At 36.0% G+C, this 72089-nt stretch overlaps 1 protein-coding gene across 2 annotated transcripts; it reads right to left on the bottom strand.

Annotated features, from left to right (window-relative positions):
* Positions 1–34779: 34779 nt before the first annotated feature.
* On the bottom strand, positions 34780–69458 carry LOC145664487 (uncharacterized). Of its 2 annotated transcripts, none has more exons than XM_081731207.1 (5): positions 69394–69458; positions 62252–62308; positions 61871–61962; positions 52214–55944; positions 34780–37832 (listed from the first exon to the last, which is right to left on the bottom strand). In XM_081731207.1, the coding sequence occupies exon 5, from the start codon at positions 37659–37661 to the stop codon at positions 36066–36068; it is 1596 nt and encodes a 531-aa protein (XP_081587333.1). In that variant the 5' UTR covers positions 37662–37832; positions 52214–55944; positions 61871–61962; positions 62252–62308; positions 69394–69458; the 3' UTR covers positions 34780–36065. The 2 variants fall into 2 exon arrangements, with proteins under 2 accessions (XP_081587333.1, XP_081587334.1); XM_081731208.1 differs by having other exon boundaries at positions 37510–37832.
* Positions 69459–72089: the final 2631 nt, after the last annotated feature.

Here is a 72089-nt window from a genome sequence, read left to right as displayed (position 1 = left end):
AGTGGTACCAGTGATCACAAAAGTGACACCCTATATATTTAACTGTATCGTTCTCAATATCACTTATGAATTCTTCTTCAGGCCTTAGACGGCATTTCAACAACTTCTTGCGTCTCGTCTTTTTAACTACTAGTGCTACTTGGCTTGACAGTCCTTTTCTTTTTGTTTGACTTAAAATTTTTCCTTTCTTTTGTATTCTCTCCCTTTTCCATTTTAGACGTTCCTCTTCTAGATTTCTTTTCTTTTCATTCTTTACCATCTGATGCTTGGGAGGATACTGCACTTTGAACTTTTTCTCTGGGCACATGTTTGGTAGTTTTGTTTTTGATTGGAGCTAGCCAGAAAAGATGCTAATCAAAGCCAGATGATATGGAAGTATTTTACGAAGGTTTTCTTTGAATTTCTTCTGAGATCATATGGAGTTATTTCTGGCTCTACTGACTGTAGAAACAGAAGCAGACCTTTCACCTTGCGTCGCTTCAGTACAAGATGCCATAACGGATATGTTGTTTTCCTGGTTTGAGTCAGACGTAACGTCTATTTCTGATATCGAAGATATATTTGTAGGCTCTATAGACGGCCAATTGCTAAAATTTGGTATGTTCCAGGACTAAGATATCGAACATTTCACTAGCAAGTATCTACTGATAGCAGATCGATCCTCTTCGGACAGAACAATAGCCTTATATGTGTTCATTAGTGTAGAATAAGAAGACTCTTTGGATAGAGTATCCTCAACGCACCTGATTGCAAAAACATCTGACACTGAGTCTATTCCAGTTGATGTCTTTGGACTGGTTGAAAGAAACGCTAAATCACGCGTTCTTAAACTGTTAGACATATTTTCCTCACGCTCACAGTGAGTTAGAATGTAAATATTTATGATTATTCTGTATTGTTTCGGCAATCAGGCAACTCTAGGAACAGAGCAGATAAGAACAGATAATAATAATAATAATAATAATAATAATAATAATAATAATAATAATAATAATAATAATAATAATAATAATAATAATAGTTGAAGAGCAATTGCAGCCTTGGAATTAAAAACGTGCAGAAACGCGACATTGTGCGGAGTAATTTAAAAAAATAAATCAATTAGATATTGATAACCCTTACTTCCTCATAGCTACCTTAGATTAAAAGACTAAGCTATGATCAGGGTCAAGGGCGTCGATCCTGCTAGGGCCGGGGGGCCCGAAACCCAAAGCTTATGTGGGCCCCCTATTGTATTTATGAATATACAATATTTGGCATAATTTGAATGCAATTTGTCTTAAAATCCTAACCTTCCGCATCCGAATGACCCCCAAATTTACAGGGAAATCGGCGCCCTTGATTAGGGTAAAATAAATACTCATTACCTGTCCTTTTTAAATTTTAGAGAAATAATTCAGACCAGCCATAAATCCTTAACCTTTTTTCCCTCAATTCTAGAAAAATACAAGAATTGAAATGGTTACAATACCAGACTGATATTAAAGTACGGGACAAAAATAAACGACCAACATCGTCATAAGTTTTAATGGCATTTTCGATCGTTTAATTTTGTCCCGTACTTTATAACTGTATTATACTTGTATGATGCAATTAGTGACATCATAACAGTTACTTTTTCATTAAATCGTTAGAAAAGTCTTCTACGTATTAGTTAAGTGTCTTAGTTGTATGTCATGTGTCATTTAAATTGAATGAATGATAAGTGGATGACTACTGGAGTATATGTATCCAGTAGTCGTCCGTTGAAAGTAATGGGGGGTTGACCATTGGAAATTGAAGTGAAGAGTCATTTCCAGTAGTCAACCCCTGATGGCTGACTACCGGAAAACGTTATCAATAATGGAACTTGTAGTCAGCCCCCTTATTTCTACGCAATATCTTATTTTGTATCATAAACCACGAATTTTTAATAAGCTACGATACATTCATGCATAGAAGAAAGCAATAACTCGTACTATTTTACAATAATATAATTTAACTTAACTTTGAAGTAAAGCTTCTTCCTTATTTTTTTTATTAACGAAATGCGCACTTTGCTCACTTGCATCAGCAGACCTCAAATGATAATTTTTCTTTTCTGCCACGAGGAGTCACACCAAGCCAGAACAAATGAGGTTGAATACTGGAGCTCTGATTTAAGTTGTAGTTGATTATTTGTTTGATAACAAGCTACTGTATGTTTATTTAATATGCTTTTTACTGAAAAATGGCTGACTACTGGAGACGGCTGATTTTAGGCACACTTACCCTCCTAACTAACTAACTAATTCTATGGCCTATGGAACCCGGAGGTTCAATGCCGCATTCACAAAAGCTCTCCACTGACTTCTATCCTTAGCTAACTGGATCCAGTTTCTACTTTGTATTCCTATTTCTGCGAGATCCATCTTAATATTGTCCTCCCATCTGCGCCTAGGTCTTCCTAATTATAAGCTCAAGAAATATGTAACATAATAATAATAATAATAATAATAATAATAATAATAATAATAATAATAATAATAATAATATCATCTTAGTATCAAACTTTAAGCGATTTTTATATGATGCATATATTCATGAAAATAGTCACTACTTGTTATGTACTCATTTGGTGTTCCCCTAGGTTTACTAGGAATTGAAATCAGGATCTCTGACTGTGCAGTCCAGTATGCTAACTGTATGACCACAGAGCACGGATCTGACAAAAAACATTTTCATAACGTTTTGCTACCCCTCCTTTTCCCGTATCGATTAAAGTGCCATCCGTGAAGGAATTGTTTTCAATTCTGGGTGAAATCAGTCACTTTTCTCTGGAGAATCGAAATGTCCAATAAGAAATGGGGGTCCCACTTTAAAATTTTAAAGTTACCCCTACCGCCAAAGGGAATGGGGATAGCGGATTTTGTTTGGTATAATTTAACTATACATATAAAGCAGAAACATATATTCTCATTTTGGACGTGTGTTTTCAATTTGATATTAACTTAGAAATCTATTTGAACTTTGGTAGTGCTAGCATTTCCATAGCGTCATCTTCGTATACAAACAGATGGTGAATAAAAGTGACAGAGGTTTGAAAGCTGACAGTTTATCTGATTTTGTTTTTATAACCAATTCAAATGTTAAAAATGTAACGTTGTATTTAGAAAAAGTAAAATATCCTTATATTGAAAGAAAACCGGACTGGGAACCGAACCGTCAATCATTACTGTAATTTCAAGCGCCTCGCTAAACCCACTTATTTTCTTCTTAATTTACGTCGCGAAAGGCGGCCCCGAAGTTCACTTACCAAAGTCTACTTTCCCCTTACCAGTACTTTCTGTATATTTCCTACTCGGTTATACACGTTTTACAGTAACCTTGAATGATAGGGACACAAACACAGACACGTCGAGAACATTTAAAATTCCAAAAGTTCTCCCACCGGGAATCAAACTCGGTACCCTATACACCACAGACACACATGCTAGCCACTAGACCACACAGCCAAGTTATAAAGCCAGCGCGTTTTAATAATTCTACTGGAAATGCACGAGATATGCACTTGTAATACATTGAGTGATTTATTCGAGAGAGGCAAAGCACTTTACTTTGAATTCATTTCTTGGTTTCGTTTCTACTGTGTTTATTCTTTGTATTTTTCGTACACTACTTGAAAAAGCAAATACATTTTTCGCTACGGTGTCCAGAAATACTATTTTAACTGATCATAAAACAGAAATCTTTCGGTGAAATAATATGGGGTAATGTGTGCTATTCTAGTTTCATACCGAGTTCCTTCGTAGCTAAGCGGTTAGCATACGCACCTTTGATGTAAGAGACCCGGTTCGATTCCCGGTGTGAGCTCATGTGGTTCGGATTTCACGCTAATCAGTAGGTAAACGTCTCATATAGCCTCGATGCTGAAAGGGATGTTAAAATCAACTCCACATTATTTTATACCATCAATTGAAGCAAAAGGTAGACGATACTATCCTGTTAAAAACATGCATTTATTTCTTTGGCACATATTACAAAGCATCGGACTATTTGCGACACTTCAAGAAAAAGATGCTTTATGAATATTAAGTCGCTTCAAGCGTTCAAATCGCTTTGTAAAAATTCAGATTATGAATTGCAATAACTTTTTACGTTGTAATTAAAATTACAGCATATATTGTTTTCTATCTCTCTCACATACTTTCTCTCTCTCTCATTCTTTCTCTATATATACACACCTGTATATTACAATAGGTATCAGAACATGAATAATTTTCATTTTGGACGTGTGATTTAAGGTTGGTATTCAAATCAGAAAGTTGTTCCCATTATAACAATGTTAACGTTCCTCGTTTTAGCGTCTTCGTATATAAATGATGACAGGGTGAACAAATGTAACAGGCTTTGAAACGTGATAGTTCATCTGATTTTTTTTCAAGCACTTTAAAGCAGAACTTTATATTTAAAGAAATGTTTCCATATGTTGAAAAAAGTCAAAACTGCCGGGAGGCAGATTCTAACTGCCGCCCTCCGATGCTAGACTTTCAAGAACACTACTAAACACGCTTGACCACCGAGACAATTCATGAAAGAATATGCTGTAATACTGCTCATATATTGCTCCAAGCGCACGTTCACACCTGAAGTTTTAAATAGTCATTTTCTCCCTATATCAGTAATTTCAACTGAAGATATTGACTGATTTTGCATATTGGAACTGTGCATGAAGTGTGAATTGCATATTAAACGCAGAAATACGTAGTTGACTCTTCAGTTCATGTTTCTGTTCAATAGCTTCACATGTTAGTGAGTGTTTCCTAATACCTGTGTCATTTTCCCTCTTTTTTCCCACGGGATACTCTTCGTGTAATTATTTGACACACTAAGGTTTCATAAGATTAAAGGTTTTTTGCTTATAATTTTCTTATTTTGCTTTATTTTTTCTCTAAAATAATAAATAATTATGCGTTATTACACTGCTTTGTTAAGGAAAGCACAAAGAAGCGATAATATAGTCAGAAAAGCGAGTTATTACTGAAAATGTGGAAGTTACAGTATATGCGAACTTTTTTTTTGCGGATGAGGATACATATGGCTTTTGTATGTCATATGAAAGTACTGGGTTAGTACAGGATTGTACCACAATGAGTTTTAGTTCAACCATAATAGATTATGAAAAATGAAGAAAACAAAATTGGGGATCTGTGTGAAACTGGCTTCCTCCCACCACGTTGTATCCTCGTCGCCAAAAGTGCCTTTACATCGCCGTGACGGGTATGTGACCGCGCAGTACTCCAAGGAAGGGATGGTTGCATAAAAAATTGTGATTAATTTTGAACAGTTTTTATTTTGACTAGGGAAATAACATAGATATAGGGAGCAAAGGAAAAGATTTGAAGCATCAGTACATTATCATCTCTGAAAAGATTCGTATTCTCAGTTTTTCATTTTATTCTCTTATATGTTAAGTTAATAACTGCTGACAACTGCTACTAGCGCTTTTCACTCTTCAGGAATTTAACACGACATGTTCGCAGAACACTTTTCTAAGTCCTAAATGTATGCGTGAATTATTTCATTCGTCTCACTGTCCTTATTTCAGAATGGAAACTGAATATGCTGAACGTGAGTATGTTTCGCTGTCGTCAAGCAAGGGTTGTAATAAATGTAAATAAGGTTCTTATTATTAAATAAAACACAGAAGTATCTATTCCATGTATAGCACAATATAATACAGTAATTAACCAACACGATAATCACTAACGCCCGCAGGATTTTTTCGAACGGGGGAGGGGCAAAAGACCGATATAGAGTTTTTTGATTTATTGCCCTATATATATATCAAAAGTCATAGTTTATCATTGATAGCGTATATCCTCTCACTTTTTAAAATCGCCAGTGTAACCTATTAGTCAGAACATACATCTCCAGATATAATGTAGAGAGAAAAGAAGGAAAGAGATATGAAAAGTGACGTAACTAATTTTACTGCACCCTGGATAATCCATTACTCATACCCGCCCTCTGTCCAACGCATTTCAACTGCTGCGTTATATATATATATATATGGTTCCATGTCAGAAGGGCCCGAAAAAGGGCTAGGATAGAAAGGCCCGAGTCAAAATGGGGCTTGGTTTTAGAAGGCCCCGCGTCAAAAGGGCAAGTTCAAAAGTGGCCCGGCGACAAAAATGCCCGAGTCGAAAATGCACAGCGTGAAAATGTTCCCCTCGTCAAAGGGGCCCGGGTCAAAGATCATCGCGAGAAGAGAGTTCGAGACAAAAGGGCCCTACGTAAAAAAAAGGACAAAGTGGACACCGCCTCAAAAGGACACGGGTCAAAAGATTCTTGCGAGTAAAGAGGCAGAGTCAAAAGGGCCTTATGTCAAAAAAGCTGGGTCAAAAAGGACCCCGTTTCAAAAGGGCACAGGTCTAGACGGTCCCGCGTCAAAACGACCCCGCGGCAAAAGGCCCCGAGTCAAAAAGGCCCCGCGTCAAAAGGAGCCAAGTCAAAAGAGCCCCGCGTCAAAGGGGTCGGCAAATACAATTCCACGGCTAAAAAACCTGAGATCAAGAGTGAAAATCAGGAGAAAGATACATATGACCAGTGACGTAACTAATTTTATTGTGCCTTGATCGTTCATCCAACTCATACCTTCCCCCTGCCGCCCGCATTTCAGCTGGTATATATATATATATATATATATATATATATATATATATATATATATATATATATATATATATATATATATATATATATATATATATATATATATTTCTATGTCAGAAGGGCACGGACAAAGGACAAAAATAGAAATGCCCGAATAAAAAGGGTCGAAAGGGCCCTGCGACAAAAGGATCCGAATCAAAATAGCCCCGCTGTCAAAAGGGCCGGAATCAAAAGGACGTCGCGACAAAAAGCCCCTATCAAAAATGTCCGAGTCAAAAGGGACCTCACCTTAAAAAGGACACTGGTCAAAACGGTCCCGGGTCAAAAGCGTTACAGGCGAATGGGCACCGCGAAAGGAAGCCCGAGTCAAAAAGGCCTCCGTTAAAACGGGACGAGTCAAAAGACCCCTGCGTCAAAAAGGACCGACTCAAAAGGCTCCGCGTCAAAAGGGCCCGGCAAATATAATTTCACGGCGAAAAAGCCTGAGTCAGGACTGGAAATCAGGAGAAAGAAAGAGATATGATCAGTGGTGTAACAAATTTTACTGCGCCCTGGTCATTGATCATGTATTTAATCATACCTGCCCCTGCCCTGCCCCACACAGAGTTGATGTATGTATATATATATATACAGATGGTGATCAGAAAAATGGAAACACCTGAACGAAATTGCAACTTACCAGATTAATATGGTGTCGGGCCACCTTTCACCTTCAGAACAGCCTTGATGCGACGTGGGATGGAGGCACAGAGGTCGTGAATGGTAGCAAATGGAATTTTACACCATTCCTCGTGCAGGGCATCGGCCAGTTCTGTGAGAGAGGATGAAGGTGGAAATCGTTGCCGGAGCCGTGTTTCCAAGACGGACCACAAATGTTCAATTATGTTGAGATCTGGGGATTGGGCGGGCCAGGAGAGGTGTTGAACTTCATCCCGATGTTCCTCAAACCACGCTGCAACAACGCCAGCTGTGTGAATGGGTGCATTATCATCCTGGAAGATGGCGTCATTGTCCGGGAACAACATCCGGACCATAGGATGCAAGTGGTCTCCTAAAATTGCGACATAATCGTTGGCAGTGATTCATCCACTAAGTATGACCACAGGACCCAATGAAAACGATGATATGGCGGCCCACACCATCACCGAGTCGCCGCCATGTTTCACAGTTCTGCGGAGACACTGCAGATCATAAGCTTCTTTGGGCGTTCTCCACACATAAACATGGCCCGTGGTTGGGAATAAAGTGAATTATGACTCATCCGACCATATCATACGTTTCCAGTCCTTAACGGTCCAAGTTGCATGGTCGCGGCATCATTTGCGGCGTGCGAAAGCGTTATGGTCCCTGATGAGCTGTTTGGCCCGTGCAACACGACCCCGTAAGTTCATGTCATGTAATTCGCGGCGGACTGTGATTGTCGAAACAGTGTGGGGGAGGTGCTGATTGAGTTCCCCCGTCACTTGCTCCGCAGTGGCACGATGGTTCTGCGTGACAATGCGCTTTAATACCCGGCGTGACCTGTCACTCATGATTTTCTTCCGCCCACTGTTCCGCTTCCCCGATGTGGTTTTCCCGTGTGTTGTGTAGGCCGTCATCACCTTCGACACTGTCCCATGCGACACACCTTACACAGTAGCCACTGCCGTCACACTCACTCCACATAACCACGCACCAACAATTTGCCCTCTTTGAAAATCTGAGAGGTCTTTCATTTTACACTACCTCCGTCTGCTGCAGCCACTGGACACTGCTGTTCCACTGCGCCTGACGTAGTATGGAGACCGACTTAACACACCACCACCAGCGGTCCGGCGCTGCGGGCGGCACGACACAACTGCCAACCCATACATCTGACGTGTTGCCAACTACAGGTGTTTCCATTTTTCTGATCACCATCTGTATATAGTTCTGTCAGAAGGACACGGACAAAAAGGAGAAGACAGAAATGCCCAAGTAAACTGGACCCCGGTCAAAAGGGACCGGTGACAAAAGGGTCCAAATCAAAAGGGCCCCGCTGTCAAAAGTGCCCTAGTCAAAAGGTCGTCGCGACAAAAGGGTCCTATCTAAAAATGCCCGGTGAAAAAGGACACCGCATCAAAAGGGCACGGGTGAAGGCTGTCCCGTGTCAAAAGTTCCCGAGTCGAAAGGGCCACGCTACAAAATGCCCCGAGTCAAAAGAGGCCCCGCGTCAAAAAGGCCCCTTGATAAAAGGCCCGGTAAATACAATTCCACGGCTAAAGAGCCTGAGATCAAGAGCGGAAATCAGGAGAAAGAAAGATATATGACCACTTACGTAAGTATTTTTACTGAGCCCTGGATTGTTGATCATCTATTTACTCATAACTTCCCCCTGCCCAACGCATTTCAGCTGGTGAATATATATTCTATGCCAGAAGGGCGAGGACCGAAATGCCCGAGTCAAAAGAGCCCCGGGCGAAAGGGCCCCATGACAAAATTGCCCTAGTTAAAACGGTCCTGCGTCTAAAGGGCTCGGCGACCAAAGGGGCCGAGTCAAAAGGGTCCAAGTCAAAACGGCCCCGGGTAGAAAGAGCCCGGGTAAGGAGTCGGCGACAAATGAGCCCGCGTCAAAAGGGCGCTGTTTCAAAAGTGCCCTAGTCAAAAGGTCCGGAGTCAAAACGGCCCCGTACCAATACCGTTCGAGTCGAAAGTGCCACGCGTAAAATAGTCCCGACTGAAAAAGGCCCCGCGTCAAAAGGGCCCGGCTAAAAAGACTGAGATCAAAGCACGAGAGGAAATCGAGCATGCACAAGTGTATATTGTCCCTTTGGTAAGTTGATGGTTTTGTGCAAATGAAGGAAAAATATCTGTAGTTATTAGTAGCAAATAGGAAATTTGAATCGTGATATAAGTTTTGTTTGGTTGTTGATTGTTCTGCAACAAATGCTATTACTTAAGTCATTCTCCATTAAAGTAAGGTTGCACTCCCGTCTTTCGGAGTTTGTATTCTCGTTACTTTATATATTATTCATTTTCCCCTTAGTTCTAAAATTCGATTTCTAGCCCTGGATCAAAGTATAGTATGAAATATATTCTGTGAAAGCGATTAGTTTAATTTTGCAGTCAGAAGACACATGTGGAGCTGTATACAGGGTTAGTCAAAAGTATTGGGACAGAACAATAATAACGACGTGCGTGGATGGAGGCAAAAAATGTTGCAATTGGCATTATTGCATTGACTTGGAGTGGGGTCACCTTCGAACCGATCTTGAATTCCGCCATATTGCATATCACACAATATTATTAAATATAAAAGGTTATGTTTTTAGACTAACTTATACCTTAATATTCCTACAAATGAGAATGTGAACTCATTTGTGACACATCATCTGTTTGGGACAGAGTATGCTCTGTTTTACAGGGTGTCCGATGTTTAAAAGTAAATTACAGACATTCAGTAAAGCGACATCAGCATCATCCCTATTTATCGTATGATCATACTTCAGGTCTCGTTTTATCACAATACAGCAGCCTTTTAAATGGTAAACTCCGCATCAAAAAATTGCGACAGCTAACGCCGTGCAGTTAGGCCACCAAATATACATCTTCTTATCACATAGTCGTGTCAGGTAAAGAGACCCCTCTCTCACCTCCTTTCTTCTCTTCCATACTATAATTAGCTAACAACATGAGCGCAATTTTTATTTCAAACTTTACATGTATTAGTATAGATAAAAAGAAATAACAAAAAAGAGACGAAACAAGATTCATAGGTTGATGTAGGGAGAAACTGAAACACCCACAATGAAAAATTGAAACCAATGAATGTCTATTACACAGAGATTCAGAAATGAGCAGAGAGAGAGAGAGAAAGAAGAGGAAAGGAGAGGAGAAGAAGAAAAAGTAACGGGAGAACAGATTAAACTGTGGAATTCAAACGTAGTAAGAAAATAACCTAACATTATAAAGTTCCGTTTCCAGAAATCCAACAGTAATATAGAAATAATGTTTGTTTTCACATAGTTTTTCAGAACTATTCGAATATACAGACGATGCTTTAAATATTTATTATGTTACTTTCATAATGGATAGCATACTCAATTTCAAGTAGAACTGTAGATCTCCGAGACACATCTAGGATAATGTCAAAGGTTTAACACACATGCTTTGTTTCCGCGTGGTTCGATTGCAAATTCGGTAGTGTTCGTTGGACGTAATGATCCAAAATACATTCTAATATACCCAGTAGACAACGTTGGTCATATCTTCCATTTCAGACTACTAATGTGAACTGAACGAAAAAAACGAAACGAAAAGAAAAGAGAAAGAAAGAAAAAAGAGAAAATTGAAGAGTGCTATTTTATTGCTAAATATCTATCAGATATAACCTATATTAAAAGTCCAAACTATATCGTAATGGAAAGCTACAAATGTTGGAAAGGAAAAGTTCATGTTTCTCATAGATGTAGCATCTTTCAAATTTCAACGTGAATAAAACACATTGAATTATAGGACGGGAACAAATATTATGTCGAACTAGTAAAATGAAATTTTGTTTTCAAATAACCAGAGAGGTACCATTTTCTAGTCTTTTCCGAAGAGTTATCTGTTCCGAACATCCAGCATTGATTTTATCTCTACCGAATATAACGTAATATGCACAGAGAGAAAGAACACGCTAAGAGCTCATACGCATCATCGTGTCAGTCGTATGATGTTGGTTAGGTTATAGACCACCACTGGATCGAGGAATTTAAATCCGTAGTGAAACGGTAATTCGACTGAGATTCGGTAACCCAGAGGATAAAAAAGATATTTTACTTATTTCCTTGCGTTTAAACAGTATTTCTGTCAGAGATGACTAGGGCCGTTGATGTTATCCCCAGAGCACGAAAAACACGTCGCCGAAGTTAACAGTTAATTAGATTCCCCGGACCAGGCTTCTGCTCCGTTTTAACTTTGGAATATGAACTGCATGTATGTGTGAGAGGGAGAGAACTAGAGAAGTGAAAGATGCAAAGAAAGATAGGGAAACGTCAAGAAAGAAAGAGAGAGGGACGGGACGAATATAAATATGAAGCATACTTACTATTGCAGTGTATGATATAGAACGCACACACTACTCGAACTGTCGCCAGTGATGCCTTGTAAGTTCTCCATCAGAAGATGAGTCTCTTTTTGCAGCCATTGTTTTATGCGAAAAAATCATACTACCTGATGGAGTATCGAACCAAGATTTTTCATTTGGAAGTCTGACACGTTACCACTACATCACCGATTGCTTTAGCCAAACTTTGTTTAACAAATGGTGTAGTGTTTCTTTCTGAGAACGATAACACGAAAATTGCATACTGCAGATCAACGATGTTTTTGGAATGTCCTGGTAATTCCTGTCCTCTTTCCCATCCAACATTCGTAAATCGTCTCTATCATGATACAGGTGTTTGCTTTCACATTGTTATGTATTGCTTGTCCAGTATGATAAGTCGATTCTTCACAATCACTATGCTACGAGGGTCATCCGGAAATTGGTACCCGTTTGTGCAATAAAGACACAGCAGTACATATTAACAAATATACACATTTTTATTGGAAAGAGCATACTTTACACTACTTCTCCACATAATCACCAAGCAAATTTAGGCATTTGTCATACCGTGTGACGAGTTTTTGTATTCCAGGGCCATAGTCCTCCGCCACCAGTGTATTGAGATACGTAGTCACGCCTCGTTAAGTTCGTCATCACTGTCAAATCTTTTTCCCGCCAGAAAATCGAGACACATTAGGAAAATGTTCACAGAGTTCATCAATTGTGACGCGCCGATCGTTCCTCACTCATTCGTCTACTGACCTCAGTAGTTTGTCTGTAATGACAGATGGTCTCCCTGAACGCTCCTCGTCGTGTGTACTCCCCCTCCCCAGGTTGAAGTTGCGACACCAGCGCCGAACAGACGACTCGTCCATCGCATTGTCTCCATACACCTCCTTTAATTGGGGATGAATTTCACAAGGTCGAACGTTTCGTTCATTAAGAAATTTAATCACGGCCCTCACTTCACAACTGGCGGGGTTCTCAATTCGTTTAATCATTATAAATGACAACACAGGCACTGCTAGCATCACGCAACCTCGCAAAGAGCAGGCAGACAAGCCACTAGTGATGGGATGGGTAGTGGATTCGGTTGGTGGAACCAGATGGCGGAACCAAACAGCAGACGAATGCATTGATATGAATGGAGTCGGATTGATATGGATGGGACAAAAATAGTAGTAAAGAATAGACCGACACTGCACAACAGGGAAGCAAATAATGCACGTACTGCGCATGTCTGGAAACAAGCAATCTTACGCGCTCTCGTGTCACTTTTCTGCAATATTCTGACCATCGCAACTGCTGTCCCAACTGGAGGAGAGGGGGAGATCGGTTGATAGCCTTATCACTATTTTTTTCTTTATTTCTTTTTGTTTCTACTTTCTCACAGGTGTTCAGCGTTACCAGGTCTATAGATTTTTATTGCAAAATGGATAATAAAACTATTTGCTGTAACACACAAATTCTTATTCAATATATTCTGGTGTAATGTCAATATAACACTATACTAATATAAAATTTGCAATTGGTTGTTTGATTAGGTTTTAGCCTAAAGGGCATAATAGTGGATATTAAACTGAAATGAAATTTTTTTATCAGATAATTCATGATAAGGGCACTCATCTATTAAGATGCTGAAGGAATCCAATTGTTGTTGCGCTTGTTGTCATCAAAGAGGGCCTTGTTGTTTCACAATCAGCATTAAAAATGGAATGAAATTCTAAACCAGACTAGGGAATCATATGTCATCTGTATTTAGCAAATACGAGCTATAAAAAAATGGAACCTAAACCTTACAGATTCTTCCCCTTCTGGCATTCATCCAGAAAATTTTCTCCAAAAGGGTAAGATCAAAATGTGACTATTTCCTAAAGGTCATGCCCTGCACAAGAATGATATGATATACTGATTTACTTACCTTATCCCTTTCCCTCTCGAGCTTCTTGGTGGCTAAGCGGTTATCGTACGCTCCTTTGGCGTGGAAAACCCGGGTTCGATTCCCGGCGGAAGCTTATGTGGTTCGGATTCCACATTAATCAGTAGGTCCCGTCTTATATAACCTAGCTACTGAAAGGGACGATAAACTAAACAAACTCAACTCCCTTTCCCACTCCCTGAGAAATATGTGTGAAAGAAACCCTGCTTATGAGTTCCCATAATTCACCACACTTCTTTCATACTTTTGCGGAAAGGGAGTTTAGCTTCTCTTTCAGCATCGAAGATATTAATGTATGTGATGTGAGTCTACAACCTAATGACAAATCCGAAACACACGAAAAAATGAAAATGAAATCTTTCAGTTTTACGTCCCACGATTATGCCGGTTAGGCTAAAGAAGACGGTGGTTATAAGAAATGAATAAAATGGTGGAATGGAGTGGGAGGAAACGGGGAACACCCGAAAAAACCCACGATCACGGTGTTTGTGCACCACAAGGTCCACACGGCGCGAGGTGGGATAGAACCAGGAACCCCAAGCACCGGAGGTGAACGCTCTACCACTGAGCCACCGCACCCTCTCGAACCACACCAGTTGCCACTGGAAATACAACTCGAGCCTCCCGCGAGGAGAACCAAAATTGCGCGTAACTTTTTATTATTATTATTATTATTATTATTATTATTATTATTATTATTATTATTATTATTATTATTATTATTATTATACAGTTTATTTAAAAAAATGTGTAATTCTCTCAATCAGGATAGACAATTGCCCCTTGCCCTCCCCAAATGACACTCCTACACAAGGAAGCCCGAGACTTCGTTTGATGTTGCTGGTATTACGTTTGAAATAAATAGTAAGAATGAAAATAACAAACATTTTTTTTTGGCGTTTAATAGTCATGTAAAAAAAATAGAAGAAAAAGACCACTTGTTACTCTTTAACAGTTTCAACGTGAACTCTCAGCAAAACGCTTTAATAAAACAGAAAAATTCAAAGAAACAAACAATATCTGTATCTGCTCTTGTTCTATGTGCAATATTATCTCTGCCTTATCAGGAAAAAATGGAACCTTGTGAACATGTTTCAAAACACGGCAATCCCTTCTTTTGCTTCTACTCATTCCAATTTCCCACACCACCACACTGCAGCAACTTCTGAGGCGATAAGAGTGGTTTGACAACTTTAGGTGAAAGGAGGAATTGAATTGGAGAGCCATATGAGAACTCACAATTATTCCAACTCATCGGAACCAAAGGATTCGATCCAGAGAGGAACGAATCCTTGTTTGGGGGAATCAAATCGAAAAAACTATAGAATCATTTAACTTTGCGGAACCAAAGGATTCGGTCCGGAGGAACGAATCCTTCTTCGGAACGGATTCAAAGGAATTGATTCCGGAAAAGGAACCAAACTGCCCATCACTACAAGCCACTGACGCGTTATGACCTTGCCCAGCGGCTTTCCGAGTCGTCAGCGCTTCAAGCGGCGCAAACGGGTATCACTTTCTGGATGGAAAAAGGAAATGAAATCTTTAAGTTTTATGTCCCACGGTTATGCCGGTTAGGCTAAAGGAGACGGTGATGATGAGTAATGAATGAAATGGCGGAATGAAGAAAGTGGGAGGAAACGGGAGAGCCCCGAGAAAACCCACGCACACGATGTTTGTCCACCACAAAGTTCACTTGGCGGGGGCTGGGATCGAACGCGGGACCCCAAGCACCAGAGGTGAACGCTCTACCACTGAGCCACTTTCTGGATGACTCTCGTAGATAGCAATATTATTCATAAGGCCATTGCGTTACCCCTACACTATCATGCCATCTAAAATTTCAAGCTGAATATTACTTTCTTTAGCCCTGATCTTTGGAACGAATCGGCTTCTCCCTGTAACGTTATTTGCAACAAAGTGCACAACAAAATTGATTTGTTCGACGGCCTAGAGAGAAATAAGTGCCCACTGATAAAAAAAAAAACAACTTACAATCGAGGAAAGAATGTGAAATTAAAACATATTTTGCAGTAAATTCTCCGTGCAAGTGCAAAAGTAAGCAAATAATAATAATAATAATAATAATAATAATAATAATAATAATAATAATAATAATAATAATAATAATAATAATAATAATAACCTATATTATAAAATTGAAAGTAACTATGTGTGTGGCTCCTAATCTCTTGAACCACCCAACTGATCTCTATAAAGCTTTCAACATAGATAAGGTTCGGATCTGGGACTACTTTTGTCATTTCAGTTTGACGGTGCAACGTAGGGGCCGGTGAGAGGGAGGAACATGTAAAAAAAAAAAAAAAAAAAAAAAAACTGAAAATGAAAGTGGCTGTCATTGTGACTTCATCACTCTTGAACCACCCGACCGATCTCAATTAAATTTTCAACACAAATCAGGTTCGGGCCTAAGATAGCACTTATCTATTTACTTTGACGATATAGCTTAGGGTTGAGGAGAGGGAGAAGTTAAAAAGTGTAAATAAAAGTTGATAACTCGCGAAACAAATGATCCATCACGATCAAATTTTCAACCTAGATGAAGTTCGAACCTGAGATGGTTTCTGTCTTATCACTTGGACGTTGGAACTAAAGAGATAAAGAGGAGGAGCGACATTTAACAAAGAACGAAAAATTACTGTTATAAGTGGTGTATCTGTAATTTTTGGATTCGCTGAGATTAATAGTGACACATCTGATGCTGTTTAAACCAAAATTCAGTCCCTCTAGTGGGAGGAGGGAGAGACATATAAAAATGATCGAAATAACCAATATCAGTCTCGAATTCACAGTTTTCCGGCTCGCTGAGATCAACAATGACACTGCAGATGCCGTACCCCACAACATAGGGATGGGAGAGGATATAAAAAACACAACGAAAATCACCGATATCAAAGAGGGCTTTAGTAATACGAAACAGTGACTGAGTAACGGACCATATTAATATTTTTTCTCAATTTAACCCAATGAAGCGGGTAATTGATGCTAATAATAATAATAATAATAATAATAATAATAATAATAATAATAATAATAATAATAATAATAATAATAATAATAGACAATTATAGTGTGAATGTACACATTTATTATTATTATTATTATTATTATTATTATTATTATTATTATTATTATTATTATTATTATTATTATTATTATTATTATTATCGTACTTTAGAACTTGCACGACGAAATTACTGAAAATATGTTTTATTTCTGTAATTTTTCCTGGATTGTATGCATTTCCTTCATTTATTAGTGGGCACTAATTTCTCTCTAGGCCGTCGAATAAATCAATTTCGTTGTGCACTTTGATTCGTTCCAAAGATCACACCTAAAGTAAGTAATATTTGGCTTCTAATTTCAAGTGACATGAAAGTGTTCGGGTAACGCAGTGGCTTCATGCATAATACAGCTAACATAGGTTCAAATCTTATTCACGTCAAAGTTAATATTTTTACAATGTGATTGTGAAGAATCGACTTATCATACTGGACAAGCATTACGTAAGAATATGAAAACAAACACCTGTATCATGATAGAGACGATTTACGAATGTTGGTTGGGAAAGGGCAAGGGAATTACCAGGACATTCCAAAGACATCATTGATCTGCAGTATGAACTTTTCGTGTTGTCGTTCTCAGAAAGAAACACTACACCATTTGTTAAACAAAGTTTGGCTAAAACAATCGGTGGTGTAGTGGTAACGTGTTTACCCCAGATTCCCGTATAAAACAGGATCTTGTGTAGAAGTTTCCTTGAGACACCCCTATTTATCCTAGAATCGTGGGTCGTACATAATTCTCTTCAGAACTGGCTTTCAAACGATACCATTCACATTTCTCCATCGTGTATCTAAGGCGTGAAAATCGCGAAAAAAAGAGATTTTTTTGGTTAAAAATATTTTTTTACCTTTTTGCCCCTATGGACCCCAGTGTTAACGCAGAGATCACCTGAAAAATCTGAGAAATTTTGTCCGGTGGACTGCTTGTTTGTGCAAAATTTCAATCTTCTAGTTGCAAAAGTAAATCCGCCAAAAAAATAAAAAAAATAAATATCGGCCTAATAACAAAATATTTTTTAAAGTTTTGACGTCATCACCTCCTATGTCTCGACGCAGAAAGGCGTGAAACCATACATAATGTGATCTACAATGCCTCTAGGCTTGGAAAACAGAAAACCCAAAGTAAAAAGCTTTATTTGTTCTTTTTAAATCGAATAATGAAGACACTCATTTAGTAGCTAAAACATATTAACAATCCACAAGAACTGTCACTTGTTGAAACCTTCATATCGAATTATAAATGGATTTCAGGTGCTGTACTCAACAAACGAAAGTCAGGCCTGATGTGTGCAAACACAGCTGACCAACTCATGGCAGACACCTAGACTACAACTTTCGTGCCACAACATGCACTGTGGTAGTGGTTGTCCTTATTCATCAAAGTAAAGCCCGCCATGTAAGTCTTGCAGGCCGAGTATACCTTTTAATTTTTTTTATATTCAGTCGTCTTTGGTTTCTTACAAAACTATTTTTCTGCCAAAGAAATATCTCAGTATCATACGGAAACACACAACGCAACTGCTGTGGCATACTCACTCCCTAAGGGTGAATCACGCGACAGTGTACTTATCAAAATGTGTTGGCGGCCTTGGCCTTGAAAACATTCAACTTCAGAGCTGCTCGCACATAGCTTGTGCCAAAAGGACTAGCTTAGGAGAGTAATGCTCTCGGAAGTAGGAACGAGAAACACAGTTCTGATTGGTTGGTGTTATCAATTTCTTGCCACGTTGCTTTAAATAGCAGAAGTCAAATAATTGTTGTTGTCGGTCTTCGTGGCCGAGTGGGCTAGCGCTATATGCTATTAATAAAAGTCCCTTTTGGCGTGAGTTCAAACCCAGCTCGAGGATTTTTTTTTACATTTTAAAAATACTTTTATAACACTTTTTAAATTAAAATAATATAAAAATAATATTCAAAAAAGTGATTTACTTACTTTTGTGCAGATAAGTAGTAGTAGGAACGGGTTAGAAACCCCGCAGGGCTCGTTTTGTTCCCCTTGTACTCCATGATATAAATTTTGTGACCAACTTAAAACAACTGGCTAGGATAGCGTTTAGAACAGTTGACTAGAGTAGCGCGCGAAAAAAACGTACTTCTGGGAGCATTACTCTCCCGAGTGGGTCGTGTGCCAAACACTGCTCATGGAGTCCCTTTCCAGCACAGTAAAAGGGCGAAAAAAAAGAAAGGAAAAAATAAAGAATACGGAAAACTGTTCCTTATGCAAAGAGCGTTTGAAAACATTTCAAAAGGTACGCTATGACTATTATCAGTTAATTGGCAACAACCGATATCACGGACAGATCCAGGAAGTTTTGAGGGGGAGAGGGGGCAGGTCTGAAAAATAAATTTGAGACATTTCTTGATATGTGGTTGGCTAACCAAAAATGTGAACTGGAGGGCTTCATAATACGTATTTATCGCCCTTCTGGAGGCTGCATTGAGGAAAGCCATGTTGTTCAACACGAGAGAATCCAGGATTACAATAAAAAACTTTTTATTACCATCTTTTTATTATTGCATTATTTTATTTTATTATCATTATTTTTCTTAAATTAGATTATGTAGAGTAAACTATTTTTAATTTAATTTCCTATTAACATAATTCATATTAACTCTTTACTAATATCCTTATTTTTATACTGCATAAGTACTATCGTGGGGTCAGATTTAACCCCATTATTTGTTTTATGTTAATACGTGTTACCATTGGCAGTTGATTGTGGACCGTTTACTAGTGCTATACTTTAATGGACTTAACTAGTTTTGGGGACAAAAGATATTTTCAAAATATTTTTTGACTAATGGTCTTTTGGTAATAGATTATTACGAAGCCAAAGAACATACTTAAATGAAATAAAGTTTTTTGTTATCCGAAAATAAAGTATGAAAATAAACTTATTTTTATGTAAAAAAGCATTCAATTATATTAGTGCTGAGAAAATGTAACTTGACATTCAAAAAGCTGACAATTGATGCTTTTGTGTTTGATTAGTTGCTTGGCTGCAGGCCCGTATCCACAGGGGAACTAGGGTGCCGGGCCCCCCTAAAGTTTTACTGTTTCCCCTAACAGGGACGTACCCAGAAATTTATTTCGGGAGGGGCGTAAAGCGTTTTGGAAGGGTCCAAATACAATTTGAGGCTAAATTATATGAAAATTTCTAAAATTGCCCCTAAAAGTAGATTACATTTTTTAAAAGTCGGGATTTCGGAGGGCGGACCCCCAGGACCCACCCTGCGTATGCCCCCTAAAATATTCACGGTAGGCTTGCAAATGAACTGCTATACTATAATGATGAACTATAATATGGTTGGATCGGCCCCCTAACTTCTACCGCCCCTCATATTTTTGGGCTGGCTACAGCTACCTGCTTGGCTACCTACCAATACACACAATGATTAGTCTTAAGGGGCCGTCCACATATTACGTAACGCTACTTTTGACCAATTTTTATCCTCTCCCTCCCCCTTGTCACACTTCGTAATGCAAGGCTGAACCCCTCCCCCGTTCGTTACGTAACACTTTTGGATTTTTGTTTTCTCACCAATTTTCCTTATTTTGGGAGTTATTATAATAAAAACTATTTTTAATAGCAGAAATTTTATTACAAAATGCTCTTTTTCTGAATATATTTGTAGTATTTTTCACTAATAAATCAAAGTACCGGTACGTATTAGAAAATGGTAGGATGGTAATAATATTTTAACCCCATAAGATTGCTTAATTAACAGTCCTAATTCTTCAAAACTGCATACTGTCGTTTCCCAAGGAGATCACACCTATCCTTTTCGGTCAGATGATGACAACGAGGGTCACTACGAAAGTTTTGAGATACGCATTGCTGTGGCACAGTATTTGAATTCCAACAATTGCGTTCGGTAATGGTATCCAGAGCAAAGAAGCGAAGCAGGTTTCAACGGCGTATCGCCTTCACTTGTTTGTTGATGTGATCAGTATTCGGCTGTCTAGAATGGAGCTCGAAAGGGAACCTTTTCGGGGAATGATCCTCTACGATTTCAAAATTGGATTGAACGAGACACAAAGCCTTGACCGTTTGCAGGGGGCATTTGGGGACCTTGCTAATTCCCGTGCTACAATTTTTCGGTGGTTTGGTAAATTCAGAAGAGGCCGGACATCGCTTAAATATGGAGAGAGAGCTGGACGTCCTGCAAAAGCTGTGTCAGATGAAAACATTGCCGCTGTGGAACAAATGATTCGAGAAAATCCTCGAACAACTTTCAAGGACATTGAATCTACAGTGAACATTGGATCGCCAGCAGTAACAAAAATTCTTCATGTTCATCTTCGGTTCATGAAGGTTTCATCTCGTTGGGTGCCTCACACTTTGACTGAACAGCAGAAGCGCATGCGTGTGGAATGGTGTGAAGAAATGCTTGCAAGATTTGATGGAGGCAATTCTCGACGCGTCTCTGACATTGTTACTGGTGATGAGACTTAGATCTATCAATTTGACTCTGAAAATAAACGCCAGTCTACAGTTTGGATCTTTCCGGACGAAAATCCACCCACGAAAGTGAAGCGACCGCGAAGTGTGGGGAAGAATATGGTCGCAACTTTCTTCTCCAAATCTGGCCATGTTGCTACTGTTCCACTTGAAGAACAAAGGACTCTTACTGCTTAATGGTACACTACTGTTTGCCTAACAAAAGTGTTCCAGAACCTTCGGGAACGGCGTCCAAGAACTGGATTGCGTGAGATCCTGCTTCATCATGACAACGCGTCCGCACACATGGTCAATATCACAATTCAGTTTTTAGAATCTAGGGAGGTCAAACTTATGTCTCATTCGCCGTATAGCTCTGACCAGGCCCCGTGTGATTTTTTTTCTGTTCCCCGGGATCAAAGATCGCATGCGTGGGAAGAGATTTTGCAGCCCTGAAGAAGCTGTAGTGGCTTACGAGAACGAACTTTCAACACTTGAAGAAAAAGGCTGGCAACACTGCTTCCAAAAGTGGCTTTCGAGGATGCAAAAGTGTGTACAGTGTAATGGTGAATACTTTGAGAAAATGTAAGTGTTAAATTGATTTTAAGTAAGTTATTTCACATCTGAAAACTTTCGTAGTGACCCTCGTACTGACAAGGAAGATGAAGGTGGAACAGGACCTGAAGAACTAACATCGATCTCTTTTTCAGGGATCCAGGATGCTTCATGCATTTGAAATTCGCCAGTTTCGACGATGCAAAGTTGCCTTCCTCATCGACCACAGATTCAAAGTAGCTGCACATGTGAAGAAGCAGGGACATCTCGTTTGTGAAGAAGCTCTCGAGCATCTTTTTTGGACTTCGGACTTCAGTTTACCTCTTTTCATATTCTTCTTGTCCTAAATCAGTGCGAGAATGCGAATAAACTCAATTTCTTCAGAAATATTGAAATCCAAAAATCAAAAATTTAGTACGAGATAATATCCGACGAATTAGGTTTTTTAATATCTTATTTTGATCTACAAATCCTGGATCGTTCCATCGCGGAAAATATAATTTCACGAAAAAGAATTTCTTCTGTTTCCCATGCAAAACCCCTTAGAAGAATAGAGTGAGTAATGATTCAAATCAAAGGTTTCAGATAACATTCTCAGAAATAGCAATACTAGTGGGAACATGAGGGCATTTTCAGGCGGTGGTTACGATCACTAACAACTAACTCCGGAAAAGCGTGTTCCCTAAATCCAATGCTGTGATAGCCACAAAACGGAGTTTTATTGTATTGTAATACATGCAGGATTCGCCACCATTTACGCTGGTGTCTAGTGCGTCTTCGAATCTTTTCTGTATGATTCAATTTATATAGGCTATAGTTCGCTATTTTCCAAAACAATAGGAATATTTATTTATCTATATCGATATATATATATATATATATATATATATATATATATATATATATATATATATATATACACGAGGGTTGGAACTTAAATAGTGGCAACACTGCTGTGGAGACACTATGCAATGAAATGTACTAGTGGCCCTGATAGCGCACGTTGTTAACATACCTACCTAACCTCGGAGCAAGTAGACTCGCCCATCCCACGTCACCGGCAGGCTCACAAGCGAGGGAAGCACAAATCACTTGTGAGCGAGCGGTCTAACGTAAAGGTGTCAGGTGTCACTATGTTTTCGAAACAGGAACAACGGAGTTGGATCAAGATTGAATGTGTCAGAGGTCGTACAGCACGACAGTGTCATCAAGGGCTTCAAGAGGCGTGTGGGGAATCGGCATTGCCATACAGAACAGTGGCACGGTGGGTAAAAACCTTTAACGAAGGTCGCCAAACTGTGGCGGACATGCATCGGGCAGGTCGTCCTAGCGTCTCTGAAGAAGAAGTGCAAGCTGTTACCGCGTTAGTGGACAGTGATCGACGCCTGACGATTCGTGAGCTCGCCCACGAAACCGGATTAGGGCATTGACGGTCAGCCCTGGAGGAACGTAATGCGTTAGGATAACACACCATAACTTTCACCATACTGGGGCTCTGACGCACTTTCGACTTTCGCGGCGACCCATAATGACGCCATTCGTTGGATTGGCGTTTCAGTGTTGGCTCGTAAGATCTGGCCCATGTCTCATCTAGTGTTACGATACGGCGTAAAAAAGCCTCGCCTTCGCGCTCATACCGCTCCAAGTGCGTCTGAGCAGCGTCGTAACGCATCCATTTTTGCATTTCCATCAACTCATGCGGAACCCATTGTGATGCAGTTTTGCGCATGCCCAGGCTTCCTTCAGAATGCGAAGCACAGTCTTACGCACTAATCCGGTTTCGTGGGCGAGCTCGCTAATCGTCAGGCGTGGATCACTGTCCACTGTCCACTAGCGAATTTGACACCTTTACGTTAGACCGCTTGCTCACAAGTGATTTGTGCTTCCCTCGCTTGTGCGCCTGCCAGTGACGTGGGACGGGCGAGTCTATTTGCTCGGAGGTTAGGTAGATATGTCAACAACGTGCGCTATCAGCGCCACTAGTACATTTCATTGCATAGTGTCTCCACAGCAGTGTTGCCACTATTTAAGTTCCAACCTTCGTGTATATATATATAAATGAAAGTGACTATGTTTGCAACTTAATAACTCTTAACCATCCGACCGATCTCGTTCAAATTTTCAACATAGATGAAGTTCTGATCTGGGATGTTTTTTATCATTTTACATTGAAGGTGCAACTTGGGGGAGGGGCAATATATAAAAAATTATTGAAAATGAACGATGTTAGTGTCAAATGCATAGATTTCGGGGTCGCTGAGATAAACAGTGACTCTTTCGATGCAGTTTAAATCCAAATTCACCCCGCAACTTGGGTAAAGTGGAGGATGACATATACAAAATGTTCGAAAATGACTGATATTAGAGTCGAGACCATGGTGTTAGGGGTCGCTGAGATGAACAGTAACACTTTCGATGCCGTTTAAATTAAAATTTGGCCATGCAACTTGGGGAAGGGGAGATATATAAAAGTGATCGAATATGACCGATATTTGTGTCGAATCCATAGTTTTTGGAGTCCGTAAGTTGATGGTGACAGTTTTGGTGCCCTATATATCCAAAATGAAACGTATTCTCCCCGTATGAAAAACGGGTATTCTAGCTAATTTATAAAAAAGAAAAAAACAATAAAATTATTTGTTTAAAAGATTGCATATAAATCTGAGAATAAAAATATACAGCAGAAAAAACTGTTACGTAGCGAAGACCTAAAGCCCCTCCTCCCCCTTATCACTCTTCATAACGCAAGGCCGAACCCCCTTCCCTCCTTGCCGCGTTACGTAATATGTGGACGACCCCTAAATGTGTCTTAATCACATATCCATTAGACACAGAGCAAATATAGACACTTTAGTTCTTCTACTGACAGTCAGTACATATAGTGATTTTTCTTGATTGACCCTTATGCACATTTCGGTTGCACATAGAACAAATCCAAGAACGTTTTATGTCATCAATTCGAGGACAAATAGCACATCTCCTCCTTTTAGCTGGAGAATCTGTTTGCGGACAGTCTTCATTGATGTTCTTATCAGTTAGTCGTAACAATGACTGCCGAAGCCTACGAGAAAGTGTCCCGCATTCGCCCCTTACTTTTAGGTGATCTTGAGCGAGAGTCATCGTAATACTCCTCATGAAGTCTCGTCTCTGAAGTCTTCTTGCTTCGTTGGAAAGATGGTAAAAAAAAAACAAGGCTATTTAAGCATGCAACGTCCAGTATTCTATAGAAAATTGCAAGAAACCACCTTCTGCAAAATCTGCCAGTTCCGAGTTCTGCACACATCTCCGTAACACTCCCCAAGAAAACCACAGAAAAAATGTAATGCAGGAAACGTATAGCGCAAGTACTATCCTGGTAGAGATGCAAAAAAGCCGGCTTTTTTGAATCGATGGTTTTTTTCACATAAAAAGACGGCTTTTTTGGAAAAAAAAACGAGAATTTTGGAAATTTTGGCTTTTTTCATTTTCATGATTTTTCTATCCAAATAGCTTTCTTATAGTATATTCTATAGTTAGATAAGATTTCCACGACCTGAATGCCATATTTAGCTCTGTAATTCACCATCAAGATGGATGGAGCACATTTTACGAATTAAAGCTAACATGAAGAATGTAGTATTTGAGGGCAATTTTACAGGTTATTTAACTTTATTTTAACTTTTGAGTTATCGACATTTTTTTCCTTCTCTAGATCATTTTAGTTTGTCATCCGTGTTTCATTTCTAAGAGCTTAGTACTCCATCTTCTAGCACGAAAGTTAAACTTACGTTTTTCTATATATCCGTCAAAGCATACGTTTTTCAATATGTCCGTCAAACCGTATTTGCACATTTCTGTTATACTGTAGTTGTGCAATGATTTAGCAATAATTTTCCAGATACAACCTTGAATACCAATTTATACAAATAATCAATAGCGGATTTAGAAAAGTACTTTGGGAGGGGTTTCTCTGATTGTTTCATTTTCTAAAAAGTCCTAATTTTATTTGGGAGGTGCTTGAAGTTTATGAGTACAGGCATAACTAATATTTCGTTTCGTTTATATGTTTAGCAATAATCTTCCGGATACAACCTTGAAGATCATTTTATACTGAGAATCAGTGGCGAATTTAAAAAAGTGTTTTGGGAGGGGTTTTCTTACTACTAATGTTTAGTTTTTCTAAACATTCGTAATTTTTATTTGACGGGAGCTTAAAGTTTATGAGTAAAGGCATAACTAATAGATATTTCGTTCGTTTTAGACATTCCACAACTTTGGAGAACAGGCTTCAGTCCGAAAGACCGATCCTCTAACCTTCGCAAAACCGTCACTGCTGGTAATTAGTAATAATAACGATTTAAAAACAATAAGAAAGGAAGTCGGCCAACTCCTACACTCCTAGTCGGCCAGTACACGCACTATTTCTACATTCTCAGATGGAATGAAGGAAGGCTTTGTCAGAATGGTCGAATGCTGGGTTGAATCCCGGACTTTCCGATAGAAGCGCAAAAGCCAACCACTCAGTCACGTTTGTTGTGCAGTTGTATTTAGCTTAACTTAAATATATTCCGTAGTCTTTTTTTTTTTTTTTTTTTTTTTTTTTTTGTTCCGTAATGATATGTTGAATCCCTCTTGTTAAAAATTCAGAAAACTTGAGGACTGGGTAAACCGTGATGGTGGTCAAGGGCGCCCATGTTGTGGTTTCCAAGGAGGGGAAGTATAAGCGACGTTTCAAAAATAGTTTCAAATTTTGCTGTAACTAATGTAAAAATCCTATTGGATTTTCAATATTCTGAAGTACATTTTCCTCTAGGGGGAGCAAGTGCCCCCTTAACCCCCCTGATGGGCACCCTTGATGGTGGTTATAAAAAACTTGACTGTAGAATTTCAAGAATATACAGAACCATGTGCAGCCTTTAATTGTATCATACAAATCTAAGTATTTCTCATATGTTTTATTTTAATTTTATTTTTTTTCAAAAAGAGGGTATGGAATATTTTGAAGTAAAAATACTACACACAATTTTGCTAGTTATTTGTGTATATTTTGAAAGAAGTTTTTATTCTTAGGGTTGGCTCGTTTACACCAGCTGTTTTTTTAAAAATAACTGGTTTAACCCACAAACGCCCAAGACCAGTTAGAAATGAAATTTTTGAGTTTTACGTCCCACGGTTATGCCGGCTAGGCTAAAGAAGACGGTGATGATGAGTAATGAATGAAATGGTGGAATGAAGAAAGTGGGAGGAAACGGGAGAACCCCGAGAAAACCCACGCACACGGTGTTTGTCCACCACAAAGTTCACTTGGCGGGAGCAGGGATTGAACCCGAGACCCCTAGCACCAGAGGTGAACGCTCTACCACTGAGCCACCGCGGCCCCCCAAGACCAGTTAGGTAACAAAAATTTGCATACACTAGCAACTGCCTGAACAATACCGTGTTACATCGAAAACCTGAGAAGAGAAGTGAACGAAACTCTTACAAGAGAACGGGTAGTGTGCCTGAAGTGGAACAACGGTTTTTTTTTTTTGCCTAAATGAATGATATAGCCCATGTAACGTAGTGAAACATAAAGTGGGTCACTGGTGGCACAAGGGGCGTTTGTGGGTTAAACTAAAAAAATTAAAAGAACAAAAATGCGAATCGTGTGAACTTAATAGTGACGTTTCACATGTCAAACCATCTGTATTAGTCTTATTTCCTTTTCACCTTTTAACCAAGGTGTCCCATGTTCAATTGTCGGTCGAACCACAATCCTTCTTTCATGTGTAAATCAAGTACTCTTTCGGATGTCACTTTAAGCGAAAGTCTTCCCCTTGATAACCTCGGTATTACGTAAGGATGTTAAACCTAAACATACAAAACGAAACCAAATTATATATTTCTGCATGCCTGTTGTTTTATAAAGAAGCGAAGGTTGCTTAAATATATTGATTAAAATTGGTAAAATTTATCGATTGCCTACTTAGCTTCCAACATTAGCTTGGATTGGACTTTCAATGATACCTACATACTAAATTTGTAATTTAATACCTCAGTTTTAGAAAAATAAACACACTGCTGAACAAGACTGCACTTATTTATTATAAAAACACATTTACACGTGACGTTTCCATCTTCTATCCAAGATCCTCATCAGACGTGAGTGTACGTCTGATGAGGATCTTGGATAGAAGATCGAAACGTCACGTGTAAATGTGTTTTTATATTAAATAAGTGCAGTCTTGTTCAGCAGTGTGTTTATTTTTCTGATTTTATTCGCAAGACGTTGACTATGATTGTGTGTCACTCAGTTTTAGCGTACTGATTATAATACGTTGACCTTTAAATTTTACATGCAAATTAAATTTTACAGGATTTTCCCGTTATTGTTTTACATTTAAAAGAATGACGGGATTTTCCCGATGGCTAGGGCGGGAGTTTCTCAATTTAAGAAATTTACTGACAGGACTTCTTTAAGCTTATGGGACCCCGTTGTTGAATAATAACACCAAGGCGAAACAAACTTATTTCTGTGAATATGTAATACAAATACATAAAGCAAAATATCTAAATCAAAAAAACCTGGTTTAAACCCCAAAAAATCCTAGTTTGAACTGCCCCCCCCAAAACGGGTTTTTGGCATTTTCAGAAACAACGATGGTTCTTGCCAACTCTGCTTACTTTTGTATATAGGAGGTTAAAATGTGTTTATTATATACATTGGTTAATCCTTTGGAATTCATAATGTAAAAATGTTGAAGTAAAATTGTTTAAAATATCTTTTCGAAATTCATGGTTTACTTTCGAGGTTTTATATTCTTATCGGCATCAACCACTAATTAAATGACTTTCTGTGTTATAGAGAAGCGAAACAAAGTCTGCTTTATCGATTTAAAGCAGAATTTTGAAAAAAGCCCAAAATTTCCCAAGCAAAAAAGCAAAGCAGAAAAAAACGATTTTTTTTTCAAAAAAGCCGTTTTTTTCCGAGCCCTTGCATCTCTATATCCTGGGGAAAATTTCGACCCCAGAGGTCCGAAAATATCGAAACAACAAAGTGCATGGACACGAACAACAAGTCGCTACGAAATCTCAAGATCAACTGAAAAAATGCAACCGTTAAGTTTTACGACCCACGATTATGCCGGCTAGGGTAAAGGAGGCGACGATAATGAGAAATGAATGAAATGGTGGAATGAAGAAAGTGGGACGAAACTGGAGAACCCCGAGAAAACCCACGCACACAGTGTTTATCCAGCACAAGGTTCACTTTGCGCGGGCTGGGATCAAACCCAGGACCCCATGCACCAGAGGTGAATACTCTATCACTGAGCCACCCCGGCCCCCTAGCAAGGTCAACTGAGAATAGACGACTGAAGCCTCCTCAGTGAAACAATATATATATATATATATATATATATATATATATATATATATATATATATATATATATATATATATATATATTGTCCACAGCTAGAAATGTGTTTGCGGAGGTCAAATTTGATCCCCCACGATAGTAGTTACGAGTTAAGTATGTAGTGATAACTTAGGAAAAAGATATGTAAAAACTTAGATTTCTTAATAAAAATAACTTTGTATACTGTTATATATATATATATATATATATATATATATATATATATATATATATATATATATGTATTTCAATACGGTCATTTTATGCCATGTATGGCATTCAATGACCTGTTTGTTCTATTTGTTTAAAGTTGTAACTGGTCATGTACTCCCACAAAGGTCATTCTCTCCCAAAAAAAGGTCATCTTGACCCACGAAAAAACACCATTCCTAACAAAAAGGTCATTTCCCTACAAATGAGGTCATACTCTCCCATTCAGGCTTACCAACCTACTTTGTTAAGAAGTTTGCTGAGAATTCACTTCTGAGCTTCTAGTTTGGATAACTTAGGGCGCGAAAAAAGCTATCAAAAGACATACTTCATATAACCCAAAATGTTTAAAGAGCATTTTTAGTAACATATTGTAACATAACTAGGTTGTCAGTGGCGTAGTCAGAAATATGTTTATGGGGGTTCGACTATATCTTTGGGGGGGGAAAGGTATTACAAAAGGACTAAATTAAAATTAGTATCCTCTATGCATCCAGTTGTTTTCAATATCATATGACATATGCTAATATCATTTCCAGAAATATGTTTTGGGGCAGCTTTCCGACTGTCTCTCTAGATTCATAATAGATATTGAAAAATGAATCTCCTGATTAAATCCAGCTTGCTGAATGTTCTCAATGTCACGAAATATGTCCCAGAAATTTCGCCGGGATTTTTTTTTTTTTTTTTTTTTTTTTTTTTTGCTTCGACTTTACATAAGTCAACAATCAAGGAGTGAATTTTCTATCATTCTCCCGTCGATTAAAAAAAACATTTAAAGAGGATTTTCACAAGTTTCTCCAAATTTTATCATACAAAATATTGTTTGGTTTGAAATAACAGACTTCTTTAATTGCCTGGAGTTGAAATTATTCAGAAGATGAAGGGTGAATTTATGAAAAACTTGACCACAACTTAAAATAAAAATATATATATAATCATAAAATAATGCGTACAGTTTCTGTCAGGTTTTCCAGACCTATTGCTAATGGATGAGATCACTCAATGGTAAGGGTTACTTCTTCTTTTCAAATTAAATAATATGTTTCAGAGTAACTTCCAAATTTCTTTTCATGAAGTGAGTAGTGTGTTTTCTTGGAATGTAAATAATTATGGAAGTTATTATTATTAGGCCAAGCGATGTAATTGTAAAATTAATTAAAAAAAAAGAAAATTTAAAAAATAGCTCAACTCTGCACTGCACAGCATTATAAGTTTGATAGAGATTATTATTATTATAGTTCGATGTCACCGATTCTGCTCTGACTTTATGGGAGTCGGTGATGGTGATAATGAACGACATCTTAGACTGAAGAACGTGAGATGAATCAGGTTCGGGATAACCCTGAGAAGTCACACGGATAGGATGTTTATCTACCTAAATGACCACTTAACGAAAGCTAGGATCAAAACAGGAACCCTACACTTCAGAAATGAGCGGTCTACTACTGAGCCACTGCGACAACCGGAAACTTTCATGTTGGAAATGAAAGTAGTTCTTTCTACTCCATATCTTATCCCGAATTGAATCCAAAGCACCGACGATTATCAAAAGTCCTAAAGAAAATACACATACTTCATATTATGTGAATTCAAATGTACAGTCACGAACATTAACAAATGGAGGCTGAACATTCTAATCCTCCCTATTCTTCTCCACACCCACATTTCAAAAGCCTCCAATCTTTTTTCGGTCATTTTGCTTAAGTCCATGTTTCTGCCCCATTGAGAGAAAATGTATAAAACGATCTAAACATCTGAAAAGAAATCAGGTTCGCGATTATAGTAACGGTGTCTAAACGTATAAACAAGTACTAAGACTATGGCAGCGTTTCCCAACCTTTTTCAACTGGCGGCACACTACGGGTGTTACTTGGATTTTCGCGGCACACTTACAGATATTATTACTTGTAAATATAAAACACATTGGTATTTTTCTGTGATTATTGATCTCATTCTTACAGAGAAGAAAGCCCTATCACTGTTTTTTTTTTTTTCGTGGTAAATCACTATGTTTATTTTTCATCCTAATTTAAGAATAGAAAACAATTGCAATGAAATATTGGACTAAAGTTTTTAAAATACGCTTTCTTTGTAAAAAATGTATCCAACCTTTTATTAAGAAGGAAGATCACTAAATAACGAATGAATAAACAAATCGCTTTTACTTTTAAAACACAAATATAGGTAATTTGTCGAAAGGATTGAATGATATTTTAAATTTTCAAGTTACGAAATAGTCTGCAATAATAAAGACGCAATAATGGTCATAACAATGATAACTTTTTTTTCATTAGAAATATACAGAACAGTAACCTGGTATGAAACTTAAAATTGTAGATTCATAGTAGAGGTTCATAGTAATGTGAAATACAAATATACATTTTTCCCTACGTTTTGCAATTTGATTACTATAAAATTAATAATTTTGTTTCGATTACTCGCGGCACACCAGCGGCCTATTCACGGCACACCAATGTGCCGCGGCACACCGGTTGGGAAACGCTGGACTATGGGCTATCTAGAAGAATATGTGATTAAGGGGTTTGGATAGTTTATCAATTCATGTTACAATGTTCAATATTAATGCTTACAGCGTTGAATATTAATGAAAAACACAAGTGCAACTCTGCAAAAATGGAGTCACTCACAACATATTATAGTAATGCTTAAGTATAGTTAGTGATGTGCACGAGACAAGATTTGAGACTGTCTAGTCTCGAAAAAAATGTTTCGAAAGCTCTGTCTCGTCTTGAAAACCGTATCTATTTTCTATTGAAATAGATTTGTCTCGTCTTGAATCTTGTAACGAAAATTCTGTCTCGTCTCGTGCGCATCATTAAGTATAGTGCGTGACGTAACAAAAAATCAAAATCACGAACCTTCCCCCTTCAATAAATCTCAAGTTTTAATTAATCTTTAGTCTAATTTTTGGATAAATTTTACAAATGTTAAAATAACATATTCGTATATTTAGTTTGGACCCTCAAAAGCTTTGGACCCCTTCCGAAATAAATTCCTGCGCACGTGACTGAATATTAGGAATTCATGATGTTTGTACAACGAGTTTCTTTTCAAGAAAATTCATTACCGCATAAAACATAATATTTTCAGATGCCCTTTTGAGATCGCACCGAAGAAAAACTAAAATATATTTTCATTATTCACAAATATTATCACAAAGACCGTAAATAATTAATTCTCTCTCGTAAATATTTCCTACGTAGTTAAAACATGAGCATTTGTCCCACAACTAGTGGAATACGTTGTATTGTAAGTAAAATATGGTATGTACTCTTGCATTACTTATTTTTAATCGCCCTAAAATCAGTGTCCTCTTCATTCTGTCCCAGTAGCGTCACTGGGAGCTTTTGTTTGGAGGGATGAAGACCCTTCGAGGGGGAAGACTATCCAACAACTCCAAAATTCCATTTAGTATTTTAGATTTATCTTCAATCAAGAACTCTGTAAAATTCGCGTGCTTTGGATTGCAAAAGAATATAGTTATTGTTGTACTCTTGTACATTTTTATCATCATAGCCATGTTTATTTTCATTGTTCGTAAATGCACGTTCTCATATTTCACACACTCGTTAAGTTACAAATACACCATTTTTCCCCTTAAAAAAAGAAAATGAAGAAATTATTGTTTCTCAAAGCAACTACTTTTAAAGAAACTTTTTTCTAAACAACTTTTATTTTGTACTTCTGGCCGAAGTAATAATACAATACGGTAAATACCATACAAAATTATTCAAGTCAATTTATCTAAAATTTGCCGCTTGAACTAGTTTACATTTTAAGGAAGATATTTATATAGTAACAGAAGATTAATCAAAGATCATTTACTCAGTGACTGAAGATACTGAATTTTAAGGTAGCCTACGTTCTCCACTCTTCTGTTGCATTTGAATGCAAATTCATGAGTAATGAAATCTCGGTACACTTTCTTTCGTTTTTTTTTCTAAATACAACGTATTTTAGGTGTGAAATTTAGGGGAAGGGGGGCTTGAAGGAAATTTGGGGGAATGGCTAGTTTCTCCAAATGGTATTGTACTTTAACCTGATCGGTTCCTGCCAAATATTATTTTTAATTATTTAATTTTAATATAATTTTGAATCATGGTGATATATTTATTTTCTGTTACTCTGTATCCATTAGCCGGATAGTATGATATTTTTCCAAGTAATGAAATACGTGGTACCAGATCACCTACTGGTGTTAACTTGTAATACCTGAAACTCGACGTATTCTGGAATATAGAATGATACATAACTGAAGATACATCTAGGTAGAATGTTTCTTAATTAAACTATAATCATTATGTGTGTGTGTAGCATTATTGACAAGCTGTAGTAACTTAGTCATCCCCGCTGGTCTAACGGGTAGCACGCGGGCCTTAGGAGAACAAGTTCCCGTGTTTTATTTCCAGTGAGAACACCTTACAAAATTTGAAGGTAGTAAAGAAAGCATCTTTACGTAAAATATAGGAGTAGCTACTCTTTTCTGCATCCATATTTCAGTTCATTACAAATTACTTTTGTTTTATAGCTGCATCAAAATTTAACCGTAGAATACCAAATTAATTTAGAACTACAGGGGGGGTGAGGCTCGTCGAACCCACTGGCTAATATTTAATGTAACTAAAGAAAAATTAACCCATAATCTTACTTGGTCTTCCGTACATAAAACACATAAGATTTATTTAGTGTGCTCTACAGGGAAATACAGTATTTGTTAATTACTATGTATATGAAAGTGTATGAAAATAAACACAATTTTCACACTTCACATAAAATATATTCTGAATGTCCAATTACATACATAGCTAATTCGGAGGCATGGGACATAAAATTACATTTGGCAATCTGGCCAGATAATAGTCTGTTATTCAAATTAGATTTCTGTAGGGCCGCGGTGGCTCAGTGGTAGAGCGTTCACCTCTGGTGCTTGGGGTCCCGGGTTCGATCCCAGACCCCACCAAGTGAACTTTGTGGTGGACAAACACCGTGTGCGTGGGTTTTCTCGGGGTTCTCCCGTTTCCTCCCACTTTCTTCATTCCACCATTTCATTCATTTCTCATAATCACCGTCTCCTTTAGCCTAACCGGCATAAGCGTGGGACGTAAAACTCAAAGATTTCATTTCATTTCAAATTAGATTTCTTATGGTCTTCAAATGAAATGGTTCCAAGTAACGTATGAGCTCATTATCTAAGTTACTTATGAATTATTTTTTTGTTAATTATGGCAAATTATCTAAGTAAGAAAAACAAACAAATACCTGAAAAATTGCAAGTTATTCATAACATTTTGTTATAGTTTTTTTTTTTTTTTTTAACAGAAACTACCTTTGGGTTTGAGAAACCCCTTCCCTTTCCTTTATTTCTGGGGTTAAAAGATTGGATTTGAATAACTTGCAATCTTGATTCCTTATTCAAAAGGATTTATATTTGTATCAAAATGAAAATCAAATTGAAAACAGCAAGGAAAATTTGTTTATTTATTTATTTATTACAATCCCCGTAAAATAAACTATCAAACTCAAACATAGTAAATGCATATTATAAATTTGATATTATAATCTTAACGTGAGTGACAAAATAGTAACTTAAAGAAAGTAAATAAGTGCAACATAACCTAACTCATAAAAATAAGTGAATAAGTTTATAAAGTATTGACCAACAATATTATGTTATAGGTGCAAGACTTAGAAACTGAAATACAAAAAAAAAAAAAAAAAAAAAAAAAAAAGACAATACTTGAACAAAATCATTTACTCTGTTGCAGTTTCATGATAATTTAATGTAGTGCCAACTAGTAATACGCTAATTCCGAACAATGTGTCATAGATGTGACGTCATTATGATCGGGCTTTCAAGAATGCCTTAATTTGCATTACAAAATAGAATGGACAACAACGGGTAATTAATTTTACATTTTCCTGCATATAAATAATAGTTCCTATATAAAATAGTACTAACAAATACTTCAAACTATAAAAAATAGATAAAGAGAATGTTTTTCTAATAGGTAAAACATTAATATTGCAGTTTACTATTTATGTAATTTTAACATGCGCTACAAATATGAATACCAAATAAAAATTACAAGGTAACATTTCAATTCAAATTAATATTACAAATAAATTTGAAGGAATTAGTTATTATTCTTAATATTAAGTAACAAACAATAATCATTAATATTACAATTTATTGGATATAAACTACTCTATACGATTAAAAGCTTATGTCGGAAAAATAATTATCTAAATTCTAGTGTGCTTTTAAAATTAAGGCTGTTAAGGCTTGGGCTATCTTGGTTTTCAGGCCTTTGATTTACACCATGGCGAATTTTTTATTTTTTTTTTCCTTGAAATTAAGGAAAACCTCAATACTTGATTTTATACTTGAACAAGAAATCAGTAAAATGTAACTTCTTGAAAAAGAAATTACAAATATGTAATTTTCAGCAAGTTATTAACATTCTGATAAACCCAGATAGTGCAGATAGTCAACAGCCTTAATTTATAAACCCGTATCGGCCCATGCATTATATTTTCATGTTAGAAACCAACAATTACATTCAGTAATCAATTCTTATGATACAAACAAAAAATGAACTTGAATACATATTATTGTAGAAAACTAGTATCTGAATTATTCGTAGTTCCTGCTTAGTCTACAATTACCAAACGTTTTATGTTCAATTATTCGATTTTCAACTCTGACATCAGTGAGGTCTTAATTTTCAAACTATGTAAATGGGAGATTTATCTATTTTGCAATCAATTTCTGCCTTCTTTTCTTGTTAGCTAGTCCAGTCAAACTCTCCCAGACTTTCCTTGTAAATTTAGAGTCGTTCAGCATTTGATACTTTTGTCGTAAGTTAAGCATTTCCGTGTTATCTTTAATAATATATTTTAATCTGTGCATTTTTGGAATTTTGCCTTGTTCAATTTCATTAGCAAATACTACCGATAGAGTTTCTCTGTCTTCGGTGTCAAAGAAGCATCTACCTTTCCTTTGAGGTACTTCTTCATGTGCAACATAAGAATTTCCAATTTTAACATTGGACTGTTGAGTGTCTGTTGCTGCTGATTCTATTAAATCACTTAGTGCTGCTGATGTTGTTGCACATTCACTGGGTTGGGACGATAATCGGTATGTATTTTCAGCCGTACTTAGGGAATGTGTCATCAATCCAGCCAACATTCCTCTCAGATTTGGTGCTCTGGAATGAACTAAACTTACGGCGGTTTTCCTAAATAACCTGGAACTTATTAGGCTGGTACATCCTGCAGCTTTCCAAACTTTCTGGATAGAATGAGTGAACTGACTCACTTGTAATTGGTTTCCAGAATCAGTCACAAACACATAGTCATGGTCAGGTTCAAACGTTGGTCTTATCTTTTCAATATATATTTGAAGGAATGTCCGTGTTTTTTCCTTCATACAAATTTGAGCTGGTCCTTTCGATGACACAGTCTTATGTTGGAAAACTTGCACAACAAACATTCTTTCATTTGTTGTACAAGCAGTTTCTTCCTCGTTCTGTGTTACAGATACGAAACAACCTTTCGAAAACTCACTAGTAGTCATGTTGACTAATGCACCTGGTCTTTGAGCTGTGTTAAGCATTAGTGTGATTAACAAGAAATCTCTTACTGCTGCGTGTTCTGTCATGGATAAATTTTGTCCCCCATCCCTTATTCTTCGCAACAAACTTTCAGCAGTTTTCGCTGCATTACTTTCATTGAACTTCCTCACTTCATCGGGTGTAATTGCGTTATCACGATCCTTCACAACCAACTCAAACTTCTTTTTGGATTTTAGAGATTGCAGGGATTTCATCCACCCCTGAAGAAAGGTTGTTAGCTCGTCAAATTGAGCAGTCTCCAACTTTTTGGTTTGTAACATATATTTAAGAAATGTTTTTAATGATCCCATGTAGAATAGAACCGTGCTTGGTTCCTTCTGTTCCATTTGCTGAGTAAAAAAGGTTCTGAATTGTTTTATACCTTCTTTCACAACTTCTTCTACTGAAGAAATATTGCTCCTCTTCATAATGTTTTTTACTTGGGAGATGTGTTGCTGTCTATTTTTCTTTTTGCAAACTGTTCCACCATCTATAGAGTTCATCCACTTGTCAAAATCATGCCATACATAATCTAAAGAAAAATCATTCAAGTTGCATTTTGAGCATAGTGGTTCACTGCAGTCCTCCTCTTGAGACAATGTATTTGGTACCCTATTTGCTGTTTTCATTTTTCTCAATACCTCATAATACTCCTCACTTTGTTTAATATATTTGTGTTTATTTATTAAATGTTGATCCATTCGGAAAACTCTGGCGGAACATCCTTCAAGCATACATTGTTTCCATCGTCTCTTTACCTTATCGGACGATATTTTTTTTACTTCATATCTAATGTTTTTTGATTTCTCAGGACTCCACTTGTGACAAAGCCGTAAATGTCTTGGTAGTTGTGTAACTTCTTTGTAGCAAATATGACATTTCTTCTTTGGCTTCGAATGTTTGTCCTATAAATAGAAAAACAAATTAATATTAAAGTGCAGTTAGCATATACAAAACATATATAACTTATTACCTAAAATTTAGTAAAAATAAGTAAGTCAGATGACCTCATTACTATAATTACACGAACAGTATAATAAAATTAAACATAAGCTAAATACACTATTCACTATTTATTTTATTAGCAGCTTATTAAAAATTAAAAATTGACGATTCCAGGTATAGATACTGTTAAATGACATTTTGTGCGAATTTGAGTTATTCGTGTCGGAGGCTCTTAATTAGCATAAAGAATGTCTGGCTTACGTTTTTTCCAAACGTGTACTACCAATTAGAAGTAACTTTTATGTAAGCAATGGTATGTGCAGAAAATCACTGTCCGTCTTCTTGAAAAACCTGTATTATCATATGCAATAAAAATATTAAATACCGATGTTTTTGTACTTTCCATTCAGAATCATACCCCTCAGCCTGAAACATATCCACAAATGTGTACATTGGAATACTTTTGTTAATATATTTTTCTGAAATTTCAATTGGATTTCCTATAAAATGTCTTAAATGTCAGTTATTATTTTTTATACCCGGAGGTCTGAATTACATATGTATTTCACAAAGCATCAAACTTAATTTACATGTCATACCAGATACTATTCAGATCTTAAAGTAATAAATACTCAAATACTGCCCAGAAATAGAAATTTCAAAAATTATTTTCTTTCTTTTAATTTATTATCACTTTTAAAAATAACTGCTATTTAAAAAATCTACTTTCACTTGCAAAGCTGCTGCTTGTATTTTGATTACCATAGATCCCTGGTTTGTACGCCATTGTATTCACAATAAACGTGACTTTTAAATGATATTAAACGTATACTTTACGGATGAAATACAAAGAATTTCGTGAAAAATTCAAGACATTTTTTAGAAATGATATATATATCGTTTCAAAAAATCCGACCGACAAACTTCGGAAGGTGCTTTCTCAAATAAAAAAAAAATAAAAAAAGAAAGAAAAGTTTATATGAACCTGTTGACATAAACTCCATATAGCTCCATAGGACCGACTTTCATTCTTTTCTAGTCTCGCAAATTTTGTAGAAGTCTCGTCTCTTCTCGATCCGGGAAAAAAGTATTTCATCTCGTTCCAAAAAAAAAAAAATATATATATATATATATATATATTAGCCTCGTTTTGTAAATTTACATGCAAAATTTATGCCCTGATGTTTCTTAATTTCATAGTACTTCTGCGTCACAAGAGGTTCACAAAGGGTTACATCATTCCATCCAACTCCAATACTAATTTTGTAAATGTTTCTATGAGTAGAAATTTACGTTCCATTATAAGTTTATTAAATAAATATTTATTATTAAATAAGAAAAAAATCGCTTGCATATTTTAAGGAAAGATCGGACGAAAAGGAACAGTCAAAGAGTAAACCACTCTTGTGGATGTGTTCAATCGTTTATAAGATTATTAATGATACATTCATTTATGAAAAATAAACAAAATAAGCTAAGTCTCTTTTGAGAAAATTGTCCCAAAAAATTAATTTCAAAGGATAAACGACCCCTTGTGGCCTTTTTTTTTTTTTTTTTTTTTTTTTTAGAACAAATGAGGTATGCCATATTTGCAAGGTTATTCATAAATCATTAATTTGTGAAGTATGAACAAATCGGCTGATTCGTGTTTGACAAAATCGTCCGGAAAAATCTTACCCCAAGAATAAACTACTACTTCAAAATTTTTATCGGAGAAATTATCCGTACCTCAGTATTTGGTTCTTAATGAAACATTGGTTTATGAATTATAAACAAAATATTGAAGCCTTTTTCGAGAAAATAGCAATTTTCTATTTTTTCCGCCCTTGAGTAAAATATAATTATTTTCAGTAATAGTAGGAAGAAAATTCGAACACATCTCCATGGAGAATCTTATAAAGTTTTTACGTTTATGCACTGAAAGTTAAACTAGATGGAACTTTTTTCTGTGTAAAGAAAATACTCACGAAGGGTACGGAAAACTTCATACACTACCGTTTTTACAATGCTAACAAGATTAGCATAATTTACGCGCGTAAACTTACAGTGTATGTTCTTCGCATTAAGAGTGCAATTTACCTAGGTAAGGAAAGAAACATGAGAAAAGAATCAGGTCGACCTAAGTGCTAACTTGTTCCGAAATTAATTTCAGACGGTACTGCTATTTTTTTCGTCTCTACAATAGGCGGGAATGCGAAGGGTTGCTCGTTCCCCCTCCTAGCGATGCCAGTAATACTGTAGTTAAGTAGTAATTTGTGGCACACATTCTATGGATGTAACATAACAAACACTAGGCTCAAGTCAAGTAAAATGTTCAAATATCCATTTCAAATGAATCAGCCGCTTTCTCGTGATGATGAGATAGACAATACTGATTTGGACGTAAATAAAAACTTAAGAAATTTTCCTCCTTTACCCTCTTGAAAAATGAATTTTCGAAAATCCTAGGACATGTTTCCACTTATTCTTACTGATTGGTTTACCTATATACTAACTTTGATACAAGTATTTCAAAATGGTCATTTTGTACCTTGCATGACACTCAATGACCTGTTTTTTCCTATTTCTCAAAGTTACAAGTGGTCATGTTCTCCCTCACAGGTCATTCCTCCCCAAACCGCCAAAAAATCTTGTCCCACGAGAAACTAGCATTTATAAAAAAAGGTCTTGTCCAAACAAATGAGGTCATGTTCTCCATCTTCGTAATTTGAGAGGGTCCTGAGGTACTGTCTTTTTAGATTAAATTTCGAACACTCTCTCTTCCCCATTTAGAAACCCACTTTATTTAAGGTGTCATGATAAAAACCTAGTTCAAACAAGGTAGGCACTATCTTTAATTTCAAAAGGTTCAGCTGGTTTTCCGTCATGGTGTAACAACTCGATTTCAATGCTATAATGTACACTCATGTCCAAAATTATTGTCGCATGTCTATAAATATGTTGTTCTAAGAATATAATTTGATAACGAATTCGCCCGGTATTTCTCATAATGTTAGTATGTATATAATTGGCAAAGACATGTATGTGGCAAATTTCATGTCAAAAGAACAGTAAATAAGAAGAATAAAACGAAAATAAAATTTTCTTGTTCATTTAGCAACATTTTATTTTACTCATTATAATTTTCGTATTTATAATTCTTTTTCTATGTATTTACAACAAATATACATTTCCCAATTATACACATAGTATCAGTGTTAAAAGTAGCCTGCAAAATCATTATCAAATTATATTCTTACAAGAAGACAGTTCTAGATATGCGACAATAATTTTGGACATGAGTGTACATAGTTTTAAAGCAGATGAGTTTATATGTCGAGTATCATCTCTGACTTAAGTGATTCGTCTTTCCTGGCAAGGTAGGCGTTCTTATTGCCATAATCATATAATCATGAAACTTATTCTAATGACACCAACTGGAAGGATCTCATTCTCCCTCCATCAGATTTGGATGGCTTGTGAAGTGAGTTGTAGCCACTTTTTTATTTTATTTTCATTAAAACAATGCTTTCTGTACTTTGTAGTAGCATTGAAATACTACTTAATTATTCTTTAAGAAAATTAATGTTTGGATTAGTAAGAATAATTAGTGTTTAAGAATTAAAAAGTGTTGAATCTTGTATTTTTGTGGAGCAGGATAACAAATATTTTTGGGGGCATGATGCCTCTATTGTGCTATCGTTACCATGTTTTTAATACCATATTGGAACTATAAAATATATTTTTTCCAAAGAAATTGAAGGGGGGGGGGTTTGAGGTATTCAAGGTCAAAGGTTAAGGGCAATTATCTTGAACATGAAATTTCTTGGAAATGGGTCATATTGCATATCAATGTAAAACTCTGTTGATTAGCTTTCCAATGATATCAGCACCATGACTGTAACTATCTTAGAACCAGAGCTATGACCATTTATCTTCAGAGAAACATGTCGAAATTAGCCTAAATTTCCAAATTTGAGGACATGTAACTTGACCCACAGTTGAGACATAAGTATGCAAATTGGGATTTTTCATCTCTCGTCATAACTTTTAAGCGGGTGCGAATTTCTTGCTTTAGTTTTTGCAATAGATAAATCAGCAACGTCATTTCAGACTTTGATTTTGGGACGTTTTACATTGATATATTACTATCATATAGATAAAATATTTCTAAAACCTTAGGGGGCAATTGCCCTCCTACAGGTCCAAATAGCGCACCTGAGATAAATAGAGTAACTATCTTGATAGAGGTCGTTAACGAAGGTGATTCTCTTACCGGGAGTGGTAGAAATGAGCCACTTCCGATTTTAAAGTTGATAACTATAGCGTAAAAACGGTAATAAATAGCGAAAAGCAGTTTTCGGCAGGCAATTAAACATATCAAAAACAATTTTCATCTTTCTTCCTGAACACTCTAGTAAAATAAAATTGGTAGAAATAAGCCATTTCCGGTTTTAATGTTGAACACTTCAGAGCAAAAACAGTAATATACAAAGAATAGCGGTTTCCGGCAATCTATTAAACGTTTCAAGGACAACTTTCACTTTCATCCGTAATACTCTAATAAAACCGGAAGTGACAAATGAATCATTTTCGATTTGAACATTGATAACTATGGCGCTAGAACGGTAATAAATACCGAAAAGCTGTTTTCGACAATCGATTAAACGTTTCAAGAATAATATCCATCTTCATCCTTAATAATCCAGTAAAACCGGAAGTGATAGAAGTGAGCCATTTCGGGTTTTAACGTTGATCACTCTAGAGCAAAAAACGGAGATAGATAAAGAAAAGCGATTTTCGGCAATCAAATAAACATTTCAGGGCAACTTTCGCTTTCATTCTTAACACTCTACTAAAACCAGAAGTGGCAGAAATGAACCACTTCCAGTTTTAACGTTAATAACTTAGAGCAAAAGCGTAAGACAACAAGAAGTTGTTTTCGACAATCGATATAGCGTTTCAAGGATAACATTAACTTTCATACTTAGCACTAGTAAAATCGGAAGTGGTAAATTTTCACTACAATTTCCGGTTTCAATTTCATCGACATAGAGTGAAAACTGTAAGAGATAGGGAGAAGTTGTTTTGCGAATCACTTTAGCGTTGAGAATAGATATTACATTCTCTCTTACACTTCTAATCAAACCGGAGGTGGCAACATCCAAACACTTCCGGTTTTAGTATTAACCACTATTTACTAAAAACGATAATATATAGCGAGAAACGGTTTTCTGGTATCAATTAAGTGACCCAAGAATACGTTTTACCTGGACTCTAACCTTCCTACTAAAACCGGAAGTGGTATAAATCAACCATTTCCTGTTATAACATTGAACCCTATAGAATGAGATGATAATGAGAATGAGTTTTATGTAATAGGAGTTTATATACTGAATTTCATATATCCAAGTTACGCAATTGTTTACATATACCGAATTTCAGATCTCCAAATTTAGCAAATCTCTACATTCGCCATTTCGTAAATAAGTAAAAGGAAATTTTGGATATTATGAGAATGACCTTCGTTTCCCGTCTTAATAGCAAAATTCTCGAAAACGTTGAAACGCGAGACCTATCATTTTTATTAAAAGAGTTTATATTTAGAATTTTACACCTTCAACATTAGCAAATCCTCACATTCGGCACTGTGTGAATAGATAACAGGAAATATCGCTATCATAGAAATTACTCTCTCACACCTCTTAGAAGCGGTATATTTGTAAATGTTTATATGCGGCTTTTCTTATTTTTAATTAAGAGTCTATATACTGACTTTGAGACCTCCAATCTAAGGAAATCATTATTCGCCACTTCATAATTAAGTAAAGGGAAATTTGGATATTATGGGAATGGCCGTCATTTCCCTCTTAGGAGCAAAATTCTCGAAAGCGCTCAAACATGGGACATTATTAGTATTATTATTATTACTGGAGAGTTTATATTCAGAAGTTTACAGCTCCAACTTGAGCAAATCCTCACATTCGGCACTTCCTAAATAAATAAAATTGTAGAAGTGTCCCTTTTTACCTTTAGGAGCAGAATATTCGCCAATACTGAAACCAGGGACGCCAACTGGGCCTCTAGAAAGTGGCAATTGGCCCCTCTTTGGTTTTGAGATTTATATATATTTCATCAATATGGTAGTAATATATCAATGAAATACGTCACATTCTCTTACATTTGGGGGTCTTACCCCCCCAAGCAAAACCTGAAATGACGCTCTTGACTGAAACCCGTCTTTTCTTATTCTTAATTAACAGTCCATTATACCAAAATTCAGATCACCAACTTAAATTAATTTTACATATGGCTCTTCGTAAATAAGCAAAGGGAAAATTTGATATTATAGAAATGATCCCCATTTCCATCTTAGGAGCAAACTTTTCGAAAACTGAAATATTTGCCTCATTGTTTTAATTGAAGAGTTTATGATCAGAATTTTACATCTCCTGCTTGAGCGAATCCCCCATATTCTGTATTTTGTTAATAAATTAAGGAAAATTTCAGTATTTTAAAAATGTCGCTCTTTCTCCTTTTAGAAACAATATTCGGAACGCTAAAATACGTTTTTCCTTATTTTCAATTTAAAGTCTGTATACATAATTTCAATCTTCAACTTGATCCTAACATTAGGCATTTTTTTTATTAAACAAAGATAAATTTCAAGATTTTAGAAGTGTCCCTCTTTCTCCCATTACACGTGAAATTTTAGGAAACGCAGAAATACTGTTTCGTTATTTTTAATATTAGGTCCGTATACCGAATTTAAGATCTTCAACGTAATCTAATCCTGACATACGGCACTTTCTGATTAAACAAATGGGAATTTGAAAATTTTAGACATGTCCCTGTTTTTTCCCCTTGAAAGCAGGATATTCAAATACGCTGAAACACGTTTTCCGTTATTTTTAATGGAGAGTTGATATGCCGAGTTTCATCTTTCTAGCTTGAGAGATTCGTGAGACACACTCTCATCGGTAAAAACTTTGACCCCCTGTACCACCCACTTAGAATGTGTATTTCCCACTATCCTTTCTTTTGCTTCCGTGACAAAAGGAGTAAGTTGCCCAAATTTCGAGTTCCTACCAGTAACGACGCCAGCTATAATTTCTTGGAGGGGGCAGTGGAGGGGCAGAGGTATTTGGGGGGTAGTTGTTTGTTTGAATAGCGAAAATAATAGTTTTATACTACTTCACCTATGTGAAAATACACCAAGTCTGGGGGGCAGTCGATGTCACCAGGGGGACAGCCGCTCCCTTGCCTCCCCCTCTAGCGTCGTCACTGGTTTTTATCTATAGTAGTATGGCCTGGGTGAGAGTGAGTCACTTCTACTCTTTTATATAATAGTATAATTAAGAGTTTATATACCAAATTTCAGATTTTCAATTTACGCGAATCGTCAATTCGGCATTTTGAGTAAATAGTGTGAATATTATAGAAATTGCCCTCACTTCCCGTTGCCCCATTCGGAGCGGAATTTTCAAAACGCTGAAACACCTATTCCGTTAGTTTTATTGAGATAATAAATACCAAATAGCAAACTTCCCACGGTTATGCCGGTTAGGCTAAAGGAGACGGTGATGATGAGTAATGAATGAAATGGTGGAATGAAGAAAGTGGGAGGAAACGGGAGAACCCCGAGAAAACCCACGCACACGGCGTTTGTCCACCACAAAGTTCACTTGGCGGGGGCTGGGATCGAACCCGGGACCCCAAGCACCAGAGGTGAACGCTCTACCACTGAGCCACCGCGGCCCCAACTTCCAAACAAGCCAATTCTTACATTCGGCATTTTCTACTTAAATACTATAAAATTTTTCATTATACAAATTGTTCTCTTCCCTTAACAGTGGAGGTTTTGAAAATCCTGAATCACGTATTCCCTTACTTTTAGTTAATTAAATTACTGAATTTCACTTCGCAAACTTAAGCAAATCCTTATATTAGGGATTTTATGAATAATGGTGGGAAATTTTAATATTATAGAAATTGATTCCTTCCCTCCCACTTAGGAGTTAAATTTTAAAAAAACATTGAAACATATTTTCCATATTTTTAATTTATAATTCAAATGCCAAATTTCACATCTTAAGCAAATAATTATTTTGCATATTTTCTAAATAACAGTGGAAAATTTTAATATAAAAACAAATCTTCCTTTATGTGTGGGATTTTGGAAAACGCTGATACAAGGAGTTTTATTTTTCGTATGTGATTGATTAATTTGTGATTGGAAGTATAATGAGAACGACAGATGGCCAATTTGCTGACGTCCCCATTATACCCACAATCATCAATCAAATTAAGACGAATTTGAGAGATACGCCTTGGCAAATAAATAAATAAATAAATAATGAAAAGCAACAAAATGAACACTCTTTACCTGTTCTTAGGATATATACAGGGCTGGATTTTATATTTTGAAGCCCCTAGTCTCAAAAGTTTATCCCTCAGAATGACGTCCAAAATTTTATCAAAATAGAAAAAAAAAATTACTTTATGCATATTTTTGGAGTGGAGTTCAACTTTAGACTAGGCCTAATGACTTTCGGAGAAAACCAGGAGTAGAAAAACATCTCGGCCACGACAGAGAAATTCCACGTCTGGCAAAACTCACGCAATGGGAAAGCTATGCATGTTTATTTATTATTTTTCTCACGTAAAGTACAATCCAGTGAGAAATTTGGAGCTCCGTATATCCGTATAAATTTGGAGCTCAAAAAAGATATATTGAAATCTTATACAATCAGAATTTACATAAAATCATTCAGTTTGGTCATAGAAGTGTAATTACGTTGTCGGCGGCTAGACCGACTGCATTTGCCGGTCCCGGGAGATTCACCGGCTTTTTTGCCGGGTCAGAAAGCGTGTGCAAGCGACCATTTGATTACATTGTCGGTGTCGGCTCCGGCTCCGGTTATGTCAGCGGCAATGCGTTCTTATGTGTGGATGCACACGCAGTCGGTAATGCCGGAGCCGGCTTGCTGATAGGTTTCTTCAATCTAGCTATAGTGAGTGAGTGGCAAGGCGTTGTGTATTCTTGTTTCTTTTCCTGTATTTGGATTTTTTGTTTACTTCAATTTTTTCTGTTATTTTCTTTTTTCACATCACTTCAATATATAATGAAGAATGAAATAATCAATCCCACATTTCGAGGTACCACAAATGTAGCGGCTTGCTATTTACATAAATTCCCAACAAGGGAAATTCTGATCTTGTTTGAATTACCCAACTACGGCAGCGCTGAAAGTGAGTTTCACAGATGTTTGTATGTATATTAAGTTATGTAATACAGTCGAAACTTACTTAAACGATTTAAACAAAGGGGTCGTTGGATTCGTTTTGATAGGGAATATGTCTTCGCATATATCGTCGCATGAGAACCAGAAAAACGTAACTCCATTTTCGTAGGCTTACAGGCGAGAGGACAAAAATATTATTTGCTTAGAAAGGTGTGTTTTTAATAAGATGGTAATTGAGCTACATTAGAACAGATTATCGACAAGGAGAACAGATGGCGTTATGTTCCATTTACACCAAGTGGAACTTTCAAAATTATGTTCAAATATGAAGAAAACGAAAACCGCATTTTTGGAGTTACTTTCTCTGGTTCTCATGCAACTATACGAAGTCATAATTTAAAAAATCAACATGGCGGAAATGAGCAAAATGGAGATATGAAGAAATTATGAATCTAGGATAGTTGCCCAATGTTTATCCTGTTAATTATGCAACCCAGTATGTAGGGTATGAATAACCTTCATAATAAGAAAACAAGGGTTTAAATCTCCATCATAATCGAAGAAGTAGGTATTCTCAAGCATAACAAAGGTTGTAAATAAATTAAAGAAAATAAAAACTAAAACACAGCTACAGAAAGAACTGAAAAAGCACAAACAGAACACGAAAATTTCCAGTCTTGTGGTTGCATGCTGTTTTACCCTATAGATCATAATAAAAGTATTTATGTACTCTGTGTCTAGTCTGACATTTGTTCCATGGAACGATTGTGGGCTGAGTGAATAGGCAACCGCAATGTTGCCTTTTCAGAACCTATTATTATTATTATTATTATTATTATTATTATTATTATTATTATTATTATTATTATTATTATTATTATTATTATTATTATTATTATTTTAAATACCGTGATCTCAGCCTGTTTCAATTTTGAAAAATTTAAAGAGGTGTTAAATTATGACAACAAAAGTGAAAAAAAAGAAAAGAAACAAAAGGCCATATACCGGTACCTCGTGCGCACACACCCCCACACACAAAGATAAAACAACCTTGTTTTTTCGCTCTTCTGCCTAGCCTCTCCCGAGGGGAAAATATAGACAAATAATAGTTTGCAAGACTGCTTCTATCAATCATTGATAGCGATCAGGTTTCTCCTAAGCATTTTCCTTTTGTGTGGATTGTCTTTCTTGGCTCCTGCAAGATCATAGTACGTAATTTGGAAGGGGAGGGGTGTTTGTTGAAAGAGGGAAAGGAACGCATAAAGAAGAGTATCCTGTATAGCAGTAAGTAATTAAAAAAAATTGAATCATATTTCTGCAGCTTTTCATATAATTTATGAAACGAACCTTCCACATGACGCACTGTCAACAATGGATGGATCCAAATCTTTCTAGTGCTGCTTTTCCTCTTTCGTCTTGTAAGTACAGCAAGGCAAGGAGATATCGTTTGTTTATTGCTGGACTCATGTTCTCTCCTTCACGTTCAAACTCAAACTACTTCTCGGCACCGGCATTACCGGGATGTGTGTGCAAAGCAGCGCCGGTGCCGGTTTTGCCGGCCACATGTGCAGAGCAGCCCCAATTCCGGTTCCGGCATTGTTGGCCCCGGGTCCGGCATTGCCGGGGACGTGTGCAAACGCTGTAAGCATACTGAGTTTCATTTCAGATGCGGAAATTTCCTCGGCCTCGCAGTTCCATGTACATAAAATCATCACTGTTTGCTCGACCTACGACCTCGCACCTCATAACACAGCAAACATCAGTTGACATACATGGTGAATTCGTCCCCCCCTTCCCAGTTCGCCTTACGGCCTCGCACCTAATAACCATGCAAGCATACTTAATTTCGGGTGCACCGACATTGCGCAAATTTTCCCACGCTTATCTGTTGACACAGATAAAGCCTTAATGAGCAGGCAACAAAATTGGAAATTGCGAAAAAAATCTTGTGCAACGTTGCCATCATTACCATAAGTATATCGACTAATAAAAACAGTCACCAAAATGCAAGTCGTTTTAGAAGCAGGATGATATAGCAATTGACGGAGAAAGATTCATCTTTGTTGATGATGAAGCTAATATAATTCTTTTCACGTGTAAGAAAAATATCGAGTAAGTATAATTTCATTTATAACCATTAACTTTGAAATGAGTTTCATTTACAGCATCAAGAAGTAGAATAGGAAGTAGTTGCTTGAACAGAAAAGTTCCTTTTTCCGTCTTATTTCCAAATTATAGTAAAATAGTTTTTTTTTTTTTTTTTTTTTGATTCTCACAAAATATATCGTAACATAGCATTTCACCTAACGATATGACACTACAGTCTTGTTTACTATTTTCTTTTCTGACACTAATCTTATTTTCTTTTCAGTTTTCTGTGTGAGTTCAGCGGGTTAGAAGTATTTGCAGATGGAACTTTCACTTATGCTCCTAAGCATTTCACACAGTTATATACAATACATGCATATAAAAATGGATATTATCTACCTCTATGTTTTGCATTTTTGCCGAAGAAAGACAAGAATACGTATGTGGCCATGTGGAAGATGATAAGAAACTTAGACAGTAGATTCGACTTGAAAATCATTTACGTTGATTTTGAAACAGCTGCTCACGAAGCCATCAAGAATGTGTTTCCAAATTGTGACATTCGTGGCTGCAGATTCCATTTGGGACAAACATGGTGGCGGAGGATTCAAGCCGACAATGATCTGCGACAAGCATATATGGATCCAAAATCTGAACTAGGTATTATTGATATTATTATGGTCTATTATTCTTTATTATTAATTTAATAATACCATGTGGACTTTGTTTTGTTATATATTAATACAGAATACAGTTGAAAATAGAATCTTATTCTGTTTGACTGAAGAATCTTAATTCAGTCACCATTCTTAAAAGCAAATAAACTGCTGTTCTAATAATGTACGAAATGAAGAAATTATAAAGCCAACAGTAAGATCCATCAATTTCACTACTTTCCCAATGCTTGCTTATTCTAACAAATTATTATTATTATTATTATTATTATTATTATTATTATTATTATTATTATTATTATTATTATTATTATTATTATTATTATTATTGCTTTTCTTACAGGTTCATGGATAAAGGCATTTTTTGGGTTGCCATATTTACATCCAACAGAAGTATCAGATGCCTTTACTCAACTAATATCAATGACGCCGGATGATACAGGGCATAAATTTTCCGATTACGTCCTAGAAAACTACATAGAAGACGGTTGCAAGTAAGTAGCTTCCTTTTGAATTTCATCTATAGTAGCACATGCTTCAATAACTCTTAATACTGCAAAAACTGTTGTCCTAGTTTGAACACAACATTAATGGTTGTGCTGATATGGTATTTTCTCTCAATGCAACTTAATTATAGTGAAATTTTCTTCTGTCTTCATGTAAGACGTAGATTAAAATGCAGGTTTTGATAGTTGTAAACAAATTACGGACCAAGACTATAAATATTTCTTGAATCTAGTGTTATAAATGTTTTAGTGTTTTATATAAATTGTCAATAATTGTGTGCATGAACTAAGGATCTTTTTATTTTATTAATTTTAGGTATCCACCTGTCATGTGGGCGTCTATACCATCCACGATGCGTCGGACGACAAATGGACCAGAAGCTTTTCACAGACATTATAATAGTCAATTTTACTTCCCTGCTCCTGATATTCATACGGTGATTTCTGCTTTGTTAGAGATCCAAACGGAAACTGCCATGAAAATAACGTCCATATTAAAAGGAATTTCAAAGGCCCAAAGACCAGCAGAAGTCAAAAGGAGCGAGTTTGTCATGAGGAAGTATGCTGAGTTCAGGAATTCGCAGAGAAACTATGAGAAGGCACGTATGACATTTTTAAAAGCTGTAGGATTTAAATTTCAAGCATTCAAACTGTAAAATGAAATTTTCTGTAAATAAGTATGTTGCTTTGTAAATATTAGAATGCAATAAAATATATCTCATAAAGGAATAGCTTTATACATTTCATTTCGATGCAAAATTTCACACAATTCCTTAAATCCTGTTGTTGGCAACGTCGCGGCGGAAATTTGCGCAATTTCAGCACTTTCTGCTCCTCGTTAATAAGACATAAATTACTTAGATTATCAACGATCTAATCTTTAGAAAAATTTGCGCAATGTCGTTGCACCGTTAATTTCAATTGAAATATCCGGAAACTTCGCTCCCAGGCCACCCCCCCTATTTTCTCGGCATACGGCCTGGCATCTTGTCAATCTGCAAACGTACCGGATTTCAGTCCGAAAGCGCAGTTTCACGTATGTAACTTTCCGATATCTGGAGATATATATATCGAATTTCAGTTCAAGTACGTACACCTTGCTTGCTCGGTCCATGGCCTCTCACATCACAAACTACCCAGCATACCGAATTTTGTTTAAATACAAAGTTTCATGCCTCAATATTCTGGAATTCCGAAATATCAACATCTTATCATCCCCTTTTTCTTCCAGCTACTTTTCTTCCCTTCTAGGATATATATATTTATATGTAAAACGCTGAAATACTAATTGTACTTATTTTAATTAGTAGTTCAAATACCAAATTCCGTTTTCCTGACCTCCAGCGGTATGTTATTATAAAAATTACAATCCCCGCTCTTTTTATTTCCACTTTTTGCTAACCTTTTACTAAAACAAAAAAGGAAAAGAAACGCTGAAATATCTTTCCAATTATTTGAAATGAGAAGTCCAAATAACAAATTTCACGTTTCTAACCCTTATACTCTCCAAGACATGTCCATATTATATTAACTACAATTCTCACCCCTTTTCGTTTTCCACCTCATTCCTGTCCCTTCTAATTAAAATATCAAAAAGCGCTTAAATACGAGTCAAATTATTTTAAATGATAAACCCAAATACCAAATTTGATGTACCACTTTATTAAAATACTTCCCGGCCAGATTCCCCTCTTTTCCCGTCGAATCTCCAAAAATCCTTCCATAGTGGTTCTCAACATTACATATCCTACTGCCCAAATTTCAAGTCTAGCTTAAGCGGTTGGGTCTATGCGTTGAGTTCATCACTCACTCAGGCATTTGCCTCTTATATAATATTCATTAAACCTACCTTTCTTTCTTTCCTAGATATTGGCTCGTCTCTAGTACAGTCCACGCTTTCAATCGTGTCAATATAATGTTGTTTTGATAATCTTCTCGAAATATTCCTTTCTTTCAGGAGCTTTTCCTTTCTTAGGCTGCAATGATAATACAGGGTGGCCACTCATTTGGAACTTCAAAATTCCCTGACTTTTCCCTGACTTTTCCAGAAATTTTCCCGGTTTTCCAGAAAATTTCTAGAGAGATCTAAAATTGGTATATCATTGTTTTTCAAAGCTTAAACGGGAGCTACAAGTGAAATGCAATGTGGACTAGAGGATCATTATTTAAAAAAGAATCACAAAAACCGCTAGCGAAGATAAATAGTCTAATTTTAATCACTTACTTGCATAATTTTCAATTCTCCTGTGTGTTTCCACTCCACTGTAACCAACTGCTGCACAAAACGAGAAGAGGAATGTTTATCCCTATCGCTTTCCAACCTTAAGCTTAATACTAGTCACAAAAGTACACACACCTACAAATTACTGGAACGAACACTACTTTACTGAAATGTTTTAAAACCTCAAATCACAAACTTGCAGTTCACTAAAATCAAACTGAAGTAAAGACCACATCCACTTAAATGTTTTAACACCTCAAACCAATAATCTCATCATCAATTGCAGACAGTTTCTCCTTGACATCATTCAACAACTTCATTTTCTTCGCCTCGAGTTCAATAACTTTATCCTTAATGGCATTTCACTTCTGTTTCTTCTCTTCCTCTTCTTGATTCCTCAGAGACTCAACATATACTCCATGAGCATTGCGGGCAGCATGGACAACCCTCTTTGTAATTGGAAACTTATCAATACCACCCACAGCTGAAATTTTATCATGTACCTGCCTGAGTGCAATTAGACTCAACTCGCTTTGATTTTCAATTAAACATTCTTTGTTGATTGAAAATCCCCTCTCCACACTAGCATTTCCATGAGATAAAATGAGGAGAAATTTCACAAAATCAGTCATATGTACTGAGCATGCACCTAAATGCAGCATCTCCATCCAATGGTCATCTAATCTCTTACTTTTCCTGTCATAAGTCCTCATTGCTTCCAATACAAGAGGATTTTTAGCAAAAACTTTGAATTCACCTTGGATTTCATCAGCTAATGTTCCTGAAATCCAATTCTTGGATACTGCAATTTCTAGGCAATTGGACAATCCCTTTGCAGCTACAGTGTCATCCATAACAAACACACTTGGATCCAGGAAAGAAATTGCTCTTGTCAGGTTGAATTTTAGAGATGACCTGTCCATTATTTTCAGTATAAATTTCTGACATCCTGCGCGATAGTTTTGTCGAAATTCAAGAGTCTGTCTATCCGATACGGTATTGGCTTTTCGTATAGCATCCTTTAATGTGTACCCAATGTTTACAAACTTGGCTGGCTTTAAGTTTTCCCTATTATTGAAATCAATCTTAACCAATGGCCTGCCTTCCAAAACACTATCTTTCACAAAACGACCTGCAACAGACAATACTTTGGCCTGGAGCGAGTTTTAAAGGAAGGGAGCTAATGGAGCTTCTCCCTGAAATTCACGCAGGAAAGGTTCAACAGTTTTTGCTAATGTTGTGAAAAAGCCAAGTTTTGCACCAAGCAGGTTATCATTTGTGAAATGTCTTACAGTATCAAAGCTTTAGCACTGTGGTACTTTCTTCTCATCAACAGCCCACTGTACGTATTTCTTTACGTTCGGTAATATTTCCATCGCCCGGGAAGCAACGTCTGAATTTTCTGTCCATCTAATGCTGCAATTTTTTTTCGGAAACACAGACGACCCTGTGCATCTTATGTAATATGCACGACGAGCTGGAACGTCTTTGAATAAATTATAAGACGCCCTTAGGAATTCTTCTAATTTCCAACCTGCTGCTTGCATTGCAGCTTTAAAAGCACAATTCATAGTATGCAGCCAACAACTTCCAATATCAAGAAGAATTGGATCTGAAGGTGAACTTGCAAGATCTTTCTGCAGGTCACTTAAAAATTTGAAGTTAACATGTGGGCCATCCATCGAAACTTGAACAATTTTCTTGAGGTCCAAACCTAAGATACCATTCTTGAAACTAACTTGAATGTCTGCTGACGTTGAATGTCCGAGGAACACTGAATTTAAATATCTTGCTGACACTTGGTTTCTTTCATTGTCCCAAAACCGAATCGTAAGGTCTATTTGCTGCTTTTGCGAGACTTTGTTAAGGCTTTCATCAAACCCAATAACATAATGCTTGCAAGCTTCTATTTCTTTGTGAAGATCACCTTTAAAAAGTCGTCCAAGACCATGAACGATAGTATAAGCTAACTTGGTACGTTGTAATTGCATCTTACTACAAATTTCGCTATCAGGGAACATGAGCTTGAAATTTGTTGCCAGTCGGGAAGCAGATCGGAATGACAAGTGTTCCATTACTGCCTGCAAACACCACAGAACTTCAGCTTTAGTTACCGACTCAGACACTAGAAACGACTCCATAACATTAGCATGTTTATTTTTAATAGATTCTTCGGAAGCCACCAGCATCTCATTACTTACAACCAGTTCTTCAGCGGGACAAGAAGGACCTGGACTCTGACCACTACATTCCACTGCATTCTTTTGCTGACAAAAAGTTATTATCGGCCGAGTTACTAGAGAGTTCTTCACAGCTGCAGTGTGTTGTTTGCCTTCCATGTGGCTAATAATAGCCCGTTTCCCCAGAGAGTATGCAGAGGACAATTATGGAGCTACCTGTATTAAGAAGTAGCGGACTTCGGTCTAGAAAGCTAGCATTACCAACTTGAGGTAGGCCCGGGTCCCAAAGGTTTTGTCGTGCCAGCAATGGCGTGCGGTGGTTATGCAACCGAGGAACAGGTCGACATAGATAGGAAATATTGTGTAACAAAACAACGGAACTGAAGTAAATAGGCTCTAATAAAATGTGCTTTTAAGAAATCAGAAAATTTTGTTTGTAGCTGATTTTTTTTTTTTTTTTTTTTTAGAACAGTAGTACATGCAGTAGCGGAATTGGGTGTAAAAACTAGGGGGAGGGGAATGCCATTACCTCAAATTGGTGGTCAAAAAGTCAAATATCTGTAAAAAGCATAGCCAATTAATCGTGTGTCGCAGAAAGTACTGCCGCCACTGAGTACAAATGCATGTGGAATCCACAGTTTTTGATTCCACATAGAAATACACGCATTAACCAAAATTCCACACATTTTGTGGAATTTGAAACAAATTCGGAACTCTTCCGGCAGAACTCAACTACCGTTCAGCCTTTATATTAATCACGTGACTACCAAAACGGGATGCAGGGGCGCAGGCCCGAGCGAATTCTGAAAATCGAGCAGCCATCGAACAAAACAAGTGTGTTAATTACAAAATGGTCCCGATTTCGCTCCAGCCAATTCATGGGCAGCACTAAATGACAAAAGAACATGAAGAAAGTATGCACAGCCCAAACCAGCAGAGCTAGATAAACGAAACCTGGAATGAAGGAGAGATCTGGGGACGAAGCCCCCAGTGACCAAAGTTATTTTGTATTTGAATAAACCGCCTAAATGGCTAGGAATACAGCAGAACGTAAATTTTCCCCCGAGAAAAAATTCCCGGTTTTTCATCAAAATTCCCTGACTTTTCCCTGACTTTTCCAGAATTAAAAATTTCCCTGACTTTTCCCGGTTTTCCAGGTTTTCCAGGTGAGTGGCCACCCTGTAATAAAAATTCGTGACAGAATTATATACATATATACCCATTTAGTTCTTTAAATAACATTCTAAAGAAATTTAAAACTTTAAACACTGAAATATGGATTTAGCTTTTCAATTATGTTTTTTCTATCTGTTCATAGAACACAAAAGTGATCAATCCAAAATTTGATGCACTGATGTATCCAGCAATTAAAAGAATATTTTTGGTTTGATCCCAGTTACACGTTCACAATCTACAATTTACCTACGGAAATGTGAATACCAGAGGAGCAGATTACATACGGAAATGTGTATAGTAAAATGTAAGTAAAAGGAAAATCTCTCATTACAGAGAATTATGCACTGAGAAAAAGCACCAATCACCGTCTTCCTACACACTTCGAAACCTTAAGACTATTTCCATGGATTGACATGCAGTGATTTTTTAGTTTAGCGTCCCACGTTTAAGTTCCGAGACTAATACATACGGCGATGATAAGACAGATGATAAAGATGGAATGAAAAAGGTAAATGGAAACGGGAGGAGCCCGAGAAAAAAAACGATGCATATAGTGTTTGTTACCAGAAAGCCCATTTGACTCGTGCTGGTTATTGAACCAGTGCTACGCTTACAGAGGTGAGTGCTTTACCACCAAACCCACCACTGCCCAGCCGTACAGTGATGACTTAAGTGGGTCGGGTCAGTTATATGAGTTCAGTGGGTCGATTCCCTATACAGCTACGAAATTATTTTCCAATGCTTATCTCCGATAGTGCTCAACGTAAGTTATCTGAATTTTCAGAATACTACTGTCACTCGGGCTGTTTTTAACATATTTGCAGCGCCCTACGCCCCTGACATAAATCTTCCCCCACCCACTCCTAATTTGTTTGTGTTTAGTTATTCGTAAGCAGCAACTAATATTGACAAGAACAGAAAATGTGATAGTGCAACCCTAGGATACAAAGTGCATGGATTACGTTGGCAGCAAATAAGCAATAGTCTCAAATTCTTCTAGCGCCAGTAGCGTCGTGACGATTAAATTCGGTCATTTTGTGATACCAATAAAATAATTAGTTGCCTGCCGACAAACTATTGGGTGGAGAATAGTTTCAAGAAAATATTTTAACTTATAACGACCAAATAAAGCAGAAAATAGTGACGCAGGACTACTAACATATGCGAGCTAAACTAAGTTTTTAACAAAATTCAATTTTTGCATACTAATAACAGTAACTCTCTGTCATCATTTTAATTGACATTTTCATAGCTAGGAGGTAATAGGGAAATATTGGATAGGGGAAACTTGAAGCACCTCTTTGCTAATAACGCTTCCTAGCTATCGAAATTTAGTCGCCTGTTTAACTTTGAAGGATATGAAATTATAAAACAAGAACAAAATAGTGATAATTAAAAAAAGTGAAATGTTGAAATAGGCGAAGTTCTTTCTGAAATGTTCTAACAATCTGCACTGAGAAAAAAATTGCAGGTGGCGTACTTAAAAAGATAGGTTACATGCGTAATTCCTGTAGTTTTTGGACTAAGTACAGCAGACGTATAACTGAAAAAACATGTTTTATAATACTTTCTTCTATAAGTGTTCCATCTATACGTACTTTCCGTATGAAACAATGTAGGTGGTTAGGATTTCACATACAAATGGACGTATATAACATATAGCTGACGAAGGTAACATAAGTATATGCATGTGATATACGGAAAACTGTTAGATGTCAGACATCCTGCAACGGCATGATTTAACATCTAAGGGCAGTGCGTATGTAGCATATGGATAACGTATGCTCCGTACTGACTTCTATAGTAAGCAAGAGGATACCGTATATTTGTACAATATACCGCTGTCCGGAGAACGGATTTTTCTCTGTGTGTTAAATTTCGGAAGATAGTCCCCAATACTCGACTAATACCCCCCCAAAATCTAGACTCCCCAATAATTATCAGGTATTGGTTGTTTATTTTCAAAAGAATACGCAATTTGCTTATAGGACATGGTTTAAGGTCAAATTCGCTCAAGTAAATGTGCCTTGAAACCAACGAAAAGTATCAATATAAGACTCAAAAACTGACAGTTACTTATCTGTAGGCTACCAAACTGTATGATTTATGAGCTTTTTATTTTTATTTCTAATGGGAAACGTGTTTAGCTGAAATTCTGTGAATGTAGTCTTGATAGAAAGTACCAATAGATACAAACCTCCGACTAATCATTTTAACTACGGCTATTACAGTACAAGATTTAATTTAGTACTCCTTCAGATGATTTGGTAATATTGATATGTAATATAGTTTTCGGGTTTCTGAACAGAGCCTTCACAGCCTGATCATATTACAAAGCTCAAAATGTCATTCTATATGATATTAATGTGCGTATTTTATTCAATTTTGAATACAATCTGTAGATTGCCAAACTCAACTTCGTTTTTTCGATGTTTCTTACACACTGACCTTATAAAGTTTATAAATTTGACTATTTCATGAACTACTCAGAAACTTGTTCATAAACTTTTCCAGAAATATATAATTACGTACAGCATATGCACTGTATTTGGTTGTTCTCAGAATCTAATGTATCACTTTGATAGAACGCAGAAGAAATGTGTATCAGTTACCACGCGCCAGAAGTTTATGTCCGTCTCTTTATATATTCTTCTCTTTATATATATATATATATAGAAGGTTCTTGGTGCATAATCCTATCGTTACACTAAAGAAGGAAAAAATTTTGAAGATGGGGTCGAAAGTGGAAAATATATTCGACTATTTCACGTTTCATATTTGTATCAATACATAGTAATATGAGAAATCACTAATGCATTTAATGCAGTAGATAATAATATAAACTAACTTAGCCCACGATTTTGCACAAAAAGCAATAATAATGCTTTTCTAAAGTTAACTGTGTTACTATCCTAATTTTAAAAAATGGTATTTTACTCTAAAATTTGTTTCCGCTGGACATGTCAAACCCAAGCATTATACTAAATTTATACACTATAAAATTACTTTATTTCTGGTCCTGATTGAACTGTTGTTCTATATCTTAAAAATAAATAAAAGTAAAAGTAAAAAATACTCTACTGTCATGCACTGTCCTCTATATTATCGTTAAAATAATAGAATAAAAGTAAGAAAGTGTTTGAAGTTTAGCGTCCCTTTTCAGCTCTACAGTTTACAGTTGTACAGTTAAAGTTAAAATTCAAACCATCTTAATGCTTTCGATTCTGTTTCACCCATTGATTGTTTCAGAACATTTCCCCCAAATAGTTCTTCGAAAATATTTGTAACTAACGTTGAGCACATTCGGAGATAGCTACACTGTGTTGGAATTTTTTTACATTGGACAATGTCTAACAAGAAATTCTCTCTCTTTTCTTCGAGTAACATAAAAAAAAAGTGCCATTAATTTTGTTAAGTTCATATTCCAAATTTCAGACCTCCAAATTACGCGAATTTCCATATTCCATACTTGCAAATAAAGGGAAAACGCCACTACTATAGAAATGTCTCCTTTTGCCTCCTTAAGAGAAGAATTTCCAAAAACGTTCAAACGCGTACTCAATTATTTTAATTTTGGTGTTTATATTCCGAATTCCAGAAGTCCAACTTTAAGGAATCCTGATGTCCGGTATTGCCTATTTGAACACAAGGGAAATTTGAGTATTTTAGAAATGCCTCCTTTTTTTTTTTTCATAAGAGCAGAATTTTGGAAATTTATTGAACACGTACGTTTTTGTTTGAAATGAAAAGTTTACATGACAAGTTTCATTTTTCTAACTTCAGGGATTCGTGAGATACACTACCATTGAAAAAAAAAGAAAGAAAGAAAAGTATTTCAAAAAAACCCTTTGTCTCTTGTGTCTCTGTCCAAATTTCACATGTAGATGAAGGCCTGGGAGGTGATGAATGAGTCACCTCTACTCTACTCTTAGTTGTAATATTTTCTTGCCTGAGAGGCTGAATTTAGACAATATAAGAAACACATAACGAGATAGGATTGGTAGGTAATGAAAACACCTGTGGTCCCTCTGTTGCATAATTTTCCCCTACAGCCAATGGAGTGACGACGCTAGAGTGGACAAGGAGGCGGGCGCCTCCTGACTGCCTCCTAGACATGTTATATTGGCATGGAGGTCAAGTAATATAAAAACTATAATTTTCGGTTTATAACGAAAATAAAACTGCCCCCTACCTCCAAAAAATAAAGTTGGCGTTGTCACTGATTCAATGCCAGTTGAGAAATCAATTTAAAGAGCAAATTCTAGATTGATAATAGAACTTTGAAATCATCTATGTGTAAATGTAATTTGCTGATTATAGAATCCATCTTATTTTTTTCTTTCTGTTTGACGTCCCATGATTCTGCACCGGGGCCAAACGGTGATGATGGGATAGATGATAATGGTAGAATGAAGAATGCGAGGAAACGGGAAACCCCGAGAAAACTCATGCACACAGTGTTTGTCCACCAAAAACCTCACTTGGCAGAAGTTGGGATCGAGTCAGGGATCCCACGCGGCAGAGGTGATCGCTCCACTACCGAGCCACCATAGCTTCTCATTGCGAAAAGGAAACAAAAGATGGTAGTTAAAGAAATTCATAGAAAACAATAGTAATGCGCACGAGTCGAGACAAGTCTCAAATCTCGTCTCGTCTCGTCTCGAATTCGAAGTGGCTTTCACAAAATAGTCAATAATGCAGGGATTAAAATTTAAAAAAAAAAAAACTTAATATCGGGGTGGTCCAGAAACTACTCCTATGGCTACATTACTAGTCCCTAGTTCGATCTCACTTCGCGCTAAGTTGGATTTATAGTGAGCAAACACCGTTGGCGTGAGTTTTCTCGGCGTTTCCCCCCCCCACTTTCTTCATGCTACTATTTCGTTTAATACCGTCATCGTTATCTCTCTCAGCCTCAAAGTATAACGTGTGACATTAAACTAAAAATAGATTTAAAAATGCTCGGTCTTTATGACAAATGATCAACCCAAACATAGGACTTTTCTTCATTTCTACTCATGACGCTCTACACTCACATTCTCTGCATAAATTGGGAATATAACCCGTAACCAGATGAACCATAGATATGTGTACTAACTATAAAAGTAAATACAAAAATCGTCTCTCTAATTCGTTTCTAGTGTAATTTCTGAACTTATATTGAGGCACATACAAATCACGATCAGCATCAAGGAGAAGATGGGGATAGCTACCTTGGAATATGGGGATATAATGTAAACAAACCGAGCTACATAAAATTTAAATATGCTTAAGTGTATTATATTTCAAATAAAACAACGCTTCCTTCTTGCAATACTAAACGAATACGGCTTTTTTTTTGGGGGGGGGGCTATTTGGTGTTTAATAAAAAGCTTCAATACCTACGAAAGTATAAATTATTTTCGTAAAAAACTTCGGAGTTGATGAGCTCAAATTAAACTGCTATTTGCAAAACCTGCTAAATGCATTTTGAACAAACCTCTTGTTTCCAGTTTTCATGAATTTCCTGATTTCTGAAACGAAATAAAGTGTAGAGAAATGTCATGGAAAAAATATATGGATTTTTCTACACATTTGATCTTGTCTCAAATAGCGGGAAATAGCGAAGAACTTGGAGGAACTGATTCATTCACAATGCGTTTAGGAGATTTGGAAATAGCCTTCTCAGTTGCCTTGTAACTTGAAGCAATGTACATTTTTTTTTAAATTGCAACAGTGTAGATTCAGAAAATTCTTTCCACCTTTTTTCTTCATTTAAAAGGAAAAAAAAACATATGGATTTATGTAAGTGGATTGCGCCTTTTGAAACGATTGAACATATTTAAATCTTCGTTAGTTAAAACCCTGACTTTCCTATCATACCTTTATACTTGATAAACAAAAGGCACTCCATGTATAATCGAAAGCATCAACAAGTATTTACACTCACCTCTCTATGATGAAATCCTCAGTGGAGCTATCGCTCGCAGATGGTGGTATGTACTCGTCACTTGAATCGATATTTAATCCTTCTGATGAGCTCTGAAAGAAAATAATTTATTTTTAAAATTTTATTTATTGCACTAATAACGCTATAAAAACAGTATTACGGCCTTGAAATAATAAAATGTATTATGCTTCATTTATAAATCACTAATGTAGAAATATTTTATTAATTAAAATTTAACGAAAAGCAAAATATGTTTTTTATAAAATTAGTTAGAAAAAATAATAAGCTTCTTTTCAATTGAAAAAAAAATATCTATTCAATTTTTATGTTTTACTTTAGTTAATAAATGTAAGACCACATAGATTTTCCCAGATTATTTACCTCAGACATAGTTGATTCCCTCACCAATTTACTGGAACCTGCAAATTCTTGTTCCTCCTGAAAAATAAAAAATAAAGAGTTAGTTACGTAGTGCAACATGCGGTTAAGAAACAAACTATACGTGAACCGTGAAATAAGTTGCCCCTTCATGGCATGTGGTTTCTTTCTGCGTGGTATTGGGTTCGATTCCTGGTGGGTATACTTGCCGTGTACAATAGCCCGAGTTTGGCTCCTACTATAGAGTAATCATCTCTCATATATGCTCTCTGTTGAAAAGGAAACACGAAATAACATTTCTGCATCGTTTTCCCGAAAACTTCCTTTAGCATACCTTTTCAGATGGTCGTAATATAAGCTATACTCCAAGAATAAGCCTATCCTGAAAATAGCGCCCAGTAGTAGCAGGGTTCGGGACAACAGCATCATATTGCAGATTTTGTTTGTGGACAAGTACCACCTATATAAGTCTAGTTTCAGGTGTTTGATTGGTATATCATTTTCGTTTTAATTATAAAAATGTGTTCAGATCTTAAGCTCAGTGGGCAAGAAGCAACAAATGACGTCCCTGGTTCGAAACGGGTTACTTATCGTAACGTAGTCAATTTTTCTATGTGCAATTACTACAAGGTTATTTGAAGAATTCCGGCTAGTAAGCGCGAACTCGCCATTTTTTTCTTCCAAACAATGATAGGAAACAAACTTATTGTTTTTATAAAATTCCCGTGGAGATGCATTGAATTTTCTTCTTGTCTCTAAAAATAACGGTAGTTGACTGCAGGGTGAAAATAAAAATGCTAAAGACATTAAAGAGGATCACGCAATATTTTCCCAAACAATAAAGAAAACGGAAGTGGTATATATATTACTACCACTTCCGGTTATGTTAGATAGATTAGAGCCGAGGTGGAATATATTATTGGGACTCTTAATTGATTACAAAAAAAAAAAAAAAAAAAACGCATATCGCTGCTTATTACTGTTTTTCTCTATAGTGGTCAACGTTAAAGGCGGTAGTAGTTAATTTCCACAACTTCTGGTTGTAGTATAGAGATTACAGTCGAGGATGAATACAATCTTGAAACACTTAATTAATTACAGCGATCAACGTTACAACCTGAAGTGATTGAATTCTGCCACGTCCGGTTTTACTAGATATATTAGAGTCGAGATGGAATATATTATCGGGATACTTAATTGATTGCTGAAAATTGATTTTCACTACCTTTACCCATTTATAATTTATAGCGAATATCATTGAAACCGGAAGTGGCTGATTTCCACCGCTTCCAGTTAAATTAGAAGATTAAGAAAGAAGATGGTACATATTCTTAGAACTCTAAATCCATTAATAAAAACACTTCTCACTATCTCTTAACACTTTTTTTTTATGTAAATCAATATTGAAACCGGAAGTTGCAGATTTCTACCTCTTCTAGTTCTAGCAGAGTGTTAAGAATGGAGCTCAAAGGTATTCTTGGGACATTTTATCGATTGTCGAACACCGCTTGTCGCTATATATATTACCGTTTTTGCTCTATAGTGATTAACGTTAAGCTAGAAATGGTTAATTTCTACCACTTCCGGTTGAAGAATTGTCTTTATTTACGAATTCGCCCAAGATAATGGTTCCATCTGTAAATTGCACTAAACAAAATTCGCATTCACTCAAGAGTTATCATGCGGAGTAACGGACGGACGGACTAAGAGCACAATATTATAAGTATACTGTGTGATCCTCATAAACTGCAAGTATCTCGAATTGGTAGAAACTATTTTATGTTTCATATATTATTGTTTCATTACCAACGGTCTACAGAGATGCAAGACACTTCTCTGGGGGGAATCAGAAGCGGTAGTTTACTCTTGGTAGTGAGAGTGTTACGGACTATTTACTCAGACACGAATCAATCATAAATATACTTCATACTTCATAATTAAATGATTTAATAATGATCTGACAATACGGCATAATTTACTTGTCCTAAGAAATCCACAAGGGTAAGCTTACTCTTTGGTACGACGTCTTTGGGACAGTTTTCTCCAAAATTCTCAGATGATTCCGTTCATATTTCACAAATAAATAATTACTTGAAATTCTAAGTGTTACTCAAATAATATATCATAAAAAAATATACCCAGAGGCTAATCTATAATTTCAGTTCTTTTTAACAATTGTCTCAAACACGAATCCGTCGATTTTGTTCATACTTTATAATACTAATCTGAAAATATGGCTTAACTTCCTTGTCTTGAAAGATTTACACGGGATAGTTTACTCTTTGGGGAGAGTTCTTTCGGAAATTCATTCTTAAAACGAGATATATATTTTACATCTCCGCCGTCATTGGTTAGGAAGAAAGTGTATTTAAAACTACGGCCTTTTATAAGATCTTCCTCTTCTAGACTTTTACTTTGCTGCATATAACTAAAGCCCTAATGAAATTAGAAATACAAATTATACTTCATTTGAGTGCAATTAAATAACCTATCCCCACTTAGATGTAAGTTAGTTTGAAACTTACTCAAAATACGGAAATAACAGAGGGAAGTTTTAAAAATTGCCGACAGAAGTGTTCGCTTCCTTATTTTATTCATACAATTCTTATAGGAATCAGAACGTGTATGATTACACATTATCTTCCACTTCACTAAATTCAATTTTCTACTTTTCTCATTGCAAGTGAACTTAATGTATTTTTTAAGTGCTACTGGAGCAATGAACACAACATTTCTTTGATATATAATGAGATATGCCTCGATTTCTCTTGTCTCCAAGTTACCGGGATTTTTTTTTTTTTAAAGAAATTTTCAAAACTTCCTTCTGATATTTCTGTTTTGGGAAATATTCAAACTAAATTTATATCGAAGGAAAGGATACTTAATTGGCTTCAAACGAGGTATAATTTGTATTTCTGAGGACTTTAGTAATATGCGTCAAACTAAAAGTATAAAACAGGAAAATTTTATAAAGGGGGGAGAGCTTTAAATACATTTTCATTACTAACTAATTGAAGAAGAAAATAATAAGTTTGAATAATTTGTTTTTTGCACCATTCAAAAGTGTGCTTGTTAGGTAATTTTGTACATATTTCACAAATAAACATTTAATTTTTATAACCCTGTAATGTTATGTAAATAATATATCAAAGAAACATCCACAACTGTAGTTTATATTTTGGTGGTTATTATTAGTTTACAATTTTGCCAAATACGACTTACGCGTTTATGTTAATAATAAACAAATTTTTCATTAATAGCCGTTATACATGACATAAGTTGTTTCTCAGAGTTCGCAAGAGGAAGTTTACTTTAAAAGGTGAATTTTCTTCGGTCGAAGTTTTCCCAAAGCACTTTTTAATTTTTCGGAGAGCACTTCTTCGGACCAAAAAAAAAAAAAAAAAAAAAAAATGCTTTCACTCATTGTGGATCTCTTTATGACAACGTACAAGCTTCGCTGTGACATATCACAATTAATAACAAAACTTGGCCTTGAATTGTTTCGGAATTATTACTAATCATCTCAGCAATTACAACAACTATGGATTCGACACAAATCCCGGTCATGTTTTAGGAATTATTTTTTATTATTCGCATCCCAATGCCGATGGCGGCTAAACTTGGACTTGAATGACTTCGGGATTGTATGTATTCATCTCAGCGACCTGATACTAATATCGATCGTTTTTCCATAAAAGTTTACATATAACCCACTACTAATTCGACACATATAGAAAATGCTCCCTTCCTCGTAAATAACAAAAAATGGAAGGACATGTGTACGCTTATTTTTAATAACGAATTAATACACCGAATTTCAGCTTCCTAAGTTTAACGACTTCGAAAAACTCCATTCCTCGCCAAAATTCGAACCACTCTACTTTCATTTTAGAATAAGAATTATAATCAAAATAATATAATAACTTCCTAGAAGGGATTTGGGTTTTACTGCGTACAAAAAAAAAAAAAAAAAAAACCTAAAGTTTATCAATTGGTTGTGATGAGGGGATAAACATCGTTACTTTAAATTTTATGTATGTAGATCATAGTATTACAATATTATCAATTGAATATTTCCTTATGAAATACGAACACAATCACCTGAGTAGTTTTTCTGAAAATCGACTAAAAAAGAAACTGATTCACGAGAGTAAACTACATATTGTGGATGTGTTCATGAAAAATAACGTATCTCATATTGTAGTTTTATTAATGAAACATTAATTTCTAAAATATGAAGAGAATTCCTGAGACGTTTTTGAGAAGATCGTCGGAGAAAATTCACCCAGACAAAAGATTAAACTGTCCCTTTTGTATTTTTTCAGAAGAAATGTCTTATACTTTAATATAGGGTTGGTAATGGAACACTGATGTATGAAATATAAATAAAATAATTTCAGTCGTTTTCGAGCAATCTTAATTTTTCATTTTTTTCACTCTTTAGTAAAGTATCTTTACTTTTTTTTTCCTTTTAGCGATGCGGAGAAAATTGGAAACCTGTCCATGGTGAATCAATTAGAAATCGAAAGTTTAAAATATTGTTTCTTATCGTTGGTCGAAAGTAAAAGAAATGACCCAGCGGCGATTTCGCTCTTACTATCCGAAGCGCGTCAATCTTTACCCTTATATTATTGTTGATTACATGTTTTAAAAGTAAATTAATATTATTATTATGTAGATAATCCTTTCAACATAACTTACTATTGATGTCCGTCTTCTAGTTACCAACAAATGGATCTTTTGAATTGCAATCTACACATCATTTTAATTAATATCACGTTTCAATTTAAAGAATTAAGATAGGGAGCTTTGAAACACTAGATCTCTCTCTCTCTCTCCCTCTTCGTGTAAGTGTCTGTTCGTTAAGTGTCCAATATTATTAAGCCAAAAAAAAAAAAAAAAAAGTAAATCTTGAGATTTAAGGTCAAGAATGTTGAAAGACGACATACACTATTACTCAACACTTTTTCAACCTTTTCGACATTTCTGATTTGAGTGAGCATCTGATGTGGACCTATTGTTTTGGCACTGGAGCTTTCCCTCATTCACCGCAGAAGTATTCAAAGCTACTTCTGTATAAAGCATATATTTGGTGACAATTGGATCAGAATAAGAGATACTGCAGATGATAAGATTTCGATGGTTTCGTAGGCCCAATTGCTGCTCGTTGGACTAACAATGTCGAACACTAGATCTACGAGCACTAAATATGTCTCGACAAGGTATAAAGATCTTACAGTACACGTAAAAAATTTTATATTTTCAAATTTGCCATTGCATTGACTTCCCATGCCTATTTTTATTTCAAACAAAACTAATACGTTGTGCAATTTTTCATACGGTTTATACTATGTAATATTTATTACAAATTGTCCTTTTGTGTCTATTTGAAACATTATAATTAGATACATTATGTGCAGTTTGTAGTATCTCTCAGATCCCGATCAAACTGTCACCAAATTTTGTTTCGGACAGAAATGTTTCTGACACGCGGGGACACTGGCGTCTCTGGCATGTAAAATTGGGGGGGGGGACATGAAAGAAAGTGATTTAAATGGTAGTACCTAGCCCAATCTACTTATTATCTTCGATTTCATTTGTCACCTTTCTGCTTACCTTCACGGACCCCCTAAGGTATATCAAGAACTGTTATAATCGTTTCACAGCCTGAATATTATATTCCAAATAAATATAATTATTATTTATATGTTATTCTATCGTTAGTAAGTAAATTAAATTAAAATAAAATATTGAATAATTTGTACTACAAAATATTTTTGGGGGACGCGTCCCCTCATCCCCCCGGGGGCAAAGTTCTGCGAAAATAATAGGTCCACAGTAGAAGCTTATTCAAAATTTGAGTGTTGGAAAAAATGACCAGTAGCGTAAATACAAGGCCATGATTTTCATTTAAAGTCATAAATATCAGAAATAGTTTTACGGACATTGGCTTAATGCCATGGAGGCAGTTACCATTAAGGTAAATATTACTATAAAAGGAATATTATAGCCTATTAAAATAAATATTCATCCCGGATAGATAGGGAAAATCTTAAAAAATCACATTAAATGAAATCTTTAGTTTAACATTTCAGCGCAAGTTAAGCACCAAATTATTGGGTTGTAAATTCACATGAATAATACTGTGATAAACAAAATACGGAAATAAATTAGTTAATTAATTAAAAAGATAAACTAAGAAAAATAAACTTGAGAAACTCAATAGAATGGATATTGTCTACCGCAAGGTCAAAAGGTGTGATTCAAATTTCAATCCCAGGTGGAACTACATGTAGTTTAATTCTCATGTAAAAATTATGTCCCGTATAGCCTCAGTGCTGAGAAGGAACTTAAAAGTTCAAAACAAGAAAAACGTTTCTTTTCCGGGATCAAACTTACGACCCTTTGCACCTGAGATGAACGATCTATAATTGTTTAATTCTATAAGAGGCAATATTGCAGTACGTATGTATAATCGTAACAAGTAGTCTATTTCGATCCAGGAACCAAAATTATGGAGGTCACTTATTAACTACTTGAAACTACATCAAGTTCGTCTTTAACTAAACTAAAAATCTTCTTGTAAACTATATTCAAATGTGCTTTGTTAATCTCTAGAACTAGTCACCAACAAGCTTTCAATGTTTTTTAGTCCCGAATACGATACTCGGTTCAAGAATATATGGTTCAGATCCAGCATTAAAATCAACATCCTCTCCTCTTTTAAGAATCGATTACCGATATGTTAAACATGGAAGTCTTCAATAAATTTATAGATTGAAAGAAACCCTTATTACAGCTATTTCGGTTAAATAAATATTTTATTTACGAAATTATAGTAAAACTAATAAATATACTTCCTTAAATACTTAAGGAAATACTTCCTTAAAATTACTAAGTTTAAACTTGGTTTGAAATCCCCGTGGTTGTTAAATGTACAGATTTCATTTCATTAATTTAAACTAAAAAGATAATTATTTATCATATCATCCTAGATAAGCACACACGTAAATATCTATATTAACGTAGCTAACGCGTAACTATAGACATGCTAGTAATAAGAATCCGGGATCAATTGGTTAATGCTTCTTTGTAGAGTTTCTATTAAAAGCGGAATAAGTTTTAGTAAATAAATAGGTACTTACCATCCTTATAAGCTGCTTCTCCGATCTTAGCTGGTGGAGGTCTTAAGTTGACATGCGAATGACAATAGGTTGCTCTTCTCTATTTATAAGCATAAGGTGACGGACAGAGAAGACAAACCAATCAGAAACATCGTTGCATTCTCCACTTGGATGCGTTTCTCACCACCAATTGCTGATTGCTTTCCTGTCCCCTTTAGGCACCCAAAAATTTGCAATCATCCACTTTCCTCATAGGTTTCCCCTGCATTCCATTTCCAAATATATGTTAAGAAAAATATCCTACTAGTAATTTGTGCTTACTGCTTATTTAAGATGGTTGAAATTTGAAATATCATTTGATTTGCATAATCTTTTAGATAAGTAAATAAAAATTTAGTTTAATTTGATTCACTAAAAGTTATTGTTATTTTCTTGACATAAATACAATATTATAAAGTATATCTACCACAATGCTCAGGAAAAGAATGAACACACAGCTTCATCTTGACTGTGATGTTAACATATGCACTTTTGACGCGGAAGACGCAGGTTCGATTCCCGAAGGGAGCTCATGGGGTTCTGAGCTAACGTTAAGCTGTATGCTCAAAATCTCGTATAACATCGCTGCAAAAGGATGTTGAACTCCAATCCAATGAGTCCTCTCCGCTGGTCGAGTAGCTAGTATCTTTGCTTCGATTCCGGTGGGAGCTCCGTAAAAATTTTGATCCATTACGGTGAATTGGATTTCCCGTTAAACTTTAGGTCCACGTCTCATATAGGCTCGTTATTCAAAAGGGACGCTAAATTTCAATAATCAAAGCAAATCAATCCAATTTAAACAACAAGAATGTAACCAACCAAAAACTTGGTCTAGCCAATGGATTTAAATATTACAACGTTCAAGTTGTCAAAGAGGGAGAGAGAATAAAAATCAAATACATTTTGGTAATCAGATATTGGGGGACTACCAGCAGTCCAAAAATATTGCGTCATTTCAACATATGACAGCACCTCAACAATTCACTCGCGCTGCCCAAGTATTTTGGTTCGGTTGAATATTGTATTAATATTTTATATACATTCGTACCTTATCAACATATTTCCTATGATGTACTATTGTAACTAGATATTGATTTGAATATTCTTAATATGCTCTGCCAAACACTGACTCTGATAAACACTGATATCTTATCTAAGGTTTTGTTTACTAATTCCAAGTCCCTATGTTCATATAAAAGATCTTCACGAGTAATCAACTTCACGTATACTACAATCCTTATTAAGCAGTGGCTTATAAACTACAATTCCCATAGAAATAAACACAAATAAAATACTTCTATTTTTATGAACTTATCTTTCATTACATCTAGCTACATGTATTCTTCAATATATACGCCTACCAGTCTATTGATGTACATAGTTGGACTTCCAACCATGTTCAGTTTTATCCTTTGTAATTATAATACTTCAAAATGAATGAGTTGATTATGTAATATACAGAAATAGTATCAATCAATATTGTATCCGCTTAGTTAACTATCTACTCTCTTTATTTCGCGATTCATCGCCATATTTAATCTTACTCTATTAATAGAATAACTCCAATTTAATGTTATCAGGTGGCTAAAGCGAGTAGCCCTATGGTAGATTCATAATAATTAGCGACTTGCTTTCCGGACTGACCGAAAATCTTACGTGGTGAGGGATAACGCTCTCTTTAGTGTCCGAATTCTCGTTTATATTCGCGAGATCAGACTAGTTAAAGTTGTTTGAGGAGTTACTTCTTAGAGTTTATTTTAATGTGTTGATATTATTGCTACTTTTTAAGTTACTTTCTTGTTAAGCGTTTTATATTTTCTAATTTAATCTTTTACTTTTTATTTTTATATATATGGCTATTTTTATGCTATTATTTTGTCGAACTTATATCTAAACATCACCTTTTTCTAGAAGTCTTTGCTTTGAACAAGATGCATGTTTTGGGCATAGGCCTTACTGTAACGGGAATAAATAGCCTCGATGCTGACATCACATTAAACCTTAATTATTTAATCAGTCAATAGTAGATATCGTGCCACATAGGATCGATGCTGAAGAGAGACGTTAAATTACTATCCATCACTCAATATAACATAATAATGAAAACGGCGAAACATATTCCACTTTATACTCTTAAACGAACAGTACTTGTAAATTGAATGATGTCTATTACTGTGTGGCTGGTCATAAAGCGATTCAGCCAGTAGATGTCAATGTAGGAAAATCCATTCAGAAGGAGATGATAATAAACCATTCCCATTCTGTTAGGGAATTATAGGTACTTGAGAACAACCAATTCGAAAGATTTTCATCAAATAGGGCACATTTGCCATTTCTATCAAGTTAAAAATTGCTTTAACTTTGGAGGAAAGTCATGTACACTTAGTGATCTGCATGGACCAGGCTCGGTCTGAGACCCATAATCCGCTCCAGCCTGCGGGTCGCACTTGGGCGGACCAGCTCCTTTCCTTCTTTGGGCCGGTCCGGGCTCGGGCAGGACGACACTGGTTTCTCTTCAGGGCAGGCCGGGCTCGAGACGATTAATTGCAGTTCTTTAATAATTAATGTTTGTTGTTAACTGATAGTTGGAATAAAGCTAAGCGTTGAAGTCTGTTTGCACAGCTGCACGTGTACTGAAAGACACTGCAAACAATGCATTATGTACAGTTAGTGTTCCT

This window comes from Thermobia domestica, chromosome 11 (genome assembly GCF_964235325.1).
Source record: "Thermobia domestica chromosome 11, izTheDome1.hap1.1, whole genome shotgun sequence".
Classification (NCBI taxonomy): domain Eukaryota; kingdom Metazoa; phylum Arthropoda; class Insecta; order Zygentoma; family Lepismatidae; genus Thermobia; species Thermobia domestica.
Note: the sequence above shows the minus strand (reverse complement) of the source record. Positions and strands in the feature narration are given on the sequence as shown.

What these genes read in the sequence shown, in the direction of transcription:
- LOC145664487 (XM_081731207.1), bottom strand. Translation starts at nt 37,661, where the DNA reads ATGCTTGAAGGATGTTCCGCCAGAGTTTTCCGAATGGATCAACATTTA.